The sequence below is a fragment of the Sciurus vulgaris genome, assembly GCF_902686455.1.
Source record: "Sciurus vulgaris genome assembly, chromosome: 8".
Lineage (NCBI taxonomy): Eukaryota > Metazoa > Chordata > Mammalia > Rodentia > Sciuridae > Sciurus > Sciurus vulgaris.
This window is the reverse complement of record NC_136468.1, coordinates 7,655,674-7,726,831: the sequence shown is the minus strand read 5'-3', so window position 1 is coordinate 7,726,831 and position 71,158 is coordinate 7,655,674. Positions and strand designations below refer to the sequence as shown.

Below are 71,158 nucleotides of genomic sequence, written 5' to 3'. Positions count from 1 at the left end.
CTCTTATGCCATTACAATTTTTATTGTTTAAATTGTAAGAGAATTAACTTTTCTCTTTCAGTGTAAAGTTCTATGAATCTTAACATGCGTATGGATAGATGTAATAACCACTATGATCAGAAAACAGAGGAGTTCTGTCACTCCCCAAATCCCTCCCCAACTACCCAACTACCCCTGTGTAGTTGTCCCCCGCCAAGACATCCCCCCTCTGCCAAGAACCAATTCCTTCTGTGTCCTATTTTCTTCTTTTGAAAATGGCATACAATTGAAATGTGTAACCTTTGGCAACGGGATTCTTAAAAGTATATGCTTTCTAATTTTCCACACTGTTGTTATACTAGTTTATTTTAATTTCTGCATATTATTCCACAGTATGGTTGTACCAAAGTGTATTTACTCATTAAAGGATACTTCGTTTTCCCAATTCTGTCAACGTTCATGTAAGGATTGTTTGTAGGAATATATACCTTTTATTTAGGAAAAATACCCATACCCAGGAGTGGGACTGCTGAATCGTGTAGTAAATATATGTTTGATTTTACGAGTCAGTGGCAAGCTTTTTTTTTTCTTTTTTTCAGTGATGGGGATTGAATGCAGGGTCTGACACAAGTGCTCTACCACTGAGCTAAACCCCCAACCAAGTGGTAAACCATTTTTAAGAGCAGCTGTGCCCTTCCTTATCTGTTCTCATGAACATATGAGCATTCCAATTGCTTCACATCCTTGTCAAGCACTTGGTATTGTCAGTATTTTAAAAATGTTTGGACATCCTGATCATTGTGTAGTGATGTCTCTGTAGTTCTCACTGGCATTTTCCTACAGGCTATGGTGTTGAATTATCATCATCATCATCATCATCATCATCATAATTGGTGCTAGAACCCAGGAGTACTTTATCATTGAGCTACACCCCCCCCCCCTCTTTTAGCCTTTTCTGTTTTTTGTTTTTCTTTTGAGACAGGATCTTGCTAAATTGTCTCGGGCCCACTACATTGTTGAGGCTGGTTTGGAACTTGTGATACTCCTGCCTCAGCCTCCCAATCACTGGAATTAAAGCATATACACCCGCATCCAGTGACACTTTCTAATGTGATAAATTACCGTCCTTTGGTGAAGCATTTTTCTTTTGCCTCCTTTTCAGACTGAGATCTTTTCTTATTGTTGAGTGTTGAGAGTTCTTAATATATTCTAGATACAAGTGTTGTGAGATATTTGCAGATATCTTCTCCAGGTCTGTACCTTGTGTTTTCATTCTCCTAATAGTTTGAAGCTAATTAATTTTGGCGAAGTGCAATTTATAATTGATTTTTTATTGTGCTTTTGATGTCATAACTAAAAACATAGCCTAACTCCAGGTGATATTAAGATTTTTTTGTATGTCTCATAGTTTTTTGTTATTGTTGTTTTTAGTTTATATTTATGGTCTATTTTATTTACTTTTGTCTAAACTGTGATATTTAGGTCATAGTTCTTTTTTTGCATATGGAAGTTCAATAGTTGAAATAAAATTTGTGGAAAATATTATCCTTTCTTCCTTGGATTGCCTTTACACCTTTGTAAAAAAAACCAATTTTCCAACTTTGTGTGGGTATATTTTTGGATTCTTATTTTGTTTCATTGATTGTTGATCTTTACCAATATAATACCATCTTGGTTACTGTAGCTATACAGGAGTGAGAGTGGATATCCTTTCTTTCCCTTAATCTCTGGGGAAAGCATTTAATTTTTAACTATCAAGGGGTAATGTTAACAATAGATTTTTGAAGATACTTTTTAACAGGTTGAGATAATTTCTTTCTAGTCTTAGTTTTTTCTGAGAGTTTTTATTGTGAGTGAATGTTTGTTTTGTGAAATAGTTTTTCTAAGTATGGACAAACACAATCAACTTAGATTTATTTTGTGGTGAAAAATCAGAATCTAAATGTATAAATGATGACACACCTTATGAAATAATATGTGGACATTAAATTCATGTTTTAGAAGAGTAACGCTGTGGAAGATATTCAAGTACATTAAGTAATAAAGGCATGCTGCAAAACAGTATTTATGATTCCAACTCTATTTTCAAAAATACTATACATAGAAAAAAGAAGCCTAAGAGGATAGGACCAAAATACTGACGGTAGTATCTCCGGATAGTATAACTAGATGTGGGATTTGTGTTCTTTATATGTCCTGTTTATTTAAATATTTTATAAAGAACTGAAAAACAATAATAAATGTAATGAAGAAAGACAAAAAGACAAAAAAAGTCACTCAGAATTTTGATGAACATTGGTAATAAAAATACAAAGTAATTTCAAAGTATTCACATAATACAAATTTAAAAATGTAAATCATTTTAAAATAACATCCATAGTTTCAGTCTAGATGGAAAATAATCACTTAGAAATGTTCATCCACAATCCCAGTTGTCTGATCACTGTCACAGTTATTAGGTCTTTCATGTACTCGTCGATGGGAGCTACCCACACCTGTACTAGAGATGCACTGACACTGGATTTGGGATCAGTGTTTGACCACATCCTGATCTTCAGCTTTTGCTTCAGCCTTGGCCATTGAAAGGTGGAATAGCTAAATGCCATTTATGGCATTCTTCATCCTGTGAGTGGGTAATGACATGTGAATGCGTAGATCACCATCACATCTCCTTAGTGCAACGATCTCCAGTGACGTGAACATGCACGCTATTTATATGCTCATTCATACAGAGAGAGTATGAAGATTTGTTGTTAATAGCTGAGTGTATTTATTTATTTATTTGTGGTGTCAGGGATTGAACTCAGGGGCACTTAACCACTGAGCTACAACCCAACCCTTTATTAAATTTCTCGCTGAGTTGCTTAAGGCCTCACTAAATTGCCGAGGTTGGCTTCAAACTTGTGATTCTCCTGCCTTAGTCTCCTGAGTTGCTGGGATTACAGGTCTGTACCACTGAATATCTACAATTAAATTTAGGTATTCTAAATTCCGTATGTAACTGTAGTGCAAAATCTGATAATTTGCTTTATATATTGAAATTCTAATAGTTGAAATATGCATGAATGTTGTGTAGGTATACATATGTAATACACATATATATTACAAGTATTGCTATAATAATTATTGAGGATTATGAAAGGTACAGAATGTTGTGTAATAAGCCAAGAACCTTCAACTAAAATACATTGATCAATATGAATTAACAATTTGTGATATCTGAATAACTTTAGGAAGAACATTACCTCCTTTCTGAGCCTACAATATTTATAAAAATGTAAATGACACCGCAGGCTAGGTGTGGTGGTACACTCCTATAGTACCAGTGACTTGAGAGACTGAGGCAGGAGGATTGCAAGGTTGAGACCAATGTGGGCAACTTAATGAGATCCTGTCTGAAAATGAAAAATAAAAAGGGCTGGGAATGTAGCTCAGTGGTAAAGTACCACTGGGATTCAATTACCAGTACCACCACCACCCCCCAAAAAAGAAAAAGGCTACCACAGGTTATATAATAAAGATTAGACATCCTAACTGTAATTACTATAAAATTATTTGGTACAATTTCTTCATAAGAGGAAACAAATAATCTTTTTTTTTTTTTTTTTTTTTTTTGCAGTGCTGGGGATTGAACCCAGGGCCTTGTGCTTGCAAGGCAAGCACTCTACCAACTGAGCTATATCCCCAGCCCAACAAATAATCTTTATAAAAATAATTTTTAGTTGTAAATGGACACAACCTTTATTTATTTTATCTATTTATTTTTATGTGATGCTGAGGATTAAACCCAGTGCCTCACACTGAGCCACAACCCCAGCCCCAGGAAACAATCTTTAGAAACTAATGTTTAACTATTCAATTTCATTTAGTCTGTGAATCATTTTAAAAATCACTATTTGGTAATTTTTCACAAATTAGGAAAATAAAAGCAGAATATCAACTTGGCTACCTTCAAATTTCACAAGGAGAAAAAAAAATGCAACATACACACAATAAATCATGTTTGAGATATGAAATGATTAAAAATATGAAGAGTTAAAGAAAAGTAGAAAGTGTAGATAAAAATAAGGCACCCCAAACCTATTTGTTCTCTAAACAGTGGCTTTACAGGAGTGTTTTTTTTTTTTTTAAATATTTTTATTAGTTGTTGATGAACCTTTATTTATTTATTTGTATGGGGTGTGGAGAATCAAACCCAGTGCCTCACACACACTAGGCAAGTGCTCTCACTGAACCACAATCCAAGCCCCTACAGGAGTGTTTTTAATATGAATTATTCAGTGTTTGGAATCTGTAACATTCATGTTTTTTAAAGCTTGTGGAAATAATTACTATATGCTAGTAACCATTTTCAAGTAAAGAGAACAAACTTTTTTATATTGCCCAAGCTATTAATTCTACATATTGATTTCTTTTTGAAAACATTCCTAAAACTTTGTGATTTATATCCATTATGCACAAAATGTTAATTATTAAATTTGCTATCACAGCATCTGGCATATAGCACAGTTGAATATGAAGAATCAAAGATTTGACCATGTGGAATATTAGTGACAAATTCAAATGTGCTTCTGCTTTCCCTAATTAATGAGAGATTCCTGGATATCACACATGTAATAAATCTGACCTCAGAAAAATTATGGAATATTTTCTCTTCAATAAGGAGAAGTGCACACAATTCTCATTGCCTACACAATAAACATGAGAAAGGCCTTGAGCACACATACACTATAGTTTGTTCACATCTTAAGTCTTATATTCAGAGAATCGTTTTAGCTTATGTTGGTTTTAATAGAAAATTACTGGCTGTAAGCAGATACATTTCCATATTTTTTTCTTCAGCTAATAACAAATTATCTGATACACAAATATTTGAAATTGTCACATACATTTGCAAGATATTTAAAAAGATGGAACAGAAGTTATTACAGCTTTCGAAGGTGATAAGTGAAAGTTTTTATTTTGTATTTTCCAGCAAAGATTACCAGTGTATCAAGATTTATTAATAACCAGTGATTGCTTGCAGAGAAAGAAGTTTGTCTGAATTTGCTGAATAAATTGATAAAGAGTGCACATATATTTTCCACAATTCCTGTTGAAAAGATCTTCTGCTGACCCTACTTCAAGGAAGATGCTGAAATCAGTGTGCATGCAAGGAAAGCCGAGCTGCAGGTAAAAACTGATTATTTAGTTAATTTGAAAACCAGTTAAATTGTTCCATTGTCACATTTCTAGATCCCAACTTTAAGGCCAAATTTTTCTCTATTTGCATAGCAGCAAAAATATTGAAAATAAAAATAAAAGTACAGTGCTAGGGCTGCAGCTCAGTGGTAGAGCACTTGCCTAGCATGTGGGAGGCACTGGGTTAGATTCCTCAGTACCACAAAAAATAAATAAATAAATGAATGAATAAATAAATAAAAAAAACAAAGGTATTGTGTCTGTCTAAAACTTAAAAAAACAAGAGTACAACAATCTTAAATCTGCTTCTGAAAGTATATTGTTTCTTCAAATAATATAAAAACTTCAGTCAACAAAATCGCTTAATGAAATGCTGTTACCATCCCAAAATCAAGACCAAGAGTTAAGTAGGAAGAAAGTCTTTGCCATAAATTTGTTAGAGGAAGAAATATTTAATAACTTGTTGGTAATATTACCATATCATATAGGCAGAGCAAGTTTTGCTGCTCTGTGGAGTTCTGCTGAAAAGTGTCTTGATAGGTGTTGCACGTGTCCCTGCTTAATAATCATGGGACCATCTAACAATCGACAGGTTTTTGAAACTACTGCTCTTGCCCTATAAGGTCAAACTTTTAAATTATAACAGCTACATTTTTAATAATAAAACAATTTTATTGGGAAGAATTTCAGATTTTTTTCTCGTATCTTCTAAGTTTCATTCTATGGTGATATTGGATTCTGAGAATGCTGATATTACCTTTCAAATATTCCCCACTTGACCAAGATGTACACTCAGGTAGATCTCAAATTATATACTGCATAAGTAACTACCATCTAGATATAATAGTATGCTCGAGAGTAGGTGTCCCAACAGGAGGTCCCCATCACTTTCGTTAATTATAGCTACGTTTACTGCTACTGACATTGACTTGATTCATTTGTTGCAAAAGGTTTGAGAGGATTTTGAGTCATGCGGATTTGAAAGGAGGAGTGTGCTGGAAACTCGGGTTTATCTAACTATCTTACTATAACGCACCGTTAAGCACACAGCCTCCATGGTTAACTTTCTTTTCACCCGTTCCTTTGCATAGACCCAACAAACCATAACCGCAAGCTTTATTTCTGCAAGCCTCAAGTATGTCACTTCCAGACCAAGCCCCAGAGAGTCAATAATCCACGTAGGGTAAATCTAGTGCCAACTCTGGTCACGTAAGAGGTGAACCGCGCGCTTTAGCAGCCACATCTGTAATTTCTGCAAATGACACGGCTTCGTCGTGGTCTACCCCAGACGCGCTCCGGCCTTGTCTCCTACCTGACTCGCACTCTTCGCGATTCCAAAACTCGCTAAATCGGAAGGTCATCCAGCAGAAGCTCTGCTTCTCGACTGGACCTTCACGAAGAAAAGCGCTCCCCAGAGTGAGCCCTTGTTCGCAACTGGGCGCTCCACTACCGTCCGCTGGACTTCTCCGGGGAACGTGCGGAGGCCGCCCGCACTCTGGCTGGGCACTGCCAAGCTGGCCGCTCAAAAGCGGACCCGCGGGCGGGGCGCGCTGGCCCCGGGGGCCGCCAGGGGGCGCGCTGGCCGCGGCGGGCGGGCGGCTCGAGCCTGCGGCGCGTCTAGGCTGGCGCGGCTCCCCGCGCACTCGCTGCCCACAAAGCGCCGCTGCGGACCGCTGCGGGAAGCTGCCTCGCGACCAGCTCCGCGTCCGCGCGAGCCCCTGCGTGCGGGAAGGCAGGGCGGGGCCGGCGCCGCCTGCCGAGAGGACCGGGCTGCGGGGCCCGCGTGGAGCGGCGGCGGCGGCGACTCCGGGCCGGGCCGGGCAGCGCAGGGCCATGGCCGAGGCGGCCGCGGCTCCGGTAAGGCCGGCGCGCGAGGGCTGCGAGCGTGGAGGGCCCCGGCTGGGGGAGGCGGCGGCGGGCCGGGGCCGCGCAGGCTCCTCTTCGGCCCGCCGCCACGTCGCCCGCGCCCGGCTCCGCGGCCGCAGCCCGCTCGGGGGCCGCCACCCGGACGGCGAGCTCGAGCGCGGGTCCGCGGCTCTCCCTCGGGTCCGCAGGTCCCGCGTCCTCGGGGCGGGGGCCCGGGCACCCCGGGTGGGCGGCCTCGAGCCGAGAGGGGCTGCCCCGTTTGGTGTCAGCCTGCAGAAACGGGGAGCGCGCTTGGGTTGGGCTGTTGCTGTGGTCCGCCGGCCATTCTCACGGCCGCGGGAGCTGTCGTCACCTAGTCCCCCCAGTGCGGCCACCTGCGCGCGAGGAGGTGGAGCCAGGTGTGCGCTCCGCAGATGCGTGAGGACCGCGCCTCACGCGCCGGGCCCTGCGGCGGCTGCGGCCAGCGCGAGCGCTCCTGTACTGCGGGCCTGCAGTGGGCCGGGCACCCTCCCAACTGCCGGGGCCACGGAGGCGGCCGGCACAGCCCCTGCACACGGCCACTGAGAACCAGGAGGGAATGGTCAGTAGCAGAAGGGTTGGAAAGAGTTCCCTGGATTTGCCACGGAAGAAGCCTTTGGCTCCCTGCGGAGAGCAGTTTAGTGGAGAGAGACTGGTCCACTGAGAAGTACCTTGAAAGTGGAAAAAGGAAGAGGAAAAAGAGGGAGCAGCAGCAATGGGGGTGGAGAATAGAGCAGAGGGGAATGCCATCTTTACTCTTGGGGCTCTTTTTCCTTTTATCAAAAACATTTAATCCAATGTATGAAAAATAATATTTTAACAAGAATCAGTATACAAGATCACTAATGAGATTTTACAGCTTTTTCCATATCACGTCTTCAGAATCTCGTGTATTTTATACAGCACAGATCACTGGAACTGAGCACACTGCAAGTGCTCAGTGGCCACGTGTAGCCAGTGACTGGTACTGAACAGGACAGGTCTATCAAATGGAGAAGAATCTGTAGAGATTGGCATGTTCGTGATAAAAGAAACAATGTACCTAAAAAGGTGGAAGGGGTTGGTGGCATTCAGAGTATAAGTGGAGAGACTGGCTTTAAATAGGATGAAACTTTTTCCCTTGGGAGGGAATTACTGATGAGTCTCAAGAGGAAAACAATGTGAAGAAAAAGAGAAAGTTGAGAGAGTTTAGTTCTAACTACTCAAATTGTCTTCTCAAAGTAGGAAGCCCTGTCATCTCCTGAGATTGAGGGGACTGCAATGCCAACTGACTGCAATGCCAAGTCTTTCTACTCACTGCTGTGTGTTCACAGGCAGCATCGCCTGGGAGCTTGTTAAAAATGAAGAATTTCCATTTTCCTCCCAGACCTGCTGAATCAACATGTGTTTTAAGTACAGATGATTCTTAGGCATGTTAACTTGAGAGTTTGTAGTGGCTTTATGGAATGGGAAAAGATGCCTGGAGAGCACCAGGCAGCGTTGTCCCCACTGAGCTAGACTAGCCTGTTGATGGGCAGACAGTAGTGCACAGGAGAGGTGAAGTGAGAATACGGTGGTATGTGAACCCGAAAGAGGGGCGTTTGTGGCAGATCAGGTTTGTGGAGTGAGAAGGCTCTGCAGAGGTCATCCTCGTTGGACCTCCTATTTGTCGTAGGAATGTCTTCCTTCTATGCCACTCTTTTTTTCAAAGTACATTCAGTGATATGGCAGCCAGTTATTTTTGTGGAAAGATCTAGTTCAAAATTGTTTATTATAGGTCAGGTCAGAGTTTGCCTGAAAATTCCCACGTTGGGTCTAATTTGACCTTTGGAGTAACACAATATAAGATTAAACAAGCCCATCTGTCTTGTTTTATAACTTCAAATATTTGAGAACAGCCATCATATTTTCTCTAGACTCAACATCCCCAGCTTGCTCACTTATTCCTGAATGTATGGTTGTGGTGTGTAGACAGGGTGGTGGACAGGGCGAGAGCATGAGTTTAAATGGGATTCGCTTCAGGACACTGAGCTCAGTGAAACCTGAAAGAACCCTTGTGCAGTTTTGCCTGTTCCAGAGATAGCCAAGGCAGCAGCACCCTGGGCCTCGTAGTAGAGGAAGTGTGCCGGACTTGGTCTTAAAAACCAGTTGAGTCACAGTCTTTCTGATTCTATCGCTGAACCACCAAAATGACCTCCAGAACAATGAGACTGATGCCAGCACTCTAAAACTGCACTAAAACTGTATGTAGATTAATCTCAACTGGACAATTAAGCAGTTCTTATCAGATTTTAGTTTGCGGTCCAGGGTTCCTTCTAATACTCTGTCTTGTCCCATCTCTCCACTGCACACAGACTTCTGAATGGGATTCCGAGTGCCTTACATCCTTGCAGCCCCTTCCTCTTCCTACACCCCCAGCAGCAAATGAGGCACACCTACAGACCGCAGCCATCTCCCTGTGGACAGTGGTGGCCGCCGTGCAGGCCATAGAGAGGAAGGTGGAGGTCCACAGCCGGCGACTCCTACACCTAGAAGGCAGGACAGGGACAGCAGAGAAGAAGCTAGCCAGCTGTGAAAAGACAGTGACCGAGCTTGGGAGCCAGCTGGAGGGCAAGTGGGCCGTGCTGGGGACCCTGCTGCAGGAGTACGGGCTGCTGCAGCGGCGGCTGGAGAACCTGGAGAACTTATTGAGAAACAGGAACTTCTGGCTCCTGCGCCTGCCCCCAGGTATTAAAGGCGATGTCCCAAAGGTAATACCTCCTCTTCTAGGGTTGAGATAGTACTCTAGACTTCACACGGCAGTAAGCGATGGCTTGGTCGGTTACTTAGATATTCTTATTTCCTTTCACAATCTAAAAATGTTTTAGGTTGAAGGAACCATGAAGCTGTTTTGTGTTTATTTGGGAAGTATTCTGTATTTAATTTAGTGCCCTTTTACAGTGTCAAGCTTCAGATGGGAAAACTATCCTAGCCAAATTTGGCTATCTGGTAGGTGGATTTTTTCTTTCTTGCTTTCTCCTATCCTTATGTGTCACTTTTATCTGTTAACCTATGTGCCAGAATCTTGATGAGGAAATTAAATCCAATATCAGTCCATTTAAATTTGTTCCCGATTTTGGTGAAAAGCCAGAGGGGACAAGGTAAGGGATATACAGTCCTATGGTTAATGTAAGGACTGGGGATTGTCCACAGATTAGGACTGATATAGCTCCTGTCCTTTAGCATCTTTACAGAAGAAGCATGTAGGGGTGCTAGGGCCCCATGGCCCTTCTGGAGGAAATAGCCCGTAAAACATAAGGAGATAAATATTATTCTAAAGCTGTGGAAGACAACCTTGAGGCAGCTCGTTTTCAAACATGCCTATTTACTCATTCATTTGTTCAGTAAGTATCTCTTGAACACTTGCAGTTTGCTCAGCGTACATTCTATGAAGGACACAGCAGTAAACAGCTCACTTAAGCTCAACTTATAATTTCCTGGGGAAAGGAAGCTACTACAAATACATCTATATTTGTATATACATTTGTATCAAAACAAATATATTTGCTTTGATCAAAAGTAAAGCAAAGTGCTATCTGGTGATCTATTTTCAAGCGGTTATCAGAGAAATTCTCATTAAGGAACAATGTTTAAGCTGAGGCTGAAAGGGCCTAACTATGAGAAATCCAAGAAGAGCTTTCCAGGCAGAAAGAATAGCCGGTGAAACTCCCAGAGGCACACACAGATGTGGGGCACAGGAAAAGGAAAAAGGCTAGTGAGCTGGCATGCATGCTTGAATAGGAGGAGCACGACAGGAGAAGTGGGTAGCGTCAGATCTCTTAGGGCACAGTTGTTCAGTCCTCGCTGTACCTAAGAATTAGCTGGTGGGCTTTTACAATTTGACTGGCATCACACCTAGATGGAGCCCAAGCATGGGTAATTTTGAAAGCCCCTTAGAAATCCTAATACGTGAGTAGGATTGTGAATGACTGATTGAAGGCATTTAAGACAAGGCATGGAATTTGGCTTTTAAACTTCAGTGTAATGAGAAGAAATTGGAGGTGTTAAGCAGAGGAATTGTATTGGTTTAATTTTGAAGTATCACTGGCTGCTTTGTAGAGAATGGATCTGGGGGCCAGAACAGAAGAGGGAGGGGAAAGTGAGGCAGCTGTAGTAGAGCGAGGACTGCTTGAATGCAGCAGGGGTGGAGGTGGAGGAGTAGACAGAAGCTGGGAGTTTTGGTGGTAGAACTGACAGTGGTGCCTACTGATGGAAATTAGAAATGAGAAATTAAGAACAACGATGGTATACTCACGGGGGGGGGGTAATATACTTAGAATTTGGTGTTCTAAGTATTTACTTTAAATTATATAATTCTCACAAGAGCCCTAATTTGCCCAAGGTTATATGGTTACTAACTGTAAATAACAGTTGTATTTTAATGGAGCTGACTCCAGAGAATAGATTCACTGAGTCTTTGACTCTAGTCTTAAAGAACTAGATAGATGGTGTTGGCCTTTCCTTAAGGGGAATACCTTGGGGAGGTGTGGCCTTGGAGTGGGAAGGAATTAGGAGTTCTCCTTGGGCAGTATGAGGTTTGAAAGGCCTGTGATACATTCCAGAGAGATGTTAAGTGAACACTGAAACTCAAGGGAGAGAGAAATATTTGGGTGTCTTTGACAGATGGTATTGTCAGTTATGCAAGTAGAAGGGATTATCCCAGGAGAGGAATTGGATAAACAAAAGAGGGTCCAGGAACCAAGTTCCAGAGGTAGGAGAAGCCAGCAGAGGAGGCTCAGCTGGAGAGGCCAGGAAGGCAGGGAAAACACACACACAGAGGTGGGTGATATCACAGGCCAAAGAGGAAAACATACTTCAGGTCAGAGTTGTCCTTGAGGTTGACTGTGCTCCTGGGAGGTCCGAAGAGATAAGGACAGGAGCCTTGACAAGAGTTGTTTGAGTGGAGAAGTAGGGCTGGGAGGCCGAACGGAGCAGAGCAGAGTGAGTGGGAAGAGGACAGGGAGCTCGCTGGAGAGCATCAGGTTGTCTGTGCAGGGGCAGAGAAAGAGGAGTGGCCAGGAAGGTCAGAGTCCGTTGTGATAGGGAGCTCCTGCCACATCTAATCTGTGTCTTGAGAACCTCTCCAGAGGTTGTTGGGGTCACTTAAATTTAGTATTTTTTAATAGAAAGGTAAAATTAAGTTCAAGTTATTTTCTTACTGGGTAAGTGGCTAACATTAAAACTGCCCATCTTAAACTCCAAACTCATATATAAAGTGGTTTATTTTAAAGATTTCTTCATGAAATTAAATGTATTATAGCTAGTCAAAATGTACTGAAGATTAACTAGATTGAAATATGGGAAATAAACTCTTGTATCCTTGCTTTATTGAAAATGACCTTATTCTGTCCTTATATTTGAGTACTCAGTTCTAGATCCAAAATCAGTTTCCCTCAAAAATTTCTTTAATTCTTATTTTTTATTTATTTATTTTTATTCCTTCCAGCTTTTAAAGGATCTTCCAAGTTGTCCACACATTTAAAGTCAATCGAAGGGTGTATTACTCCTATTTCCCACTCTACTAGGCAAAATGTCTATTTGGACAAAGTTATCAGCTTCATTAGTTTTTAAACATTGTTTTTGAATTTTTATTCATTTCTTGGTGCTGGGGATTAAAACTAGGGCCTTGCTTATGCTAAGCTTGTGCCCTATCACTGAGCTACACTACACTGCCCAGCCCTATTTATTTTGGCACTAGTGATTGAACCCAGGGTTGCTTTACCATTGAATCACATCCCCAGTCCTCTTCATTTTTTATTGAGACAGGGTCTTGCTGAATTGCTTAGGACCTGAATAAGTTGCTGAGGCTGGTCTCAAACTTGTAATCTCCTGCCTCAGCCTCCTGAGTTGCTGGGATTATAGGTGTAAACCACCACGCCTGGCACCCTCACCCCTATTTTATTTTTTTAATGTGGTAAAATATATGTAGAATAAATTTACCATTTTAACCAATTGTCACTTAATGTCACTAAAGTGACATTAAGTATATTCACATGGGAGTAATCATGACCCCCATTTATTCCCAGATCTTTTTCATCTTCCCAAACTGAAACTCGGTGCTCAGTAAACACTAACTCCCCTTTTCCTGTGCCCCATCTTCCGCAGCCACCATTCTGCTGTGCCTGTGACTTGAGGACTCTAGGGATCTGCGCAGCACTTGTCCTCTTGTGCTCGTTTACTTCACTTGGCATGATGACCTCGCGGCTGATGCATGTTGCAGCGCGTGCCGGATGGCCTGCCTTTTGAGACTGAGAAATAGTTCATTTCCCTCAGAGTTTTAAAGTCTTTGGGGCCTTTGTCTCATGACATCAGAGGCCACTGATGAAAAGTTTAATACCAAATCTATTCTCATTTGTTTATATTTTCTCTCTGGAAGTGTTTATAGTTGCTTTTCTAAATGTATTGAGAATATGTGTGGATATAGGTCTTTTAAAATTTACTTTGGACACTTAATGAGATCTTTCAGTCAGATGATTGGTGGCTTGGTGACTTTTAGCTCTGAGAAGTTTTCTTTTGTAGTTTGTTTTTATATTTTATCTTGCTGTTCCTCTTTTCTTCCCTCCTTTCTTTCTGGAACTATCATTGGATAATGGATTTTTTAAAAAAACATTTAGTTGTAGGTGGACATGATACCTTTATTTTATTTTATGTAGTACTGAGAATTGAACCCAGAGCCTCACACATACTAGGCATGTGCTCTACCACTGAGCCACAAATCTAGCCATGGATAATGGATTATTATCTTTATCTCTTAACTTTATCTTTTTCAGCTTTTTAGCTAGAGTTCTTTGATCTTTCCTTGACCTAATTTTTATTTTATCAATTGATACATTTAATTTTCAAAATGCTTTATTTTCTACTCCTTTTAAAAGCAGTCTGATTTTTTTTTTTTTTTTTTTTTTTAATGAATGCTTGAATTTCTCTGTGGTATTAGAGGTTTGTTTTGGGTTTATTTTCCTCTGGTATCATTGTAGCGTTTGTTCATCTTGGTGCAGTTAGTTCTGAATATTGGGCAATCCTTGGTTCCTTATTCATAGTCACAATAAAAGAATTAGATTGTTTAATAATTCGAAGTAGGAAGTGCTCTGCCACCCTACAGATCTGTTTATCCAAAGGATCTGCCCTTTGCGGGAGAGGGCACTCTCCACAGAGCTTGGTATAAGTGGACTTCACATTAAGGTTCCCTGGCAGGGAGCAGAGAGACAGGACGGTCCAGACAGAAGGAGTCACTGCTTACCCTTAGCTGTTGAGTCCACACTGTCTCCAGGCAGGTGGTTAAATTTCTTTAGAGATGAGGGCTCTGTTTCAGATTTGGGGAAATGCTGTTGTTATCCCTCTCGGACAGGGCCGATGTGGCAAAGGACAGGTCCCTGTGCTAAAGATAGGCCTTTAAACCACGCTTCATAACCAGGTTTACTCCTATTCAGAGTGGTCCTGCCAGTTTTGGATTCAGAGTATCTCTGAATTCCTTGGCCTTCTCCTGTGCATAGTTAGAGGAACAGCTGCCTCACTTAGACCTAACAACTGTCTCAGCCTCTGTCTCAGTGAGAATCTAATCAAAAACAGATCTGCTGATGGGCCTGTCCAACTCATTCTTTGTGTGATTGTGGGATCTAATCCACTTCCAACCTTATTTATTGCCATTTCAGTGGAATTCTGGGAAAAGAGGGGAAAATGTATTTAGTTAAAAATTTGAACAATAATCTTGTCTTGATCCTTAATTTTTGTCATTATTTATGTATTTTATGCTTGTACGATAAAGCAGGTCTTTTTTGTAGATAGGTTAAATAAAAACAACTATCAAATTTACAAGTCTACACTGTCAACCCCATTTGTCACTGAGCAGGATTGTGAAGATAAGTGGTTTGTTGTTCTAGCCCCAAGGAAACAAAATTTCTAGTAGGAGAAATGTTGACACAAGTGAAGCAACCTAGGAAAAAAAAATATTATTTTATAGCTAAATAATAGCTATAATAGCTTAATAACATTCATATAGACCTTGGGACCTTAAAGGCTGGGTTAATTTATGAAAGGAGTGTAAGACCTATAAAATACCAGTGAGTTGTGATCTTATAAGTTACTATCCAGTGTAAAGTATACAGAGTCTGGACAGTGGCTTAGAGTAGTTAGTATGTGTTCAGCTGAATTGAAGTGTCTTGTTGACTTGTTAGCGTGGTTCTCTAGAGTAAATGGCAGCGGATCTGTCATCTGCAGCAAGGCATGACTGTTGCCTAGGAACAGCCAGCTCACCTGCTCTGTGTATAAACATTAAATGACACTTTACTCTGAACAAGCCAGCCTGAGTGTCAAGTCAGATGTAGTTCTATATAAATTAAAATTACATTTATCCTTAATCAATCTGCCCTGTGGAGTTGAGAGTTGAGTGGTTTTTTTAGTTTGTTTGTTTGGTTTTAAATCATATCCCAAAGGCCTGAGTATCTCTGGGTGACCTGGTACCATTGGAGGTGTTTGCTTGTTTGTTCTTTCTTTCTTTCTGAGATGGTGTCTTGCTGTATTGCCCCCAAGCTGGTCTTGAACTCCTAGGCTCAAGCAATCCTTCTCCTTTAGCTTCCTGAGTAGCTGGGACTGTAGGCACGTTGCCACCATGCCTGGCTAGCACTTGGATTTCTAAAGTGGGGAGACCCTGATCTCTAACAGGGGTGACTACCCAGCAATGTGTAGGTCCTCTGAAACAGCTAGCCCATCAGCCTCTGCTGGAGAAGGTGCGGTCATCAGGGCTGAGGGCCATCAGAGTCACACTTAAGATCAACGTGGGGTCAGGATGCACAACACTATTATCCCACAAAGAGGTAGGGGGAGCTCACAGAGAATTCCCAAGGCATATTACTGAGGTCAGAAAGCGGTCGAAGAATGACAAAGATGTTAGGAGGGCAGGCAATAAGAGAGACTGGAAGCATAAGCAAGTCCTCTTCCTCCAAGAAGGCTTCCCTGAGGCAGGCAACACAGGTGCCCACTAGGCTGTTTCATTCAACAAAACATTTGATTGGGCTGGGATGGCTCGGTGATAGAGCACTTGCCTAGCATATGTGAGGCCTGAGATCAATTCTCAGCACCGCATATAAGGAAATGAATGAAATAAATGTCCATCAACAATTTGAAAAATTTTGGTGAAGATCTCATGTGGGATTTGATAAGTCATGGTCCCTCTCTTCCAAAGAGTCACATCTGGCTGGATCTGGCACACACTATAATAGGTGGCAGCTAGGGCAGGAGGACTGCAAGTTCAAAGTCAGCCTCAGCAATTTAGCAAGGCCCTCAAGCAATTTAGTGAGACCCTGTCCCTCAAAGATTAAGAAAAGTGGGGAGAGGGAAGGAGGGACTGGGGATGGTTGGCTAAGTGGTTAAGTGACTTGGGTTCAATCCCTGCTACCAAAAAACAATCCAAGTGTCACATCGTTGATTCTGGCTTGGTGACTTTGATTTCCTCTCTCCCACAGCAGTTGTACCCAGCCAGGGTCCTCACTGGCTCCTCAGCTGAACCCCCCCCCCCCCACTTCCCACTACTCCACATCTCACACCTGCCCTCCAGCCAATAGGATGGAGTGCTGTTTGACAAGCCCCATGACACCTCCTACTTTGGTGATGTCCCCTCCATTTAGAATGTCCTTGTTATCCTTAAGGACCAGTGCAAAAGTCACCTCTCTTAAAGCCTTCCCTAGTGTCCCATATCTAAAATAATTATTCTTTGAATTTATATGGCCCTTTGACTCCACTTAAGACACATAATTTTCTACCTTGTGTTAGGTCCCCTTAATAGCCTATAAGCTCAAGACTTTCTGATTTAGACTTGCTCCTGCCTCTTTTGGACTATGCATATGGTAGCTACTCCAATTTTTTTTTCTATCAAAGCAGTTCTTTTTTTAAAGAGATATTTTTAGGTATAGATGGACACGATACCTTGATTTTATTTATTTATTTTTATGTGGTGCTGAGGATGGAACCCAGAGCCTCACACGTGCTAGGCAAGTGCTCCACCTCTGAGCCACACCCCCAGCTCCTATCAAAGCAGTTCTTAAAGTGTGATCCACAGATCCCAGGAGGTCAGAGAGGGCAAAATTGTTTTCATAATAATATCGGGACATCATTTATCTCTTTTACCATCAGCATTTGCACCGACAGTCCAAAAACAGTGGTGGGTAAAACTGCTGACAGCACAAATCAAGGCAGATGCAACACATTTACTGGAAGTCCTTCACCACTGTGCACTTAAAGCAAATGAAAAAAAACATTCACTTAAGAATGGCTTGATGAGTAGTAAATATGTTAGTTTTATTACATGTTGACCCTTGAATATCTGTCTTTTTAATTTTCTGTGTGACAAGATGGAAATACACATAACACATTTCTGCTTCATACCCAGAACAACTTATAATTAATTGTCTTTAAGAAAAGCACTTGGGCAGTTGTTTCAGTTGTGAACTGAACTAACTGATGTTTTTTCCCATGTAACATTTCTGCTTGAAAGAGTAACTGACACACAAGCAGACAGTTTCTTGAAAATGATTAAGTTCTTCCAAGGAAAATAATTATTACCAGTGATAATGTAAAATTAGAATTCTTTCAAATGAAAATTAGAATTCACTGCTAGGAACTTAACAGTTTTATAAAACTTAAGTAGTCATATTAATTAATGTCATTTAAAGTTTTTTTTTTTTTTTTTTAAATATGTCGCCATTGGGAAGATCTGCCTAACTCAGAGAATCAGTATTTTCCAAATGACCAGCATAGATTGTTATAAAATAACAAAGGGATATTAGGTCATTTAAAGTGCAAAATAGGCAAAAGTTCATTTGATATTGCTTCAGATTCTGCATTGCAGCTAATAATTAGACACTAGCACTTGTAGAGTTTTGGTGTAGAATGTCAGGGGAAAAAATATACATAATCAACTACAAGATTTTTAATATTCCCACTCTATTCTAGTTTCACATTGTTAGTCCAGCTTTTCTTCATATACTTCAACCCAAACAATGTATTGTACTAGATAAAATACAGAAATCCAATGATTTCCTTTAATTCAAACATTAAAGACATTTGCAAAAACTCATAAAATGATGCCACTAATTTGTTTGCTAGCACAATGTCTTATGAAAATTAACTTGTAATGAATTTGTTATTTTATTTTAAATTTTTATTTTTTGGTACCAGGGATTGAACCTAGGGCTGCTTAACCACTTGAGCCACATCCACAGCCCTTTTTTATTTTTTGTTTAGAGACAGGGTCTTGCAGAGTTGCTTAGGGCCTTGCTAAATTGCTGAGGCTGGCTTTGAACCCCCAATCCTCCTGCCTCAGCCTCCTGAGCCACTGGGATTACAGACGTGTGCCACTGCACATGGTGAATTTGTTATTTTGAATTAATGCGTTTTTAAAAAATTCTCTTTTTCTAATATAGTAAATACTAATAGACATTTAAATGCTAGCTTAATAATTTTTAAGAGGTTACTGAGGTCTGAGACCAGAAGGTCTGAGAGCGCTGTGCTGGGATCACAGTTCTGTCTCAGGGTTGGGGGTCATGGCTCCTGTCCTCCAGTGGGCACGTCCCTCTTCTGCCTGCTGCCTGCGCTGCGTTCTCGAGCCTCCCTCCGCTGAGTTGCACCTCTCCTCTTCTCCCTGCGACGTCCTGAAGTCCAACCTGGCCATGGCCTTCCTAGCCTGTGGCGCAGCTCCCGCCCTGGGACGACTCCGCCTACTTCTGCCTCGTGTTCCCGGCTCAGGTCTAACCTGACCCTGACCCTGACCCTGACCCTAACCCTAACCCTAACCCTAACCCTTTCTACGTCCTCAAGAAACTTACCACGAAAAGATGAGTAGGGACTTTTTTCAACCTTGCATGTTTGAAATGTCTTTAATTCTATATGGGATTGGTATTTTAGCTCATTTTAAGGTTTTATGAAAAAAAATTTAATTTTGGGAAAAAAAGTACACATACATACATATACATATAAATATATATACCCACTTTAGCAACAATAGTCTCTTGTTTTCTCACTGTCCTTTTCCCGCAGCATCCTGTTGTTACTTTATGGGTAAAAAAGTTTTCTCAAATATTTATGGTAATACTAATTAGAGAAGTATTTTTTATTTATATGCTTAATAATTCTGTTCATTATTACTACCCCTCCACCCCACTCATTCTTTTTTCCTTTTTTCCTATTTCCTGTTTTCTTGTTCATATCACAGGCTTTCTGTAAGGTCACTGATTCTTAGTAGTTAATTCGTATTTAAGAATAAACTAAGGCTGGGGATGGTGGCTCAGTTGGCAGAGCATTTACTCAGCAAGCACAAGGCCCTGGGTTCACTCCCCAGCACCACAAAAATAAAATAAAATAAAACTAGGGCTGGGGTTATGGCTCAGTGGTAGAGCTCTTGCCTAGCACATGTGAGGCACTGGGTTTAATCATCAGCACCTCATAAAAATAAACAACGGTATAGTATCCATCTACAACTAAAAAAATACTGAAAAAAAAAAAAAAAAAAAAAGAATAAAACTACAAAGCTGCTGCATGGTAGAAGAGCCAGCCACTGTGGTGCATGTTTCACCAGGTACTAGTGTCCAGGCTGGGTGGCTCAGTCTCCCAGAGCCCTCCTGTTTTTGCTGCAGGAGAATTGCCTAACTTTAGCCCAGTCCGCCTGGGAGGTGAGGGATTCCATTTGCTTATGACTATTCTCTCAACAAAACTCTCACCCCCAGGTAGGTGGAATTCATTATTGTCTTCCGAATGCACTCCTCATTTTTCTTGTTTACATGTTTATCCCATTCTTATTAGGACTAGCCAAAATCCCATCTCACAAGGGTCATCCCAGCCCCATTATAACTGTGTGTCTAAAATTTCTTATCCATGTCACTAATTTACATGCCCATTTTGGGAAGAAACCATATTTTAATAATCTTGGAGCTTAGAGAGAACCTTATACATAAAGGATACTCAGTTTTTCTTGTGGGAGTTAAACACTGCTTTGCAGTTGTTCCTAACTCTGAATGACTGTTTACAAGTAATTGACGCACCCTCCCAAACACAGCCCTAGAGTTTATCACCTCCCTCCTTGGGAGCATCTGAACTGGAGGCTAGGCTCTGCCTTAAGTTTCTCCTGTATCTTTTCACTGTTTCATATAGTATTTTGCAACTAAGAAGACACTTAAAAAGATTTATTGGGGCTGGGGAGATAGCTCAGTTGGTAGAGTGCTTGTCTTGTAAGCACAGGGCCCTGGGTTCGATCCCCAGCACCCCCTTCCAAAAAAAAAAAAAAAAAAGATTTATTGATTGAGGGGAGTGGGCAGCAATCTAAGGTGACGTCTTGGCCTCACATCCCTGATAAGGCAGTCCACTGAACAAGAGAGAGGCTTTTCTCAGTGCCTGCTACCCTTTGCCTTCAGGGCTCTCATGGATATCTCGGATTTCCCCAAGGTTCGAAGTCTGACTGTCCTCCACACCTCGTTGCCGTCTCTTCCTTCTGGCTCCACCTGCTCTTTGCTGAGGATCCTGCCAGGTGTTGTGGGCTCTGCCAACACCTTGAGTGTAGGACCATATCTCTTAATCCCAGTGCCTCTATGAGATGAGTGGATGTCAATGGTCAGAGCTATGGAAGTGTCCCCTATAGCAAGTCCAGCCAGAACACAGCTCATCATTGTGTGTGTAGTACTGGCAATTGAACTAAGGGCCTTGTGTAAGGTAGGCAAGCACTCTCCCACTGAGCTCCCCAGCCTTGCTCTTAAGTGTTATGTGTACTCATTGCAAGGAGTGTGTATGAGTCTGGTATTTTTAGAAATATATTTTTCTTTAGTTATAGATGAACACAATACCTTTATTTTATTAATTTGCTTTTTTATGTGGTGCTGAGAATCAAACCCAGTGCCTCACACATGCCAGGCGAATACTCTACCACTAAGCCACAACCCCAGCCTGAGTCTGGTATTATGACCTGCAGAGGAAAAGGAAATATTCCTGGAAAGAAAACTGGGACGTTAAGAAAGCTAGAACTTAGTTTTATGTGGTTGTTAGCTCACTTTCCAAAGTGGACACTTTCCTCAATATTTCCCCCTTCTGGTCCAGTGCGCTGACAAATTCTCAACCTGCACTCAAGCTGTTAACCAATGAAAGGTAAGGATGTGTGCATCATAAAACTAGTCATTTGTCTCTGAAAGCAAGACATACAAGGTTGCAGAATGAATACCTAAAGTTACAATGAATTCACGTGCCTGTTAAGTAAAAAGCAAACACACCAAGAAAAATTTCAACTGTGCTTCAAGAGCTCGGAGAAGAATTAGTAGAGAAAACTAAAGACTTAGGAGAAATCAAGCTGCACATATCAACACCACAGAAAATGGAATTGTTAAGAGCCAAATATAACAAGAATTAGAAACTGCAGTGAGAGTATATTTTTGGAATCTGGGTGAAGGGGAAAAGTATTGAGTTGATTATTATCAGCTTCTCCATGACATGTTTCTCAAATCAGAATCTGAACACCAAAAACAGAATTTAAAGGTGTTTTAGAAAAAAAGAAATATAAGTCAGAGATTGCAAGCCCGGAGAAAGATGAACTGATGTTGGTCCTCCAAGAGGCAGCAGTGGAATGGAGTGGCTTGTCCAAAAAAAGTCTCCTTGTTTCAGAAATTAAAATATTGAGGTAGACAGCAGAATTAAAGGCTGAAAAAGAGAATGCTGGTGCTCAGGTAGAAAACGGCTAAAGCATACAGGTGTGGTGGTTGGCTGATATTCAGGCTACATTCAGATCCCTGGAGATGGAAAAAGTCAGCCAAATTATTGGGCTGAATTCTTGGAAAGAAAGCTATAATTGGGTTGGGGGTGGCGCTCAGTGGTTGAACACCTGGCCACTGGACTTAAAGTTCCTGGGTTTGCCCCAACTGTTGGGGCAAAAGTGTTGGGATTCTCTCATCAGCCACTGAGTGCCATGTGCTCTCAGTAGGAAAGGAGCACAGCAGCACCGTGGCACATGTCTGTAGTTTAGCTCTTTGGGAGCAGGTGGCAGCAGGATTGCTTGAGCCCCAGACATCAAGGCCAGCCCGGGGAAAATAGCAAGACCACATCTCTGAAGGAAAAAAAAATGATCCTAAATTAATATATAAAGTACAAGCTGCCAAAGAATTAGGTTATGAAAAATTTAAGGCACAACAAAATGGAGTTCAAGAACAAATTAGCATAATAGAGAAAATTAAAAGTGGAACTTGGTGTCTGGAAGCTCTCTGAAAAGGATGTGTGTGAAGAGAAATCCGCTCCATACATGACAAAAGAGTCGGCCAGAAGGGATCTTCATGGTATCAGGCTGAACCATCAACAAATTGTGAACCCTGAAAATGCAGAGAAAGGGAAAAATGAAAATTCTGACCTGAAACAGCAGAGGAGTTTGCTGTTTGCAGATGCAAGATCTCCCTCGCACAGAGAGTGGATTCAGTGCATTCAAATCAAATGCCGAAGGGAACGGTGAAGAGGCTGAACTAAGAATGCCAAATTTTAAGAAGCCAAGTTGGAAAAGTGCAACTATGAGTTGAAAAGACAGTGGAAGAGGAAAAGAAAGATGGTGTTTGAAGAAAGACACAGGCATCCGTCCAGCCGGAGGGGAACTGCAGGGCCTGCAGTTGCCTAGGGAAACCCCTTCATGAACAAGCTGAAGAGATGGAAGGAGAAGGCGGAAGTGTTAGAGACCTGTAGAGAGGATTCAAAACAAAGCTGGCATCAAACAGACCAGGTTTTCCATTCAGAGGATGTGGAAGGCGAGGCCCCAGGCAGTCTGGACCTTGTGGAGGTCCCAAAAGGAGAGACCTCTTGAAGTAAGGAGTCAGCTGCAATTAGAGGACATCAGCAGATTCTGTCCAAAGGGAGAAAGAGTATGAGAACAACATCTTCCAGTCATTAGAACCCCAGGCAAGATGTGACAGGGGCCTTTTGTGCCACTTCTGCAAGCACTTTAAAAAGGAACACAGCTGGTGAGGATTTTTGTGGTCTTTGGGGCAGGTGGTAACATCAAAGCTTTCCCGTTTCCCGGTCCAGTGGATCAGAATTCAGACAAAAAACTAAGGAGACTCCTTCCATGGATCCTTCACCCACCAAACAGATTTCTTCAGAAACCATTCTTGGTTTCTGAAGAAACCATTCCAGAAGTCATTCTTGGAAATGACTTGACCAAGAAATAGCTGTGTAAAACATAAAATTGTACTGTCACGTGATAAGATGAGAATAAAAAGCTCACATATATCTGTAGTATGTACATTATATACTAAATATGCACATATTTATATAAACTGAGTGAACATAAGACATCAAAGAGCTGTAGATTAGGACCAAGAATTTTGAATACCTCAATGCAAGGGAAAAGGAATACTTTTTACATCATTACAGAAAAGCACAATAAATTTGAAGGAAAATAAACTTAAGAACAATAAAAACAAAAAGAATATGTAAGACCAAAAAGCCTAAAGGATATACAGAGAAGGCGTAATGAATTTTGAAGTTGTATTTTGTTTCCTTCCATACTCTTGGTGTCAGTCCTGTTAGCTTTCAGTCATGAGGCTTGGAACTTTCCTCATAGATGTGAGGAACAGCATCAAGGGGATGGGCTTCTGCTTGGCAGGAGATTAGAACTAGAAACAACAGGAAACCCTAGAGGAATCGACTCTCCTGAGGAAAACTGTTCCTGGAGAAAGCAGATTAAATGGGTGAAATGAGAGTCACAGGAAAACGTGAACTTTACCGCGTGGCATTGGGATGCTTTCTTACTGTTTGAAAATCACCCAAATATGCCTCCAGAAAGATGCCAGCTATGTGTTGAGCTGCAGGAGTGTTGGGATTTGAGGATTATTACTAATGACAAGTGGAGCATTAAAAGAACAAGCTTCAGAGCTATTTAGAATATTCATTGCCAACCCTTTCAGAATGTAAAATAATAATAATAAAAGGAATTAAGGGGGGGTATTGAATGACTGAACTGCAATGGGTGGGACTAACCCATGTGATTGTAATTTTAGGTGCCTGTGGCATTTGATGATATCTCCATCTACTTTTCCACTCCAGAGTGGGAAAAATTGGAAGAATGGCAAAAAGAGCTTTACAAGAATATCATGAAGGGAAACTACGAGTCTCTCGTCTCCATGGGTGAGGCACCTTTTGAATGAGGTGGCAGCAGCTCCAAGGAGGGCTGAGACAGTCCCTTTTCCTCTAGTGTCCTCACTTCTGAGTCTGTTTCCAAGCTAAAAAGGTTAATTCACTCTTGCTAAGTAGGAAATCATATCCCTCCGTTTGCCAAATCCTAGGAGAGAATGACACTCCGGGCTGTGAGTCTGCAAGCTGGTGGTGACCCTGGGTGTCCTTCACATTGAAAGGATTTAACCGTTCTCCTTTTGAGGCCCATGAAAGGAGAGTGGGCAGAGCTCACCTAGCACGCCTGCTTTCCCACACAGTACATCTGCTCGTACCTGCCTTCTTGAGTAGACATCATCTGTTGTAGGAGGTGAATTGACGTAGAGAAGCCATATCTAATCTAAAGGAAGTTCCTGGAGAACTTCTGATTGTACTCAGCCTTAATGGCTATTGGTCATCATGCTCATTTAGCTCTATCATACCCACTCTCCCTTTTTCCTCTCCTAGATTATGCCATGAACCAACCTGATGTCTTATCTCAGATTCAACCAGATGGAGAACATAATGCAGAGGACCAGGCAGCACCAGAGGAAAGTGAGATTCCTGCAGACCCCAGTGAAGGTAAGTGGGAGGAGGGATTATCCACTCTTCCTCTCCCTTTCCTGGTCAGAACTAAGTAAGCAGGACTTCAGGGCTTCCAGAGCCATTCAGTGCTAAATCAACTAGTCTTTGAATGGGCATTTATATCTTAGCAAATATAGAAGAGGGAGTGTGTAGATCACCTTGTACAGTGCCATCACCTGTCAGTACCACATGTCTAAGGGTCATTGATTGCACTCCCTGATTAAAGTACTAAACCCTAGTAATTTACCAAAATCACAAACATACTTACATGACAAGGAAGCACTTGTGCTGGTATGGAATACAGAGATCCTGGGAAGGTGTACCTGAGAGGGGCAGAGGGAGGCCTAGGAGTCCACAGAGTCCCTCCAGAGTGCCTTTAACCGTGGACCCTGATGTCACTCACCTGGTCAGTGTGGATGTTCCCAGATCTGGAGAGCAAAGCAGGGGTGGGCCTCCCTCGCTCCTCTCCCAGCGGACTTTGACAGAACACATAACCCCCGCAGTGAATTATGACAACACACAGAACGTTATCAACCAGAGCATCTCATCAGAGACTCAGTGCCCAAGGTCTTCAGTGGAGCAGTCACACAGACACCTTCTGCCGCACCCGAATTCCAGGCTCCCAGAAGAAAAGTAGGCAGCCAGTATAATCCATGCTGTTTGACAAACAGTTTAGGCACGGTGAGCCACTGTTAGCATTTAGGGAAAGTTTTTCATCAGTTAGAGAATGGTTTATTAGTCTCTAGTAAAGGGATGGACCCTGAGGTCTGTTTTGAATCTCCTTTCTCCTTTCACTGGAGAACAGTATTTAACCACTATTTGGTCATTAAAAGATTGCTCCACACAAATATTAGGTGGATACTAACATTAGTTCACTTTAGTGACAGGATTTATCTTTTTGGAGGCAGGAGGATGTCAAGTTCAAAGCCAGCATTAGCAACTTAGTGAGGCTCTAAGCAACCTTAGTGAGACCCTACTCAAAATAAAAATAAAAAGGACTGGGGATGTGGCACAGTGGTAAAGTACCCTGGGTTCAATCCCCAGTTCCAAAAAAGGGAAAAATAGAAGCCATGGACTCAAGCCAAGATTCTAGAATAATCCAAAATTAATTTAGTTCTAAAACTGATTTTGAGCCTGGGGCAAGAAATGTGCTTACTACAGGGATGCAAGGTTGGTTTAATGTATAGAAATCAGTAAACATAATTCATCACATCAGTTTACGTAAAGACAAGAATCACATGATTATCTCAATAGTTGCAGAAAAAGCATTGACAAAATACAGCATCCATTCATGTTCATAACACTAGAAAAACTAGGGATAGTAGGAACATAACATTGGAAAAGCTGTATATGCTAAATTCAAGGCCAACATCATTCTAATTGGAGAAAAATTAAAAGCATTCCCTCTAAAAACTGGAACAAGACAGGGATGTCCTCTTTCACCACTTCTATTCAACCTAGTTCTGGAAACGCTAGACAGAGCAATTAAAAGAAAGAAATTAAAGGGATACAAATAGGAAAAGAAGAACTCAAACTATCCCTGTTTACTGATGACATGATTCTATATTTAGAAGACCCAAAAAAACTCCACTTGAAAACTTTCTAGAACTCATAATGAATTTAGCAAAGTAGCAGGATATAAAATTAACACCCATAAATCAATTGCAATCCTATACATCAGTGATGAATCAACTGAAAGAGAAATTAGGAAAACTATACTATTCACAATAGCCTAAAAAACATCAATCTAACAAAAGAGGTGAAAGACCTCGACAGTGAAAACTGCAGAACACTCAAGAAAGAAACTGAAGAAGATGGAAAGATCTCCCATGTTCTTTTTATTATTATTAGTTTTATTTATTTATTTATTTTTAGTTGTCAATTGACCTTTTATTTTATTTATTCTTTATATGTGGTGCTGAGAATTGAACACAGTGCCTCATACATGCTAAGCAAGTGTTCTACCACTGAGCCACCAACCCCAGCCCTTCCCATGTTTTTGGATAGGCAGAATTAATATTGTCAAAATGGCCATACTACCAAAAGTGCTATACAGTTTAATGCAGTTCCTATTAAGATTCTGATGACATTCTTCATAGAAATAGAAAAAGCAGTCATGAAATTCATTTGGAAAATTAAGAGACCCAGAATAGCCAAAGCAATCCTCAGCAAGAAGAATGAAGCAGGAGGCATCACAATACCAGACCTTACATCATACTACAGAGCAACACTTAACAAAAATGACATGGCATTGGCACCTCAGCAGACACGAAGACCAATGGTGCAGAATAGAAGACAGAGACAAACCCACATAAATACCGTTATCTCATACCAGACAAAGGTGCCATAAATATACACTCGAGAAAAGACAGCCTCTTCAACAAATGGTGCTGGGAAAACTGGAAATCCATATGTAACAGAATGAAATTAGACCCCTGTCTCTCACCCTGCACAAAAATCAAAGTGGATGGAGGACAAAGGCATTATTAGACTAGAGAACCTGAGCCTATGAGAAGAAAAAATAAGTCCAAATCTCCATTGTGTTGGCTTAGGAACCAAATGCCTTAACAAGACTCCTAAAGCACAGAAGTAAAATTAGGAATCAATAAATGGGATGGATTCAAACTAAAAAGCATCTTCACAGCAAAGGAAACCATTAAGAATGTGAAGAGGGAGCCTACAGAATGGGAGAAAATCTTTGCTACCTTCACCTCAGATACAGCATTAATCTCCAGGATATGTAAAGAACTCAAAAAACTTAACACCAAAAAAAACCAAATAACCCAATCAATAAATGGGCAAAGAAACAGACACTTCACAGAAGAAGAAATATGATCAGTCAACATATATGAAAAAATGTTCAACATCTCTAGCAATTAGAGAAATGCAAATTAAAACTACAATGCAGGCTGGGGCGGTGGCTCAGTGGTGGAGCACTTCCCTAGCATGTGTGAGGCATTGGATTTGATTTTTTTTTTTTTAATTGTAAACAAATGGGATACATGTTGTTTCTCTGTTTGTACATGGAGTAAAGGCATACCATTTGTATAATCATAAATTTACATAGGGTAATGTTGTTTGATTAATTCTGTTATTTTTTCCCTTCCCCCCCACCCCTCCCACCCCTTGGGTTTGATTCTTAACACCACATAAAAATAAATAAAATAAAGGTATTGTGTCCATCTACAACTAAAACATATTTAAACAAAATAATAATAAAAAAATAAGACTACCTTGAGATTTCATCTCCAGTGAGAATGGCAATTATCAAGAATACAAGTAATAATAATGTTGGGAGGATGTGGGGAAAAAGACACACTCATACATTGCTATTGGGACTGCAAATTGGTGTAACCACTCTGGAAAGCAGTATGGACCTTGCTCAGAAAACCTGGAATGGAACCACCATTTGACCCAGTTATCTCATTCTTCAGTTTATACCCAGAGGACTTAAAGTCAGCATAGGACAGTGATGCAGCCACATCAGTTTATACAGCTCAATTCACAATAGCTAAGCTATGGAACCAACCTAGATGTTCTTCAACAGATGACTAGATAAAGAAAATGTGATATATATACACAATGGAATATTACTCAGCTGTAAAGAAGAATGAAATTATGGCATTTGCTGGTAAATAGATGGAACCAGAGACTGTCATGCTAAGTGAAATAAGCCATTGGGCTGGGGAGATAGCTCAGTTGGTAGAGTGCTTGTCTTGCAAGCACAAGGTCCTGGGTTCGATCCCCAGCACCACAAAAAAAAAAAAAAAAAAAAAAGAAAAGAAAAGAAAATGGCTGCTAAGTGAAATAAGCCAATCCCCAAAAAATCAAAGGCTGAATGTTTTCTCTGATATGCAGATGCTGATGTACAATAGGGAGGGGGATAGAGATTCATCAGATTAGACAGTGGGGAGTAGGGGGAAGGAAGGGAGAGAATAGGAAAGACAGAATGAATTGGGCATAACTTTCCTATGTTCATATATGAATACATGACTAGTGTAACTCCACATCATGTACAACCCCAAGAGTGGGAAGTTATACTCCATGTATGTATGATATGTCAAAATACATCATAATGTCAAGTATAACTAAAAAGAACAAATAAAAATTAAAAAGAAAAAAAATGTACTTACTAGCTGAGCCTGCTATAGATTGTCATGCCAGAAATGAGGGAAACAAGGCATCTGGAGTTGTGTGAGAAGCACATCAGGCCTAGTCCATTGGCCAAAGAAGGGACAATTTAAGTCTTAAAAAAAATGACTTATTTTAGTGGATTTAGTGGATTGATGCTAATCAATATATAACATCGTCTAAATTTGTAATGATAAACAACAAAAACAAAAGGGCAAAGCCACTTGAATAGCATTTGGAGGTTTTTGGAGCGAGCACAATTGTGAAAGAGAAGCAGGTAGACCTTTATGAAAGCCATGTTTCTGACAGTCCTCACACCCACTGCCCCTTCTTCTTTACGTCTGGGAGGGGACAATGGTAAGGCTGCACCGTGTGACGTGTGCCGCCATGCCTGCAGCCCACTTCCCAGTAAGTGGGAAGGCAACCGCCCCTGTGCTCAAACCTCACGGCAGGGTCTCCACACGATGCAGTGTTTGACCCGTGTGGTGCCCACTGCTTCTTTGGGCTTTAGCGCACATTAGGTTCTAGCTGTCTCCAGCTGACTTAAAGGCACTGGGCAAAACAGTGAGTTCTATTCATTTGCTAGAAATAAAACCATAACTTGCCTATGAGGCTTTTTTGAGAGAGAACTCTAGAGAGCTTGACTTTACTCTGGGCCTTGCCAGCTTGCCAGCTTGCCAGCTTGTCCTTTAGGTCAAAAAAGGCCACCTAGGTCCAGGCTGGACTAGCAAGCACACAGCGTCTGCACTGACTAAATGAGGCCTTCAGAGGCAGTGCTGTGTTCATTCCAAAAGGGTCCCAGGACACAATGGCCTGTGTCATTAAATAAACAAAGATAATATGATCTCTCAGGAAAAGCCCCGAATTGAAAATCTGGAAGGTATATTTTTGAGGAGTCAGATTCTGTATCTAAACTGATCTGATTTGTAATTCCGGAAGTATATTTCTCTTTTAATTAACATTTAAAAACCCATTTTGGCCAGTCTTTTTTCTTTGCTTTTTTTTCCTTATGTGTGTAGATCTTTGATAATATGGCACTTCACTGTAGATACTTCCTCATTGGCCATTTATTTAACTTGTAGTCCTTTCTACTTAAAAGAAAAAAATATTACCCACTCTGTTATTTCGCAATTGAGAGAAAAGTGAGAGTATGTTGAATAGGAGAGCTACTCAAATTAAAGGTACTGTTTTTCTAGATTATTTCAGAATATTGTCTCCAAAATAAAAATTGTAATTTGTTTTTTAATAACCTCACTGAAAATAGAGAATCAAGGTGAGAATATCATATAAAATAAATCATTTTGGTTTCATTTCAAAATGATTCTCTGGAGTTGTATGCATTTTCTTAGAAGTTGCTTATTTTGTTAGTTAGAAATAAAAATTGGGCAAAATGCAGTGTTCTAAAACCAGTGTGATCAATCTTACCTTCTGATTCAAGTCCCTGAAAGCCTTCTCTTTCCCCTACAAATAGAGCCTGGTCTTTCAACATCAGATATTCTGTCTTGGATTAAACAAGAGGAAGAGCCTCCGGTTGGGGCTCCACAGGAGTCCAAGGAGAGCGACATGTACAAAGGCACCCATGCAGGTGAGTAACTGCCCAGAGCCGCTCCTGCCCAGATCCAGCCCCCACCAGGAGTGAGTGGAGCAGCTGCAGCAGGAATGCGGCTTTAGAGGCAAAGCAGTGGGAGAAGGAAGAGAAGGAAAGGCATGGTCAGTTGAGACCAAAGAGGCGCTGAGATGAATTTTAAGTGGGAAAACACACTCAAGTGCAAAGACAGATTGGAATGGTTAGGACTAGGGGTGGATTCAGGGGTCAACATGTACTTAGCATGCACATGGCCTTGGGCTTAATCCCCAGCACCACAATAAAAAACAAATTAGAATAGTCAAAGGAAGAAAAACAAGTGCAATCAGATGGACCAAAAGTAGGAAGATGGGAAAAGACAGAAGAACATTTGAAGATCATGTAGAAAGTATAGGACAAAAATAGGAAGTGGGGCAGGGAGACAGGAATGTTGTTGGAGAGGAGGGAATGGAATCTTGCTCACTCAGTCATTGAAAGGAACAGCAATGATGGGAGAAGAAATAGAAATGGCTTCCTTCTAAAGAAGGAAGTACCATCTGTGTTTTGCTACTTGAATTATAAAAGAGAATCTCAAGGTCAGAAGTGACCCAACTGTTTATACAACTTAACGCAGTCTTTAAAAAATATCTACCATGCCATGTTGCTTTAGATTCAGGGAAGTACAAATGAAAAATAAGACAGCGTCTGTCCTTCAACAAACTGACCCTGGGTACACACATGTGGTTATGTGACAGGGCTGTATAAACATAACAGAAGTGAGAAATGTGAAGAATACACATCAAGTTAATTTTCAGTATAATAAGGTATAAAGAAGGACATGAAGCCAGAAGTGGGCCTAGCAGGATGATTGGTTTGATATGACTGGATGTAATTTGGGAAGAAGGGAGAAGAAGGAAGCATTCTGCAAAAGGGAGAATAGTAAACATGGAGAAGTAAATTGTGAACTTTGTTTTCAGAGAAAGTAAAGAACTGACTATAGTGAAGGATTTATTTGGTGGAACAGAGAAGAATAAGAATAGATAAATAGAGAAGAATAAGAACAGATGAATAGGTGATTTTAGACTGTCACAACAGGCAATAGAGCAAGTTCTTGAGCAGAAGTGAAACAAAATAACTTGGGGAAGACCGATGCCAAGATCGTTCTTATTTCAACAGGGAGCATCAAAGAGTACAGCCTTAATTCTCTGATTTGCCACAGGGATGCTACGCTTGATTAGTATTACAGCAGCCCTCTGCTGTGTTGTTTATCTGAGCAGCTCAGAGCTGGGTAGGAACTTGTGAGAGTTGCTGGTGAGACAGCTCTTGAGGGGCTTACCTCTCAAGTCCTTTCTTTCAGATGAAGAGCTTGTCATCAAAGCTGAAGGCCTTACTGGAGCCTCCTTGTGCCCTGAAGTTCCTGTTGCCTTCTCTGCTCCACCAGCAGCAGCAAAGGATGCTTTTTCAGATGTGGCTTTCAAACACCAGCAGTCTGCACCCATGACACCTTTTGGACGTGCAGCCACCGACTTGCCTGAAGCCTCAGAGGGACAGGTGACTTTTACTCAATTGGGTAGCTACCCGCTCCCACCTCCAGTTGGAGAGCAGCTGTTCTCATGCCACCACTGTGGTAAGAATCTAAGCCAGGACATGTTGCTGACTCACCAGTGTGGCCACGCTGGCGATCACCCCTTACCCTGTGCCCAGTGCCCCAAGCACTTTGCCCCGCAGACGGACCTTGGCAGCACCTCCCAGGACCATACCAGTGAGCCACCCCCGACCTGCCCACATTGTGCCCGGACTTTCACGCACCCCTCAAGACTCACCTACCACCTTCGGGTCCATAACAGCACTGAGCGCCCCTTCCCCTGTCCGGACTGCCCCAAGCGCTTCGCTGACCAGGCGCGACTCACGAGTCACCGGCGGGCTCACGCCAGTGAGAGGCCTTTCCGCTGTGCGCAGTGCGGCAGGAGCTTCAGCCTGAAAATCAGCCTCCTGCTGCATCAGCGCGGGCACGCACAGGAGCGCCCATTCTCCTGCCCTCAGTGTGGCATCGACTTCAATGGCCACTCGGCCCTGATCCGCCACCAGATGATCCACACGGGCGAGCGGCCATACCCCTGCACTGACTGCAGCAAGAGCTTCATGCGCAAGGAGCACCTGCTCAACCACCGGCGGCTGCACACAGGCGAGCGGCCCTTTCCAGTGTGCGCACTGTGGCAAGAGCTTCATCCGCAAGCACCACCTCATGAAGCACCAGCGCATCCACACCGGCGAGCGGCCCTACCCCTGCGCCCTCTGCGGCAGGAGCTTCCGCTACAAGCAGACGCTCAAGGACCACCTGCGTTCAGGTCACAGTGGAGGCTGTGTGGGTGAAAGCGACCCTGCCACACGCCCCCCCGACCCACCCGGCCCGCTCCTAGCTGGCCTCGAAACCTCTGGCCTGGGTGTTAACACGGAAGGTCTAGAGACCAGTCAGTGGTATGGCGAAGGGAGTGGAGGGGGTGGGTTGTAAATCCGCGGTTTATCTATGCTCACAACAGGGCAGAAAGTTCATATGAAGCCCCTCCACCACTCACAGTAATTATTATCTGACGCACAAGAAATTTGGTGTCCTCTACACTCCACTGGAGACATGCTTATGTTTTGGAACTTAACATAAGTACCAGAATACCACATTTTAAAATACAGAAAGACCTGGAAATGAGCCCAGCAGCCCCATCTTTTCAAAGACACCACAAAAGCCAAAATCATAAAAATATTACAGAATGGTTGGGAAGCAAGAGTCCACCTCAGGTTATCCCGTCCCAGGAGAGCAGAATGAGGATGGACTGCCTCTAGGTAGAGACAAGGAGCATCGGAAGAGCCCCCAAGCATGAAGCAGGTCGTCAGGCATGAGAATGTGCCAAGCCTTTCATTAATTCCTCCACAGGTGAGATGGTGTTGGAATAACGGGCTTTAGCCGCGGTTTGTGTCGCTGCTTCCTGGACACCAACTGAGCTCTGTTCACACAGCTGTGCAGCCACCTGTACTGATGCAGGAGGACTGGAGACTGCCTCCTAGCTTTCCCACACTGTCTTCTAATACATTCTGCTAATACCTGCGAACAAAAAAACTGACTTAAATAGCTTATTTAGGAGAACAGTTCTTAACTTTTACTGACTTGGTTTGAAGCATTCAAGCCTTTGTACTGGTATTTAAACTGCCAGAAATCTTTGCCAAGGTCCTGGTTAAAAGCAGAGTTCTCAACCCAGCTTTAAAAGCTAGAGATCCCAAGAAGTAGCTGGCATAACGATCATAGAACTGCTTGAACTGCTTAAAATCTGTGCCTGAAATGCAGTTTTAGTGTTTTATGTCACATTCTCCCTTATCTTTTCCAAGCCAGTAAGCTGGCTTTTCCATTCCTGTTATCTGCTTGTCTTGATGATCATCAGCAACAAAGATCACAGCACTTTCCAGAAGCATTAGGAGTTTCAGAAAGCGCTCTGAGCTCTGGGCTCTCATTTCCTCACTAGTGCGATAACTGTTGTAGTGCGGCATTCTCAAGCCCGCAGAGAGGCCATCTGGTCCCGCACCTGGCCCCACCCCACTGGCACCTCCTAGGCCACTGAGAGCTGAGCACCACATGCAGACAAGGATGACCTGTCCTGCCCGTTGTGCTTTTAGGTACCTCAGCTACCATGGTTTTTTCCTTGGGGTCACTGTCACCTGGCATGTCTGATCCTGGTTTTGCTCCTTAGTGTCTTTGCAACTAGTTAAAAGCCCTTTTCTCTTTATAGCTCTCAAATTTCCATCTGCAAAGTGAAACTGGTAAAAGGGGGGAAGTTAGCCTTTAGAAATTAAAAAAAAAAAAAAAAAAAAAAAAAAAATCCTGTGATATATTCCATCTCCTGCCAAAATCCTGTTTCTGTCTTTGGCCTCTGTCCAGGTGAAGCTAAATAAGACAGCAAAATCAAAGCAGAGATTCTTGCAGAAACTTGACTGAAATTGATTTGATTTATTATTTTGCTCGTGCTTGGAGCCTGAGATAGAAGAGAGAATGCAGAAGCCCTGAGTCTTGAGCAGGAGACTTGTTTATTCCTGCACCCTCTTGTTTCCCCTGATTCTTCTCTGATGCCTAGAACAAGGTCTGGGAATATTTTGACAGGACACTTTCTAGATAAGTGGTAAGGAAGGGACCTGTTTTTCTCCTTATCACTGGATCCAACCTTTACCCTGCCTAGTTCTGTGTAGCTCCGCTAGGAGAGGACATTAGCCCAGCTGGCTGTGCTCCTGGGAAGTTTGTCTGAAAAGGCTGCTCTTCAGGATAGTCACATTTTTAAAACACTGCTTGGTGACATCCACAATACCAGGGACCATGGGAGACATAAACATGTGTGAAACCTGAGCTGCTGTCTTAACTTTTAGTCTGTAGGCAATGAAAAAGTCCAAGGGGACAGAACAAGATGGATGATGGCAGAACGCTGGCATATTGGGACCAAGAGCTTTCTAACCACAATCTGGGAATCCCAAAATAGGGTTCCGCCTTCATTGATACACTAGGAACTTGAGTTTGAGATTCAGTTTTGATTTGTACTTTGATTCCCCCAGTTAAAAGGGAATAGAGTCAAAGCACCATCTTGGGGCTGGGGAGATAGCTCAGCTGGTAGAGTGCTTGCCTCACAAGCACAAGGCCCTGAGTTCGATCCCCAGTACCACCAAAAAAAAAAACAAAACAAAAAACAAAAAAAAACACCATCTTTAGGAGGTGAGCTGCTTTTGGAGTGGATTCAGGCATCTGCCAGGGTATGCTGGAGAAGGGATTCCTACATTAGGTGTGATGTGGGACCAGATAACATCTAAAATTCATTTGACTCAAAAGATTCACTGGGAACACAGAGCTTAGTAACAAGAGACCTGTGCATTAAAATGCTGCAGATAAATATCATAGCCCTTTCTGCTAAGAATTGTAGCCAACAGGGACCTAACTCTGGCAAGAAGTGAACATAATCTAAATGCCACTGAAACAAGAGTCATAAAGCTTTATGAAGGGGAATGTACAGGCCATCCCAGAAAGACCGAAGCATGTGGAAACCTAGTCCTCAGCCCTGGCACAAAGCAGGGAGTTCAACTATGTGCATACTGTTCTTTCCTTCCATCAGGCCCCCTCTAAAGGTTTGCTAAAGATTCAGAAATGGATCAGTGGGAAAGATGAGATAGAGTCCAACAAAGTTTTCAGCATGTGGAGGAGAAATTCTTGTTCCATCGAGTTCTCTTGAGGGAAGCCATGCTGTAAGAAGCACCTGAGGCCCAGTCCTCACGACCAGACACAACAGGGAAGAGGAAACCCCAGAGCTGTGCTCTTCACCTGTCCCTCTGACTGGCACGCAAGTACCCTCTCCTCTGGAGTGGATCCAGGTGTTGACTAACCAGTCACTCTGCTTACAACATTTCCGTGGTTACCATTGGATGTGCCTCTGGTGCAGACTCAGATATAAGAATAAATGGAAGTTGGTTGATTGTCTAGAAAATGAAAGGTGACTCAGCCTTTTCTGCTGGACACTTGGTACTGGGGACACCTTAGCTGGACTCCAGCTAGAGCCACCCTCTACACAACTTCCCCCATCATTGATAATAAAACTTGCAGAGGTCCTGGTGGGGTGCCCTGCTGGGTTTCTCTCAAGAGACGGGAATCTCAGCCAAACCCTGTGGCTTGCTAGACAATAACATGCTTACTGTCTCAGTCCCCAAAAACCTTGTTGATAAAGGGTCTGAGTCCCTTTATTCTTTCCAGATAGGATGGAAATTCTAAATTTCTGCTCATATTTCCTCTGGGGGGAGAGGAGTCTTGGTTCTTTGACAACAAAGTCACTTCAGCTGTCTGAGGGCTGTAAGCAGCAAGTGTCCCCTAAAGGTGGTTATAGACAAGATCTCTGATGTCATCAGGTATCTTTTTTCCAGTGGTTTTGAGGGACACTTCTGGCCTGTTGTGTTCATTCTAGTTCTCTATCTGTAGCAAAGGAGAAGTTATTTCTCAAGGTTTTTGAGAGGCCATTCCGTGTTTTGGTAAGTTTCAGGGTCCTAAAAGCAAAAGACACTCAAGTTAGGACAAATTGGTGTGCGGACAGGATGGGCCCGGGAGTGCGCAGGGCCTTGACATAAGAATACAGGGTGTGGGTTAGAACATGCTGAGGGCAAGAACTCTGGTCAGACCTAGATGCAGGACCTCCATCATAAGTAATAGCTCTGTTATTTAACCATCTTGAACCCTGCTTTCCTTATCAGTAAAACATGGATCATGAGGCCTATTTCTCAGAGGTATTAGGGCATGCACAGAAACCTACCTGAGGTGTTGAGCACACAGCCAAGACACAAAGGAAAGATTTTACAGGACCTGCCTGAGAGGAGGTCAGAGAGCCAGCTTGAACTGGAGGTGGCAAATGTCAAAAACTGGACAAAGGACACATGGTCACTGGGAGCTCAGCCTTTTGCCTATCATCTTTTACTTCTATTTAGGCTGATCTTTTGCCTATTCTTTTCTGTATCTCCCAGCTCCCATAAATTTCTGTGTGCCATGACCCTGTGGGGCTCTGGTTCTCTTGATATTTCTTTGGTTCTTTAATAGGGAATCTGCCCAGCTCCTCTTCCTATATGAGGACCCAGACGTTTTCAGCCAACCCTGTGGTTACGAGCTGGAGTCAGTAGTGGAAACCCTGTGGCTGCTGCACCAAACTCTGTGGGCTGGTAGCTTCACTTGGGACAGAGCAGTGACTGAATAGCATTTCTAGTACTACCGGGACAGAGAACCGGCTTAATCTCAACAGGGTTCCTTTCCGCAGAGACTTCTTCATAAGCACTGTCACAGGCCAGAGCATGTTGTCTCTTGCATAAAGGACCTGGAAGGTGCTGTTTATCTCGCAACATGAACTGACATTGAGAGTCAAGGGACAGTGTTACTCATCCCTTTCTGGCCCTGCTCCAATTTCTTTTTAAATGAGTAACTGGCCACAAACATACATGTGGACTCACACAATGGCTTTTGTCAGCTTGGTCGATTAAATTGCCTATTCCAAAAACATCACCTGTAAGACTAACCACCCATCAAGGAAGAACAATACAACCCAAACAGAAACCGCAAAAGCATTGTGCAGCAAATCTCTCCAGGATAGCCAGGTTTCATTTCAAATAAAGTGTCTGATAAAAACTTGCTGAGCTATGTGGCTATGTTTTTACTAGTAAAGCCATTATTTGCTTTAAAATCTTGAAACTGGCCTAAAAATTAAGCTACCCAAGGACTGATGTGTAACTCGATAGAACATTTGCTTAGCATGTGAGAGGCCCTGGGTTCCATCTCCCGTACCACAAAAACAACAACAACAACCACAAAACTACCCAAGAACAGAGACCACGTTTCATTTTGTGCGCCTCATGGTGTTAGGCATTGGGATGCTCAGTAATTTTACTGTGGGAAGACCACCAGAGTGGGAGTTAAAAACTGAATTTTGGTCCTAGCATAACATTCTGTACTCGATGTGGGGCAGACTAATCTATGAAGATTTTGTTTTCTCAATTCTAATGTGAAGATTGAAGAAGATGGTAAAATATGGTCCCTTGTAACTCTAAAATTACAGAATTTAAGAGTTAACTTCTGGGTCCTCTTTTCCTTTTCTGTTTTTTCCCCAGATTATGTTCTGTTAGTGATTGCTTTCAACACAGCAGAATAAACACTTGCATTCATTACAGAATAAAGAGTATAATTTTAATTATAGTTACTCCAAAGCCCCATAAACTGATAAAGTCCTAGCAAAACATACACTTTTTAGAAATATTCTTATGAAGCATACATTTAACTGCATTTTTTAAAGCATAGGAAAATCAGAAGAAAACACACCAAAATAATGCTTGTGCTAGGTTGCTTAGTGGCTGTCTTCTCTGTAAGTTTCATGTAACACAATGCGCTGTTGTATAAAGCATTTTTAAACACTTGTAAGAATGAGGATCTTTGTAGTGAAATGGTCCTGGGAAGGAAGTCACAGGCCTGAGCTCCACCCTTGCTCTAGGGTCTTCACTCATAATGTGAGGAAAATACCTACTTCACTGAGGTGTGAAGGTAGAGGAAAGACTAAGTGCCATGAAGCGTCTTGTAGGATTCAGACAGAAGTGTTAATGTAGGTGCTGGAGAGTTAATTGTTGGCTGATCGGTCTCCTGAGTGACATGGATGCGCCTCTTCATTCAGGCTGGGCAGTAGTCCTTTCTTCATTTTCAGTTTTCTTGCCTGTGCTGGGAAGAAGCTGACTGAGATTTCAATTTAGGGAGCAGTGAGACAACTATATGTGGGCAGAAATTAAAAACAAAGTTCAATGTAGAAAATGCCAGATTGACCTACGTAATGTGGTTGACTTCTGCCAGCAACTTTTGTTAAATAACCAGTTTTATGTTGTTGAAGAATTATAACATCAGGAAGATGGCAGACACGTTCCTGGAGAGACTGGGTTAAATAAGCAGAACTGAAAATTAAGGTGCATGTGAAGCTACATACATAAATCAGTTCTTGGCCTTGAGTCTATAATTTTTAAAAATGATGTCATAAAGACAATATCTGCTAGCCAACCTCAGTGAGTAAATAGGAGGATAAAAACTGAATAAGAATAATTAACCAATCATATTTATGTTATTAGATATTAAGTAATTTAGGATTTTAATTTCCCCAGATGATCTGATAGGGCCAAGACAAGGAAATGAGGAGGCTGTTGCACTGGTTAGTTCCTTGCTGCACATGAGAATAACCTGAGGGTTCAGAAGACATTCATTGTCTGTGATGGAGCCCGTGTGTGTCTAGGTTCCCCCAGGTGATTCTAATGTGCCTGTGAGGACTTTAGGAAATAGGCTATGGAAATGCTATTTGAAAAAAGTTCTGACTTCTCTCCACAGTTAGGAGAGCTGGAGGCGTGGGGAAAGCCCCATTCGCTTCTGCTGGGCCTTTTGCAGGCCACGTCCAGAGACCAAGTGCTGGCGGGACTGGGACTGGACGCACACAAGTGGGAGGGGTGCCAGCACCCGTGCTGCAGACTTTCCTACCTCCTGAGGTTGCACCTTCTTGTAAGAGCAGCTTGCAGAAAAGCAAGGGACTTTAGTGACATTATTACCAACTTGGATTAACGATCATACCTTTTGCGTTTGGAAAAACCAGTAAATTTTGTCAGGAACACTAGACTTTATTTTGAGTGAATTTTGACTACTTTAGTAATTAAACCTGCACTTAAAAGTTGGAGGGCAGCCCTTGAAAGCATTTGAAGAACACACTGCAATCACATATAGCATGCCTTCTGCATAAAGGGCTCCTAAGCCTTCCCGCTGAGTTAGACCAGTTCCAGTGGTTGAGGTTTACCTGTTTAGGAAGATGGAGGAAAGGTATCACGGAGTCATTAAGAACTGAGAAGCCGGGTATGGTGGTGCACACCTGTAATCCCAATGACTCTGGAGGCTGAGGCAGGACAATCAAAAGTTTGAAGCCAACCTGCAACTTAGTGAGAACTTGTCTCAAAATTAAAAGGACTGGAGATGTAGCTCAGTGGTGAAGTGCCCCTGGGTTCAATGCCCAGTACCAAACAAAACAAAACAAGAGTGAGCAGCCAATGAAGGTCACTCTTCTATAGTGTCAAAACTTGGAAAGAAGGAGATGAAATGTCTAACTGAAGAAGTTTAAGAGTAAACTCAAGAGGGAAAAAGTATCTTCCCCAAACTTTGCATAGGTTTAAAGCAAAAGTTTTTGGAAGAGAGATGGGTATTTGAGTTAAAATGTCAGCAAAAGGTGAGTCTGTAAAAGGGATGCTGAAAACTCATTGGCAACAGTGAATTGCCCTTAAAACTTTCGTAAAGATACACAAAACATTTGGCTGTGACCCCACATCAACCCTCCTTAGAGCTCTGTCACTTTAGTCTCTGCACCCCTCCAGTCAGAATGCTCTGCTGGACATTGTGCCCAAGACATTGACCTCCCATGGAGGTGGCTCTAGCTAGGCACAGTGTCTTCTATTTTTTTAAACATTTATTTTTCAGTTGCAGATGGACACAATACCTTCATTTTATTTATTTTTATGCAGTACTGAGGATCGAACCGGGTGCCTCACATGTGCTAGGCAAGCTGTCTATCACTGAGCGACAACCCCAGCCCACAGGCACAGTACCTTAAAGTGAAGATGGGAACCTGTGAGCATGGATGTGCCAGTGGGAAGAAAGCCTGAGGTTCTGAGACTGTCCTCATTTCCCTGTCCCATGGGCCACCTTGGTAGTCCTTGACCTGCTTGTTAAATGAGGGGTGAGTGAAACCAAGACAGAAGCACAGATCTGGTTATCCTCTTCCCTTAGCCAAAAATGAGTCCAGAGGTTTCCCTCAAAACTATGAGATTTCTCATAGTTGTTGAAAGGACACAGCACCAGAAATCTTTAGGAAATGGTAGACAAATAAAGGTTTTATGGACCCCCTTTCTTTTGGCTTCTCCTGCATTCTTTAGTTGAACATCTGCCACTTCAAATGCCCTATCCCAAGCAGTAGCTGTAGAATTTCCAAGGAGAAGGAGGGTGTCAAGGTCTACCTGACAGGTCAAGGGGCCAGACCTGAGGCCTTCCCTTTCAAGAAATCTATAGTAACCATGGTATTTTACATTCTCCTCAAGGACAACTGCCTCACAGTTAACCAGTCTGCTCACACCTCCAAGTTCAGGATGGTTTCCACCCTGGGTGTCTGTCTCATTACCCTTTGTCATGGGAGCAACTGCAATAGGGTCCATGACCTGTGTGACTTCAGTAGCTCCCTGCCTTGTGTCCTTTTTTTTTTCTTTGGGGAAGTGCCCCTAAACACCCCAAATGGCTACCCTCTTACTTATATCCATTACAGGTGTTTATGATCTGTTGTCACTAGACTTGGTCGTCATAAAATAATGCCAGCACAGAACGCTGTGCACTTAATTCTGTTGGAGTTGAGTAACTTTGTTCATATATAACAGTGAACTGGACCTCTAGCTCTGAGCAGCCACTCTGGTCACCAGTGGTGAAGGTGTGGATGGTCATGTGAAAATCCAACTTCTGCAACTTCTGCAAAGGAGAAAGTGAAGTCGATGCACCATCTTGCTGTATAAAAAGAGATGTAGCTATAACTTATTGAAAAGGAAGGGAAAAACTCTTAACAATTTTATCCTAAAAAGATACTTGCATGCTTGGCACTAACTAGTCCTTCATTCCTCATCTCTAGGAAAGAGGGAAGATGGCTGTATAGGTCAGTGTGTGTACTCTGAGATGTGACTTGTTGGCAGAAACGAATTTGCCTAGAGCTTTTCAGACTGAATTAGCCTGGTTCCTCTAATATTGACATTATATTTATAACAGAGGGAGGCAGCTTGAGGCCAGAAAAGAAAGGAAATCACTGACTTCTGGGAGCATAACCTTTACCAGTCCCTAATCTCCCTGAGGATAATACTAAGTCCATGAAATACTGGATTCTATATCCTGGAAGTGTGCCTAGCCAGAGAAAGTATGTACTTGATAATGGCCCTTCTGAATATAGAACTGTAAACACATGTCTCCCTTGGGCCCATAATGTTCTTTATTTTACTAAGGGTAGTGGAACTCAGGCACCAGTAGGTCTGTCTTTCAGCAGGGTGATAAGACTTGGAGATCTCTGTTCTTAAGATAAGGACTGGTCCTTTAGGAAGACAAAGTAGACACTATGTCGGGGAGAATTACAGGGGCTTCTCCTTGGGTGAGGGGTAGCTATCTTTGCCGAGTGCCCACTATGTGCCAGGCAGAAGACTCATCTCATCTAATTTCACAGCATTAAAATAGACCGGGGTAGGCATTATTTTTTTCATTTATATGGGAGGAAAACGTGTGAGGCTCAGAGAAGTTAAATTGCTCAAAGTCACAGCTAGCAAAGTGGCAATTTTGGAATTTAAACTCAGGTGTCTACAAGTGTGGAGCTGCACCCTTTGCCTGAACAGTACCTGGTGTTCAGTAAAGGTTTCAGAAGGGTCAGGCACCATTTTCTCCTGGGATGCCCAATATATTTGCAGAATTAGCAGAAAACAGGCCCACGGTCCAGGGCCCTGCCTCGCTTGGGTCTTGAAGGCAGGCCGTCGCGCGGACCACTGACCTCGGGCGGAGCCGCCACATCGCTCTGAGGGCGGCGGTGGCTCCAGCCTGGAGTGGCCGCGGCCGGCCCCCGCGGGCGGGCAGGAGCTCAGAGGCCATTGGCTGGCGCGCCGGCTGCGGAGGGCGGGGAGCGCCGCCGAAGGGGACTGTTTGCTCCTACGGGCTGTAGATGGAGCTGTCCGGCCCCGGCGAGGGGGAAGGCGCCTGGAAAACGTTCTTCTTCTCCCTGGCCGGCCCGAGCGGGGAACAGCACTCCCAGGATGCAGTTTGTGTCAACACGGCCGCAGCCTCAGCAGCTGGGCATCCAGGGCCTGGGGCTGGACAGCGGGAGCTGGAGCTGGGCCCAGGCTCTGCCCCCGGAGGAGGTCTGCCACCAGGAGCCGGCGCTGCGCGGGGAAATGGCCGAGGGAATGCCGCCCATGCAGGTGGGTGAGCCCCGGGCGCCATGGCCGCGCCTGCCGTGGGGGCGGGGCGGCCGGGCCTCCAGCCTCGCGGCGCCCGTCCTGCCCGCCGGACGCGGCCCGGGCGGCGGGAGGCGCAGCGGCCCGCCGCGGCCCCGGCGCAGGCCCCGAGCGGCAGGCCGTGCCGCGCGGCTGCGAGCCGCTGTCCCGCCGGCGCGCGCTCCGGCCCTGCGCCCGCGGCGCTGCGGGGCCCGCCGCCCTGCCCGGGACCTGGCGCCCGCGACCCTGCGCGCGGCGGCCGAGGGCTGGCGGGCAGGCCTGCTGCCCGGCCGCAGGGCGAGCGCCTCCTCGGTGCCCACACCGCAGCCAGTTTGACGACGAGATTGCAAAATGTTTCAACGCCATCTCTTTCCAAGTATAACGAGCCATCCACTTTTCCTCGGCACCGGGTGTGATCCGGGGAAGGGACCGTGGGGAGGTGACTGGGTTGTCTTGGGGCGGCGAACTTGGCTGCACGTTGGAATCGCACGAGCAGCTCTTAGACCACTGACGCCGCCCAAGCTGCGTCCCAGAACGGTTAGCTCCGAGGTCCTGGGGGCGAGAGGGCCGCCGGTCATTCTTTAGGCTCATGCATGATCTCAGGTGCGACGTTTGAGAACCAGCGCCTCAGTTTGGGCATAGAACCCAGGGAAGAGGTTCTGAGGCCTGAGCACCTCCCCAGAGGGGTCTGTGGCCCGCCCTGCGCTGGCGGCTGCAGAGGCTCCTCTGCTCCCACCTGGGCCTCAGCAGGTCAGAAGGAGCCAGCCAGGAGCTGCTGTGTACTCTGATCAGTTTTCAGCTTCGGGTCTTCAGACCTGCCAAACTTCCACTGTCAGCCCAGACCCTCTTCTTTGGCTAGGCCGAGTGCAGCCTCCCCCAGCCCTGTGGATGGCTTTAATGGAAAGGTAGTCCCCTTACCCAGCAGGGCCAGGCATCCCCAGGGTCCTGCTCGCCTCTCTCCCATGGGGAGGAATTCTCAGGACACTGTGGGGGACATCCCAAGAGTACCTGGCATGCTTGTCACTGGCCTGTCCAGCCCACCTCAAAGCCAAAGCCCTCCACTTTCCCAGCTGGAGGGCCTCTTCACAGCAACAGGGAGAACAGAAAGCGACACCTCCTTCTGTCCCATGCAGGAGGAATTGGTTTTCAGCCTGTGGAGCCCTGAGTGCTAGCACAGTATGTCACTGGTTCCCAGATCCCCAATGAACAGTGACCACCCTCCACTCTCCTTTCTTGACATAGGGCTTGGCTCCCAACCTGCACCCACTGACCTTACTCTTGGGGTGAGGATTCTGTGCAGAAAGATGATGGGGAAGATCCCAGGCCACGGGGCACCCCGTTTTCAAGAAGCAGGGGGGTGGGGACAGAGCTTTTCCCCTTAGCCCTTGTGGAGGGTGAGGGATGGCCCCTCCTCTTGAATGAGGAATGTGACATTTTTTAGTTAATCTGTTTTCATACAACGTATTTATGGAAAACAGTTGTATATGGAAAAGGAAAAAACAAACAAAAAACCAGTAACCCCTGCTTGTTTGTCCTCTAGCTTGGGTGCTCTGGTGACTCCCTGGGCTGTAACCCTAGTAGAAATGGTGGCAAAAGCAAAAGACCTGAAGTGTTGGCATTACCTGTAGCACCCACACGTGTGCCTGTTGGCAGTGCCAGGCAGTACTGTGGAATGACCAGCTGCTTCTCCGTACCTCAGTTTCATCATCTGTAAAGTAGAGATAATCATTCTTGCCCTAACCTGCTGAGAGATTGCTGGGAAGATTAGCTTCAGACAATTTACATGAAAATCTTACCCTGCAACAAAAAACATGAGGCAAATAGGAAGTTTATCATTAAATCTGACCCATAAAGTAAACAGCTGCTCTATTCAGAGAGAGGGTCTGTGACATTTTAGGCAGGGGTCCACAGCCTTGACTTGCTAAGTGTCAAAGTAGGTGCACTAGGGGCCAGGCTGACTCCCCCAGGCAGGAGACAGGCGAGGGTTTAGGTGGATGTCAGATAACCGCTCTCACTTTTGCTGGGAACATTAATGAGCACACTGGCTGGGAGTAGGGCTTGGCAGAAAAAAGACAATCTGTAGCATTTGATTAGTTGTCCCCTGTTCTCAGGCCACTTTCCCCCCTCACACATATTCTCATCCTGGACTGTCACCTTTTCCCTCTGCACACAGGCTCAAGAATGGGACATGGATGCCCGGCGACCAATGCCTTTTCAGTTCCCACCCTTCCCAGATAGGGCGCCTGTCTTCCCTGACCGCATGATGCGGGAGCCCCAGTTGCCCACAGCAGAGATCTCACTCTGGACCGTGGTGGCTGCCATTCAGGCCGTGGAGAGAAAGGTGGACGCCCAAGCCAGTCAGCTGCTGAACCTGGAGGGGCGCACGGGGACAGCCGAGAAGAAGCTGGCCGACTGTGAGAAGACGGCCGTGGAGTTCGGCAACCATATGGAGAGCAAGTGGGCTGTGCTGGGGACCCTGCTGCAGGAGTATGGGCTGCTGCAGCGGCGGCTGGAAAACCTGGAGAACCTGCTGCGCAACAGGAACTTCTGGGTCCTGCGGCTGCCACCCGGCAGCAAGGGGGAGGCGCCCAAGGTAAGTGGTGGGCCAGGGGCAGGGCTGGAGGTGAGCAACTGTGCCGAGAACAAAACCCCTGGTTGTACTTGTCCGGCCTCGCAGACTGCCCTGGCTGCCTGCTGTCTCATTCTGTCCTCGTAAACTGTCTCCCCTTAGCCTAGCCTTGAATGCCCCTCCTGCAGCCCCGTGCAGCGGTTCCTTCCGTCTGCTTGTCTCGGAGCCTTGTCTCATTACTGCTGCCCTCCCTGAGTTCCTGGCTGTCCGCAGAGACCTGCCGCTCTTCACTACTTGGTTTTTGCACTTGACACTGACAGTGACTATTGGTCATTGACTGTCTTTGTACCTGCTTGTCCGAATCATGGCTGGAGACAGTCCCCAAACCACAGTGAATGGAGTCACTTTCAAGTCTTGATTGCTAACCTCAGGGGGGCCCTTCTTGGGCTCGGAATCACTTCTGTCCTGTCGGCTGTCCTGTTCTCCTGGCTTGTCAGCACTGCACTGTCAAATTGACGCCCTGCTCTCTCTTTCTCCGAGAGTCTGGAGTCACTCAAAAGGGGCTTCCATGGGCAGCCACGCGTCCTTCCACCTGCTGTCTCAGTGCCCGTAGACACTGCCACTGCGGCTTGGTGTCCATCCCCCATCCCCTCATCCAGGAGGCTCCCCAGCATCTGTGCCGTCTCCGTGGGCAGCTCCCGCCTCTCTCCAGGTCTCCACACCAGCACTTGAACGTTCTGTATCCCGCCTGTCTCAAGAACCAAAACCTCCTGGACCCTGAGTCTTCCTCCACTCTGCACCTCATTTTCTGTTCTCCTGGAGAGCGGAACCCTTTAGAAGAGTCGTGTACACTTGTTATCTCCTATTCTCTCACCTCCATTTTCGTCTCCCCACCTTTCTGTTAGAGACTCTTTAAACATATACAAAAGCAGATAGACTAGCATGATGGAAGCCTATGTACCTATCATTGGCTTCCACGGTCATTAGTCCTGACTAATCTCATTTCTTCTGAATGCCTACTCACTTCCTTGCTCCTTTTTAATTTTGAAACAAATGCCAGATGTCAATCACTTTGTTCATAAATATATCAGTATTAATTCTGAAAGATAATGACTCTTTAAAAATAAATATATCTCATATAAATGCATTCTATTGTCATGTACAACTAATTAGAACAAATAAAATAAAAAATTAAAATAAATAAATAAAGTAAATAAGTAAATAAATATGCCAGTCAGGTGCAGTGGCACTTGCTTGTAATCCCAGCAACTCAGGAGACCAAGGCAGGAGGATCAGAAATTTGAGGCCAACCTCAGCAAATAGCAAGGCCCTGGGCAACTTAGAGAGACCCTATCTCAAAATTTTAAAAATAAAGTAAGAAAGAAAAAGAACTGGAGATATGTCTCAGTGGTAAAGTGCACCTGAGTTCAGTCCTTAGTACGAATAAATAAATAAGTAAACAAGTAAGCCACAATGAAGCCCACGCTCTAAAATTAAAATGCACTAATAAAAATAAATAACCTTCATGTTATCACCACTGGCACAGGAGAAACCTCACCCTCCTCCAGTGTCCTGCTGGTGTCCAGATTTTCAATTCATCATTCCTTCCTTCCTTTCTGTTTTCTTTCTTTCTTTCTTTTTTTTAAATAAGAATTTAAATACGGGCTGCACATTGTCTTTTTTAACCTCTAGATTCCTCCTTTGTCTCCTGTTTTTCCCTGCACTGTGTCTGTGGAAGGAGCCGGGCCTCAGTCCCGTCTAGAGTTCCACGTTCTGGGTTCTGCTGACAGCATCCCTCCTGGTCCCACTGAGCATGTTCCTCTATTCTCAGCGTTCCAGTAAATTGGAAATTGGATGATCCTCTCTGGAACCCACTCTGATCAGGCTTTGGTTCCCACCTTCTGTCCCCTTGGTCTTACCCAGGCCCTCACAAGGTCCGTGGCGTTAAAGCCCCTGGTCGAATCATCTTCACCCCGCTGGCTCCATCAGCAGCGTGTGCGGGTGACCGCTCCATCCTTGAAGTGCCTTTCACCCGGCTTCCAGGACGCCTCGCTGCTCCTTCTCTGCCTGCTCTGCTGGGTGTGCTTCCATTTCTTACTGTACGCGGTGGTCTTGGACTCATCACGGCCTTTTGCTCTTATTTACAATCACTTCCTCATGACTTCATCCAGTCCCGTGGTTTTAAATGCAAGATGTGTGTTGTCAACTCCCAAACACATTCTGTCCCCTCTACTCTCTGTCCTGTCCAGACTTCTTGAATGCCAGACTCATGTTCCTGCCTGTAAATTCAGCATCTCCATTTGGAGAGAATTATCTTAGACTTAATATAACCAAGTTGAATTCTGGGTCTCCTGCTTGAAGCCTGTTCTGCTCAAAGTCATCTGTGCTTCCACTGATGACAGTTCCACCTTTCACTCAGACCCGAGCCTTGGAGTGCCACTTGCCTCCTCTCTCTCACTGTCCAGGATACACCAGCGTGCCCGCACCTCACCCCCTCACCTCCTGATTGTCGCTGCAGCCTCCTGACTGATCCCCTGGTCTCCATCCTTGCCCCTCTCCCACACACTCTGTTCTCAACAGAGCAGCCAGAGTGATTCCTTTAAAATGTCAATCAGTCACAAATGCCTCAACTTTCCAGTGGCTTCCCATCTTATTCAGAATCAAGTGTGAGTTCTATTTGTTCCCCACCTACTGACCTCACCCCGCTGCTCTCCCTGTTGCACCCTGGCCCCTGACAGTTCTCCAGCTTCACGCACGTACCCCCATCTCAGAGACATTCCACTGAGAAGCTCCTTCACTGAACACCTCCTGGCCATCGGCGAGGCTTCCCCTCAAACTCCCCGCTTCCTCCGGGGGTCTGCTCAGCCATCACTTTATCATGGACCCTCCCCTGGTTGTAGCCACCCTGTGAGAAGAACCAAATCCCTCCTGCCCCCGTTTGCCTGTCCCTGCCCTCCTCTTCTCCTACGCACTCACACCATCAGCATCTTAAATGTTTACATCTTTTTTGGCTTCCTGGTTGGCTTTCCCCACCCAGAAATAAATTCTCTGATTCTAGCTCTTTGTCCTTATGTTTGTCACAGCACCTGGCTTAGAGTTTGTGTGCCAAAAGTCATAGCCCTCCAGCTGGGGAGCTAACAGCTCCCTGGAAGGGACCTGGTCTTACCTGTCTTTGTATGTGGTGAGGTGACCAACCCATCAACTTGGCTAGAGTTGCCCTTGGACATTTGTTTATCAAGGCTTCACATGCTGGATTGTAACCGGGACTTTGTTTCCTGTACAACATGAGTATGATTTTGCATATGTGGCTTGTCTATCACAGTCAGCATCTTCTCACCTCCTGCCCTCTACTCCTGTCTGTACCACGTGTCTTAACTGAGCGTAGCACTCCATGTGTTCTCTGTGTTGGGCTAAGCCTGGGGGTCTCAACTGCTGTGTGCCCCTGAATGATGTTGGAGTGGTTATGGGGTGTGCAATCAGAGGACTTGGTTTGAGTCTTGACTGTGCCACTTCTGGTTTTCCTACTCTTGGTGAAGTATGTGTTTTCGTGGTCTCTTAGCCTCCTCAATTCCTCTCTAAAGAATGAAGTCTGAACAGTTAAATAAATTCTTAACTAATCGCTGTGAGCCTCACTGTTAACCATCTGTAGCAGGAAGACACTACTGTGCTCGCTTCATGGAGTTGTGAGGATTCATCGATTTCGTTTATGGAAAAACATTTTATAGGCCCTTGTTAGTTACCTATTGTTATGCAATAACTGTAGCAACCTAAAAAACAGTTATCATCTTGGAGTTTCTGTTTGTCAGGAATTCAAAATCAGCTTAGTTGGAACCTTCTGGATCATTCCCTTGGAGTTACAGTCTGGTTACTGACCGGGGATGTGGTCATCTGAAGGCTTGACTGTGGCTGGAGGGTCTACTTCCAAGACTCATCTGGACTCACTCACCTGGCTGTCACAGGTCCCTCACCATGTGGACCTCCACTAGGACTTCTTGAGCATCCTCACAACATGTCCACACCCATGCCCCCTCTCAGGAGAGAGAGCCCAGGATGAAACTGCAGTGTCTTTTCTGACCAGTTGTAGAAGTTGTGTAGCATTCCTTCTGCATATATTTGTTAGAAGTGAGTTACCAAGTCCTGCTCGTACTCAGGAGAAGAATTCAGCTCCACCTTTTGAAGGAACTATCAAAAATTTCCTGACATTCAAAAACCACCACAACTATAGAGCACCATGAAAATGTTAATGCATGTTGCTGGCCACAGTTACAGTTCATTGTGTGCTCTTGGCGTGCAAGATGCATTTTCTTTATCCGCTGGATTTAGGAAGGATGCTCTCTCAGACTCTTTGGGCCTGTCAGGTTCTGTTGTATCTGTTAATTGGTTCCTGGCTCATTCGTGGATAGTCTCTCCTGTCTAGATGGATCATAGGCTTCTGGCAGTCTCAGACCAGGCCTCAGACTTGGGCTATATCCTGTCAAAATAAAGGCATTAAAAAAAGTGATGCCTGTTCCCAGCTGTGAAAATTGGATTCTGAATTTTGATTCTCCAAAGAAATGGTAAAGTGAGTCAGAGGAGCTGGTGTGTTGGAAAAAATAGTGAACTTGGCTTTGGATACATTTAGTTTGAACTACTTAAAGACAATTAAATGGAGCTGCTTAGAAAACCAGTGGAAAAGTGGAGAAGCAGGGTGGGGTAAGGACAGAGCCTTGGTCCTGGGAGAAGGGGGGGAAACAGTAAAGAAGACATGAGCCATTTGGACAGCAGGCAACATTATTATGGGAACCAAGCAGGAAAAAAATTCTAAAAAGATGGTCTAACCTTCAAAGAGGTCTGAAAGAGTGAGGATTGCAGCAGTTGGTGGCTGATGGTCTTCCAGGCTGTGGTTTTAAAGAGTGGAGGACACAAGCAGAGTATGTCCCTTGGAACATCTCCAGTGAAAACTGAGAGTAGATTGACTAGGGGGAGCAGCGTTGAGTGAAGGTTCTCCTCAGGCTGGGCTGACCCTGAAGAGAAAGGCAGTGGGAGGGAGGAGCCAAACATGCAAAAGAGCTAAGGTGGTTTGTGCTAAGCCTCACAGGGGAAGGTGGAGGAGAAGTGAAGGGCACCTGTCAGCAGGTTGGTTTGGCAAGAAGGAGGGCAAGGAAGGAGCCTGCGGTCAAAGACAGGGGCAGATGCAGGAAGGCCAGAGAAGAAACTGAGGAGGAGTGGAAAGTTTGAAAAGAGCCTCCCACAGGGACATAGCAAGGTGTTAACAAGAGGCCACCAAAGACTTTTGGCAGCCGAAGACGTGTGGTGTGAATTCATGGTAGATGTTCTCTTCAGAATTTCATGAGTTTTATCTAGGGATGGGGACTTAAAATGAAGGAAGGGGGCTGTGTCAGTGCTAGTCTGGTTAAAAGTTCTAACCTGATTTTAAAGATGGATGCTGAGCCGTTGGTAGGGACAGGGCCACTGTGCATAGCTGTGCATATCACCTTTGCAGGAATTATGAGCGCTGGCTCAAGGGCTAACGTTTCTCAGTGGCATGTAGGTGCTGCCCCGTCACCAGTCTGTACCCAGTAGCTGTGCACCTGACTCTGCTGTCTTCTTCTAATTTGCACCAATGTGGCATACAGGCCAGCTTTGGCCCTGTCATCACAAGTATAAAGACTGATGGATGGGGACTAAGAATGGAGGAGAGCTGAGGGGCTGGATTTCAGAGTCAGCGTGAGAGGCTGGTGCAGCAGAGATGTGAAAGTGGCAGGCGGAAGCCTGTGTGGTCAGAGAGGGAAGTCCAGAGATTCAGATCACAGAGGTGAAACCAGTTCGAACAGCTTGGTCCAAGGTGAGGTCGAGCTGGTGAAGGCTGAGATGAGTACGGATGTGGCTCGTGGCCAAACTGCAGCCACGGCTCTATGTCGCAGAACAGAATACCTCGACTGGTAAGCGACTGCTGTGAGCCATGACAGGCCCCAGCGGAACTTCTTCATGCAAGACACGCCGAGACTCACAGCTTTCACACGTACGTGGCTTTGGATTCCACATGCTTTTTTGTGACACAAATGTAACTGTGTCCTCAGAGGTGACCTGACCTGAAATACAGGTTTCATTACAGGGTTTTACTGTCCTTGGGTCACCGATAGCCATTCTGAGACCCTCCCACACCTCTGTCATCCCGTATGCTGAGAGAGGCATGTTGATTTCAGCTTTGCCTTTAGGAATCCAGTTGATGTAGAAGTGAAATAACAAAGGACATGGCTAAATATTTGGAAAACCAGTGGGTGGGCAGAGTTGACCATCAAGGCTACTGGAAGCTCAAGAGGGTCCAGAGGAGAGAATTCCAACTCTGGAAGTGGGCTGTGTGGTCTGGATCCACAGACTGGGGTGCAGAGAGCACAGGCCAGCTCAGGGACTGGGCGGCTCCATACTGCACAGGAGAAGGGGAGCAGTGAGGAGTGCACAGGGCACAGGCTGACACCCTTATTGTCCCAGGTCCCCGTGACTTTCGTCGACATTGCTGTCTACTTCTCTGAGGACGAGTGGAAGAACCTGGACGAGTGGCAGAAGGAGCTCTACAACAACCTGGTTAAGGAGAACTACAAAACGCTGATGTCCCTGGGTAAGGAGGCCTCCTCTCTGCGTGGGTGAGCCTTCTGGAGGGGGCGTGTCAGCCTAACAGAAAGGAACGATTTGCTTCTAGTGCTAGGAACGTAGGACAGTTTATAACAGGACCAAAATAAAAAGCCTGGCCCTAGGGCCTCTCGCCGGAAATTCCCCCTGCACTAGTACTGTCGCAGAACAAAGGAAAACCTCCCATCTGCACCTCGCTGCACCCAATAGCCTGGGATGAGGCCTAGTTCCCGTGACGTCAGCTTTCAGAGGCCAGCTCTTTCTACACTAGCAGTCTGGGAATCTGTCGACTGGTCTTGCAGGTGCCTCCTAAGAGGGTACTTACCTTGCTACATGCCTGCACCCTGCAGAGGGGTGCTCAGGGGGAGGGGTGGCTAGCGGACAGCTCCCCCATTACCCTGAATTTGGGGTCACTGGCCAACTTCACACAGCCCTCCCTTCCCTTCCCTCTCACTTCCAGACTCGGAGGGCCCAGTGCCCAAGCCAGACGCTCCAGCCCCGGCAGAGCCCAGGGAGGAGCCTTGCGTGTGGGAGCAACGTCACCCCGAAGAGAGGGAGATCCCCGTGGATGCAGACACAGGTGAGGGCTGCTGAAGAGCGCACCAGGTCCAGGGGAGGGCAGGACAGGAGGCCGGGCCGCCTGCACACCAGACTGGGGCACTACCTTGTGGGCAAGAGGGAGTGTCTCTTGAATCCTCCAGGGGGCCAGTTCTGCTGTGGTTGAAATGTGGTGGTCACTTACAGGAGGAGGTCTCAGGGCCTGAAACCTCGCCGTGGACACTTGTCTTTTGGTTTGTCAAAGCTGTGTAGCTTTGGTCTCACAGGTAAGCTGCAGGGAGAGTCAAGGAAGGGTGTGGGCTTGTGACACCTCCAGGCCTGTGGGGAGCAGAGAGCCTAAGCCTGGGGCCCACCAGAGTTGCCCTGCCCTGGCTCCAGGCTAACCGGTGAAAGGGGAGTCTGCTCAGGAGGCCCAATTCTGCTCCTTGCCATTGTGGTCTGTGTTCTCACACCTCATTCTTGCCCAGACCTGCACCTCCTGTGCACACTTACCTTGTGATGCTCTTTCCTCACGCATCCAAGATCCTCAGGTCCTGGAGAAATCAGTGCCCTGAGAACCTTACCTGGCTGTGTTCACTGGGGCGGAAGGCACCAGGGTTCTAGTCTCAGCTGTGCCCCAGAGTCTGTCTCCAGGGCGTCAGCTCTCCAAGCAGCAGCGTTGACAGGGTAAAGTCTGGCCCTCAAGCCAGTCCTCTGCCTGACAGTATGAACACTCACCTCAGCCCTCTGTCCTCACTTTCTCAATGTTTTCTCACTCTCTCTTTTTTGAGATGATATCTCACTATGTTATACAGGTTGGACTTGAACTCATAATCCTCCTGCCTCAGCCTCCCTACTAGCCTGGATAACAGGTGTACACTACTATTCCCAGCTCTTTTGTCAAGATGTAATTTATGAGCAATAAAAATCATCCTTGTAAGGTATACAATTCAGTGGTTCATAGAGTGGTGCAGCCGTCACTACAGTCTAATTCCAGAATGTTTTCATCATGAGAATCCCCATACCCATTAGCAGCCACCCCCATTCCCCTTTGCCCCAGTGCTGGCAGCTGTGAATCTGCTCTGTCTCTGTGGATTTGCCTCTTGTGGCCGTTCCAGCTCAATGGCTCCTGCCCCCTCTTCATCAGCACTACAGATGTCTAAGATCCGCAGCTGGACTTACAGTCTCTAGTATTATGTGGTAGCTTTTTACATTTCAGGCACTATAATCTCCACATTTTCACTGAGTTATCAAACCGTCATGGTACTGAGAACAGGGACCACTTGCCTGTTTTGTAGAAGAAGCGGCAGACTGAAACCAAGAGAGGTGAAATGACTCATGCGCTGAGTTGGTGGCAGAGTTGAAACCAGGATCCCCATCTTCAGATTCCTCACCCAGTCTTTCTGTTGCTGGAGTGTCTCGTGCCAGAAGCTATTACATTGCACAGTAGAATACCAGAAGAGGAAACTGCCCTTTTGCCTTATCTTGGGTTCTACATAAAGGATGTATTGTCTTTTATGCTTGAAGATGCTGTGTCTGACCCACCCAGGATCCAGGCTTGGTTGTGCCTCTGCCCAGCCTGCCTGCTACTAACTAAACCATGTGTATGTATGATTTGCATGTGTGTATATATTTACATACATGCACACACACACAAACACACATGTGGATATCTGTTTCTGGCCACTTTAGTGAAAAGCAAGGACAAATGACTGCTATCCAGAGATCAAACATGTGGCCAAGTCTTGATCGATTACCCCACTTGCACAGTGGGGGGTTGTTTCCAGTCTCTCTAGCCTTCTTGCACCCCATTTTGCCGCTTGCCTGCCCCTTTTCTTGAATGTTGGTCACTTCTCTGCTGTGGGGACCTTGTGTTCCTCAGGATCCCTATGACTCCATCCAGAACCCAAGACCCCTTCTGTCACCTGCAAGTGCTCCTGACCCCAGACTGTACTGGTGACTGGTATACAGATAAACCGTGTGATTCTCCATCTACAGGAGCAGAACCCCTGGTGCCTGCACAGGATGCATCTTCCCAGGTGAAGCGAGAGGGAGCCCTGTGTGTCCGGGGCCAGCGGGGCCTGGAGGAAAGAGCCATCCCCACAGAATCCATCACTGGTGAGTGAGCCAGTAGCCGCCCAGCCCAAGATGAGAGTGGAGAGGGTGAGCGCACTTCAGGGCTCTGGGGTGTCTGCTGGGTGCCAGACTAGAGGCCGCACCAGCAATGAAGTCACTGCAGGCGCAGGACTGGGCCCTAGCAGGGTCTCTCTGGGACACTGACATGCACTGACCGTTCATGACTACGTCCAGGCTTTGCTTTTCTCTTTCCTCTCTTCTTAGTATTATTAGGTTTAAACTATCCCTTCCCCTTCCTTAAGAATAGTATCACCACTGGGCAAGGTGGCGCACACCCAAGATCCTGGTGATTCAGGAGGCTGAGGTAGGAGGATCATGAGTTCAAAGCCAGCCTCAGCAACTTAGTAAGGCCCTAAGCAACTTAGCCAGACCCTATCTCAAAATAAAAAATAAAAAGAACTGGGGATGTGGCTCAATGGCTGAGCACCCCTGGGTTCAATCCCCAGTACCAAAAAGCAAAAAACAAAAACAAAACAAAACAAAAAAGAACAAAGAATAGTATCACCACTGATGTACTAAGTGCAAAGCACTTTACTAGACTTGGTGGGGGCAGCATATAGAGGCCAGTAGGTCTACTCCTGACTCAGAAGAGCTTTCATTGTTTCCCGAGTAGCATGCGGGTGTTGGGGGAGTTGCTCATGTGTGGCGTTCCAGCCGGGCCCTGTAGCAGGTGTGTGTGTGAGTCGGAGTTTGGCAGGGCAGCAGAACCAACAGTGTATGTGTCTGTGTGTGTGTAAAGAGAGAGAGGTTGTTTTAAGGGATCGGCTCATGTGGTTGTGGAGGCCAGCAAGTCCACAGTTTCCTGGAGGCCTGGGAAGAGCAGATGCTGCAGCTTAAGTCTCAAGCCATCTGCTGAAGGTGTTCCTTTTCCTGGGCAAACTCCATCTGTTCTATCAGGGTCTTCAGGGTTGAATGAAGCCCACCCACATTATGGAGGATCATTTTCTTTATTGAGAGTGTCCTGACTTCAATGTTAATCTCATTCAAAGAGCATAGATGCATAAAAACATCTAGAATAATGTTTGGCCAAATATCTGGCCAACCCAGGTTGATACATTGAAGCAACCATCACAAGACAGGATCATATGCTGTGGTCCTTACTTGTCCATTTCTTAGAGCTCCACACCATGACCCCCTTAGGCAAAGCTGCAAACCCATAAGCAAGTGATAACAGCATCTAGGCATCAGGCAGTTCTGGAAAGCACCAGGTATTGCTCTCTTTAGAAAGACCTGTAAGAGCTAAGAAGGCAGTAAAGGGTAAATTGGATTTAATAGTGGAAGAAAGAGAATGTAGGATATTTTCTCTCATCTTAGAAAAGTCCTGTTCAAATGACTAAGATAAAAGACTTCCTGAAAAAGGTGGTTTTTCTGGGACGTACCCTCATGAAGATCCCTCCTCCCATGGTGGTCACAGCACTAGAGCGGGGACCTCGTTCTTGGATCACCTTAAAGTCACTGTTATGTCATTCCCCTATGGAATCTACTAGTTTGCAACTGCAGATACATTTACTGTGGCCAGAGTGACTTGACCCTTTTTAATTAGAATAATTTAGTTATATCCATGCCTGATTTTTATGGGATATGGATAATTGCATGAAATCAGAGATTTACTCAAAATACAAACTGGTGGTGATTTCATTTTGCTAACGCCTTTGCTACTCTTGTTCCCATGAGTAGACTCCCCCATCTCTGCCCAGGATCTCTTGTCCCGGATTAAGCAGGAAGAACCACAGTGTGTATGGGACCAGCAGGATTTGGCAGAGAGAGATATTCCCACGGACCCCAATTCAGGTGAGGAAAATGCCAGAATGAATATTGAGGTCAAAGAAATAATTTATTGTGTCAATGTAGTACCAATTTTTTTTTTTTTTTTTTTTTTTTTTTTTCTTTGTGGTGCTGAGAATTGAGCTCGGGGCCTCATGCACGCTAGGCAAGTACTTTACCACTGGGCTGCATCTTTAGCCTACCACCAAGTTTTGAAAAAGCTTCAAAAAACTGGGTATATTTCTGTGTCCAAGAGAAAATAGCATATTTTCTGGAATTTCTTTTGAGTGAATATTAAATTAGATGTCTCCCAGGACACTTCTGGGAAGGGTCCAGCATTCAGGAGGCCTAACAGAACCAGACGCAGGCTCACCAGCGGGGATCTGTATGCACTTGTGTATGTTGGCAGAGCTGGGGAGTTCCACTGTTTTCCCTTCTGGAAGCTCTGACACCAAAGTCTCGCCCCAGCCCCCAGAAGAGAGGATGAGAAGCAAAGTGTAAGGGTCCTTATAATTTTTCAACTTGTCAAGGGAGAAATTAAAGGGACTCAGTGTAGATGGTGAAACAGAAGCTCCCAGGTAAAGAGTCCTCTGGCTTCATGTGTCTTGTCAGTAGCTCTGACTGCTGGTTCTGCATCATTAATTTCTTTTTTTGGGGGTGCTGGGGATCGAACCCAGGGCCCTGTGCTTACAAAGCAAGCACTCTACCAACTGAGCTACCTCCCCAGCCCCTGCATCATTAATTTCTGAATCAGACCAATCAGAGCCCAGCTGTCCTCTGGCCTGACCTGGCCCCATAATCACTCAGTGGACAGTTGGAAATCCTGGGTTCCAGTCTGACTCTGCTGCTGCCCAGGCTTTGGGATGAACATCCTCCTCTCTGGCAGCTTTGAAATGTATAGCAGTAAGTGAGACCTATGTAGGAAGTCTTGAGAGGGCAAGAAGAACCCCATAAATACAACACAGATGCCCAAGCCGCCACCTTCCACACGGCCAAAGCCTCTGTATGCAGTGGTCTTCCTTCCTTCGGTGGGATACCCGCTGGAAGTGAACGAAGTCTAATGAACCTTCTTTCCTGACAATAGAGTCTCTCATCTCGGCACATGACATTTTGTCCTGGATCAAGCAGGAGGAGCAGCCATACCCTTGGGGTCCACGAGACACAATGGAAGGAGAGCTTGGACTGGACTCTGGCCCCAGTGAGTGATGCGCCCCCACCAGGACCCCTGGGTGTTTTGACTAGGGTGGCTTGCCTCAGCCTACCCCTTCTGGGGTGATATGTTGGTGGCAGCCTTTCAGAGACAGGAGGAACTCTCAGGATGGGAGAGAACAGTGCCTGCCCTTGGTTGAAATGGGATTTAGAGCAGAACTCTTCGTACCTGATGTCATGGTGGGATGACACGGAATGCCAGGAGACTGACCATGAGCACAAGAGGGAGCAACAGCAGCCCCCTCCCCAACCCAACCCCCCTCCTAGCTCTGGCCTTGAAGGCACAAGACCAGCTACTCATCAGGCCCTGCCAGGAGCTTCTGCCCCAGCCCTTGTCCTGGCCGCTACCTTCTGATTCTTCAAGGTTGGCTATGAGCTCATGGGCATGGAGAAGCCTTTCCTTGGAAGCATATGGGGTGGGGATAGATCTAGGAAGGCCCTGGAGAGCTTGCCAGGCTTTGCAAATGACCAGTCCATTTTCCTACTTTGGTTTGGATATGACAGCCCACAGCATGGTTTGCCTTGTGCTATTTATCTTCGGGAGGCCTTTGAGTCCGGCATCAGAGAGACAGGAGTATCTGGAAATGTCTTCTCTATGCTAGTCACTAGAGTCCCTATCAGGTCCTTTCCCCTTTCTTCCAAAGGGAGCCTGCCTCCTGCTTATTAACATTGAAATTAGAAACTAGTATCTATCTGTCTTCTTCTTTTTTTTTTTTTTGAGGTTTAAAGCCAACCTAGTGAGGTGGTTTCCAGGGACAGTTGGAAGGACTCTTAGAATTATGTGGAAGAGTCTTCTGGATGGGGGTTAGAGGGGGAGAGAGTGGTGGGTGAGACCTGTCTCTGCCAGCCTTCTTCCCCAGCCCTGCCCAGGCAAGAGGAGGGACCATGTCCTGCTTGACTATACAGTCAGACCACCACCTAAGTGGACATTGGAATTTAGTAAAAGAGATTTCCGATTTTATCTATTAGCAAGTTTGTAGTGAGTCTCTACTCTCAGCCAGTTAGTGTAAGACAGGATAAAACTCTAACTCACCCAAAGTTAATGTGCAAAGCAGGTGTTCTAGATGGGACTTTGGAGCCCAGTGACTACTGTGTACTTCCAGAAGGAGTGATTGCCAGCCTGGAGCTGGGCCGCCTTGTCCAGGTGTCTACACCCACAGAAGGTGCTTTGGAAGCAGCCCCTTGAGCTCAGCCCACAGTGAGCTCAGTGTCTGGGGCTACAATCGTCTCTAGTTTCTGCTTATTTAAGAGTGTTTCCTTAGTGCCTACTCTGGGCTGTGCCCGGTCTCAGCATGAGAGCAAGCAGGTCAGAAGGCTTTTCCTTTTGTGGAAAGGGGATGGACAATAAGCAAGCTAGTGAGCAGCCAGGACAAAGCCAGGGTGTGACGATGCCATGAGGGCGACAGGCCAGGAAAACAGGAGGAAGGGACACAGCGGGGCTGGGACAGAGTCCTCAGGAAAGGCCTCCCATGGGAGTGAGAGCTGAGTGTGCTCAGGATCCTGAGAAGGGGCTGACCATGGACAGTCAGCAAGAGTAGACCCTGTGAGGGAGCAGGGCAGAGGCCACAGAGGCTTTAGGACTGAGGGTGGGAAGGCAGGCAGAACCTATGGCCCACTTATGAGTTTGGATTGTATTCTAGTAAGAAAGGAGACTAGCAGAGGGTTTTCAGCAAGATCGTGACAGGATTTGGTTTTCAGCTTCACAAGATCAATTTGGGCATGGTCTGGGGGTGGGCGAGGATTGTACGGAAGCTGAGGAAACGAGGAGGCGTTTTTGGGGGCCGGTAACTCTGCTATAGCTCTGGTGAAGAGATGGTGGTTGGCCAGAGTTGGCCCAGTAGCAGTGCACATGGGGGAGAAGCCTTTGGAGCCATGAATGACGGCTGCATGTGGGGTAAGGACCCCAGAATGACTTTGAGCCTGGCCTGAGGAGGTAGGTGAATGCAGTGCCGCCTGCTGAAGCGTGGAGCCCTGGTGAACAGCCACGTAGCGGTCAACTGACTGTCCCAGTTGGGATCTATTGGGTTTTGAGGTGACATCCAGTGGCAGTGTCCAGAAGAAGAGCATGGGAGTCTGGAGGTCAAGAGAAAGCTTGGGGCTGGATCAATTTGGGAGCTGTAGCTGCAGTGACTTCACACTAGCCTGATGGAGTTGGGCCATGCTTCACGGGTTGAGGCCACCATCCTGCACAACACTGCCCTCCCTTCAGGTACCAGCCACCAGCATGGGGATCCCAGGCCACCCTCACTTCTGACCAGTTAGCTACAAATTCTGGGTTCCTGGGCTGGGGAGATAGCTCAGTTGGTAGAGTGCTTGCCTTGCAAGCACAAGGCCCTGGGTTCAATCACCAGCACCGCAAAAAAAAAAAAAAAAAAAAAAATTCTGGGTTCCCACTCGCCCCCTGGTTCAGACATGTGCTATAAAGCCTCAAAATTCTGAAGCTCGCCACATTTATAATTGTGATGTTATTACAGCCAAAAGGTTCAAATCAGACCCAGCCCAAAGGAAGACTCCTAAGTCTAGGTCTGGGAGGGTCCTAACCATGAAGTTCCCCTTGTCTGCTTCCTGTGGAGTCAGGATATGTCACCTTTCCAGGACACTGATGTGTAACAGCATGCAGAGTGTCACCCACCAGGGAAGTGCCCCTGAGCTTCAGTGCCCACAGTGCTTTGGGGATTTTGTGTAACCATGATAGACTGGGTCACTGACCAAGAGGTTCAACTCAATCTCCAGCCCTCCTCCTCTCCCTGGAGAGTGTGCTGGAAGCCCCAACCCTCTTATCACGTGGTAGATCTTTCTGGCATGGCCAACCCCATCCTGAGTCATCTTATTAACGTCAACTCTTTGGAGGCCCATGAGTCACCTCATCATCAACACTCCATCAGAGTCCACCATGAGCAACAAAAACACAGGAAATTCCAAGGATTTAGAGACTGGTCTAGGAACTATGGACAAAGGCAGTCAAATTATTACACATGGGCTGTTTTAAGCCCGAGGACTGTGTGAGTTCCGGGAATACTGTTGACAAAGAATGAAAGAAATCCCAGTCGGAGCCTGGTAAAGACCCGAAGAGCATGCCCCTGCCAAGGCTGGGGAGGAGCAGGGAGGAAGGGGCTGACTGTGTCACACGGCAGGACAGGTTGGATGTGCACCACAGGGGGGCAAGTTGGAGATGTTGTTGACCTTGACAGTATTGTTTCATTGGAGTGATGGGGACACATGCCCGACTCTAATTGTCAGAAAGGAGGACAGGAAGTGAAGAAGTGATAAAATCAAGTTTAGGTAACTCGGGATGAATGTGGCTATGAAATGACAGGTATCTGGCCCAGGGCACAGGGGGTCCCAGCAGGGGGTCTAAGTTGGGGGATAATTAGACCATTGTTCTAATGTGAACTGCCTTCAAGAGTAAAGAAGCAAACTTTTCAAACCTCTTTGGCCAGAACTCGATCACATGCTTATATCTGAATTAATGACTAGCAGGAAATCAAGGAGAAGCCCTCTTGGCCTTGCCTGAGGGGCCACTGTTGGAGAAGGAGGTGTTGTGACATAATTGTGGCAGGAAGGAAAAGCAGACCCCACTAGAAAGAAAAGCCAGGATGGTGCTGCGTGAGGTCCTCTTGTGAGAGTTCTGCAGTCCCAGAAATGGGGTTCCCCAGGGAAGCACCCTGGGAGAAGAGCAAACGTACCAAGTGTTTGCCATGGAGGGATTGAGCGGGACAGCCGAGTGAGGTGAGGTACAGAGAACCAAGTCTGGGAGTGTGGAACGTGGCAAGACCGTGAGAACTGGACTCCTGCTCATGCTGAGTGTGAAGGATTAGTCAGAGTAGGAATGCCCTAGGTTGGCTTCCATGGGCAGCATCCCCAGAGGTCAATGCACACATAGTTTCCTTGCCACATCTTGGGAAAGGCACCTGTGGAGGAATAAAGAGTAGCCAAGCAGCATAGAGGGAGCAGCAAAGATCATGCAGTTGCACGGGGCCACAGCCATTCCCACAGAATGCCCAGGAGCTGGCGTGAACTTTCCTGAGACATCCTGAATTGAGACGAGCAAAATTTATTTTGGCTTCTGGCCCTGGCCAGTGTCCCATGGAGATTGTCTACATGGCTGGGATGGGGGGGTGGTGGTGAACTGGGCCTGACCTGTCACGGGCATTAAGAGCCTACCTTGGGCATACACCAGTGAGTGTGGAGAGTGGGGTGGAAACATTGCAGATGCAGTCTGGGAGGCAGGCTTCAGCTGGGGCCTGGGCAGAAATGGGAGCTCAGAAAGGGACACCAGGAAGAGGCGGGAGTGGATCCAACTTCTTCACATTCTTCCACAAGCTGCCCCTAGGTGGTGGATGGGGCTCCTGCAAGCAGGAGCCAGAGATTGGGGAGGAGACAGAAGTGGAGGCACAAGAAGACACCTAAATAGAAGGAACATTTGGGTACCTTCTGGGTTGGGCGCTAAGATCACAGTCCTCAGGGTTTTGACTTTGTCTCCCACTGATCCCCAAGGCAGTGGAAAGCGGGGGCCTAGTGGCCTGGAGACTCTAGCATGTAAGGAAAAGCAGCAGGCTGTGTAGGTGACCTCCAAGTGTTGTCATTAGGCCAAGATGGGACTCACCCCCACCCAGCTGCCAGGCCATGTGCACCACTATAAATCCATCTGGGCTATAATCCTAATTCCTGGATTCTATTCCTTTAGACCTCTAGACTGATTTTTACTTTGGAAAGTTCTGGCAAGCTCTTTTCCTACCATTGAGAGAATCTCCAGAGATAAATTTTAACATTGTCAATCAGATTGCAATTAAGTCTAATTATTTCAAGGCAGTGTACCTTCCAAGGTGGCTTTTGAATTGCAGGCCCCTACCCCTTAGCCTCAGCATCCTGGAGGGCTTTCCTGCCCCTGCTCTGCCACCTGCCTGGCTGCTTCTAGTGCATCCCAGCACAGTGACTTCAGCAGGTGGAGGGCCATATAGTCAGTCTATCATCTGCCCAATCCCTTCATTTTTTTAGAGAAAGTGAGGCCCAGAGAGCCAGTGACCTGGTCCCTTTCCCAGGAGCAATGTGTGTGGTCCCAAGTGAGAGCACTGTTAGTAAGTCACTTCTTCCTGTCTCCCCCCAGGTGACAGCCTGTTGCTGGTGAAGAACCCACCCCAGGCCCCTGCTCAGCCCCAGCCCCAGCCCCAGTCTCAGCCTCACCAGCAGAGCCTGCCTCCATTGGCAGTGCCTGAGAACCCTGGTGGCCCCGGGAACCGAGGGCTGCTGGATGAGGGTTTTCCAGCACTCCCCGGGGATCGCACCGTGGGCGAGGCGCAGCCAGGTGGGGAAGGCAGTGCAGGCAGCGGTGGCGGAGGTGGTGGTGGTGGTGGTGGTGGCGGCGGCGGTGGTGGCGGTGGCGGCGGTGGTGGTGGCGGAGGCGGCGGCGGCGGCGGCGGCACTGGTGGTGGCACTGGAGCAGGCGGTGGCTGCGGCAGCTGCTGCCCCGGCGGTCTGCGGCGGAGCCTCCTGGCACACGGTGCGCGCAGCAAACCCTACTCGTGCCCCGAGTGCGGCAAGAGTTTCGGCGTGCGCAAGAGCCTCATCATCCACCACCGCAGCCACACCAAGGAGCGGCCCTACGAATGCGCCGAGTGTGAGAAGAGCTTCAACTGCCACTCGGGCCTCATCCGCCACCAGATGACGCACCGAGGTGAGCGGCCCTACAAATGCTCCGAGTGCGAGAAGACCTACAGCCGCAAGGAGCACCTGCAGAACCACCAGCGGCTGCACACGGGCGAGCGGCCGTTCCAGTGCGCGCTCTGCGGGAAGAGCTTCATCCGCAAGCAGAACCTGCTCAAGCACCAGCGCATCCACACGGGCGAGCGGCCCTACACATGCGGCGAGTGCGGGAAGAGCTTCCGCTACAAGGAGTCACTCAAGGACCACCTGCGTGTGCACAGTGGCGGCCCGAGCCTTAATGCCCCTCGGCCGCTCCAGGCACCACCGGAGCGAGACTAGGGCTGGGCTGCGGGGCAGGGGAGGGCCAGAAAGGAGCCGAGGGCGGCGGGGCTCCTGTGGACCTACCATCCTGCCCCATCCTTCTGGTGCACCTTCCCGCCCTCTTCTCACCACCTGCTGGAAATCGGGCACAGAAATTGCACTCCAGACAGGGTTCCCCTGAGGGTTGGACAGGGGTACCCTAGGCCTGTCCAGCCAGAATGGACAGCCCACCTCATCTCACAGGGTGGACCCAGCCGCCCGGGAAGATGCCAGAGGGACAGCAAGGAGGCTGGAGTTGTTGGACACACTTGGACCACCTAGTGTGCCCATTGGCCACTGAGGCCGCAGATTGTGATCAGGGGAAGTGACCAGGGAGTCTCAAATAAGGAAATGTGGTCCTAAGGTTAGGAGATGCCCAGAAAAGGCAGCGAAGGTGCACTGGTGAGCTGAGGGATGTGCTAAGGGTAACCTCCTCACGATGACAACACTGCCTCGCGTTTGAATAGCGCTTTATACTTTTTTAAAAGTGTTTTCTATCCGTTATCTATTTTCACCCTTAGCCTATCCCTCTGATAGGTGGGGTAGGATTTTCCTGACGTGGTAACTGAGGAAAGTGAAACACAGGTGAGATGGTTTACCCAAGATCACATGAGAAGAGCGTGGTGGAGCCGCACAAGGGCTCCGGCCCAGCGCAGTGTCCCCACCACACACACACTGCCTACCTCCGTCCTCTGAGACCACTCTGGCTGGCCTTCCTAGTCTCTTTCCTCCCCTTGACACCCCCTTCCCTCAAATTAAAAACATCAGGGGCCAACTCTTGGGTTACTGGGGATGGGGGACAGACTGGCTACAAAATTGCCCAGATTTGTGCTCTGGAAGGACGCCTGGGCAGTAGCGCATTCACCCCCAGCCTGTCCTTCCCACCTCCAGTCCCTCAATTGGGTGCAGCAGCAGCAGCTTTTCACTACGCAGCGAGGCCTGGCCCTCCAGAGACAGCGGTGCTCTGGGTCAGACCTCCCCTGATGATTTTTTACTCCAGTTCAACAGGGGAGAGGGAGAGGCCTTTGCTGCCACAACCACCAAGGAATGAGTCTCTGCCCAGGAGGGCTGCACAAGTGGGTGCTAAGTCCGAGCCTCAGTCTCTTTCCTGCCCTGGGCCTCCCAATTGGTGCTATCTGTTACCTGACCATGCTCATGGACATGGACACAGACTACTATGCTCCGCCCTGCAGGCGCCTTGGGAAGCGCGCAAAGGACTCCCTTACGTGTTGGTGCATCACTCCGTGGCTCTGGGCACCATGGCCCCAGGGGTCACAGTCTCCATTTCAGCGTCTTGCATGGCCAGGCACTGGGGTGGGGTGGCATGCCCCAGGACCCTTGTTTGTGTCAAAAAAATGGCTTTTCCTGCTCCTCCCATGGATCCCGCTTCTCTCCCAGCCACGGGAGCGCGCTGTGGGCGGCCAGCACTGTGGGTGTGTGCCGCACCACCTTTGTGAGCGCTCTGCTTCCGCCCTTCCGCTCATCTGCGCTCCTCTGCTTTCCTCAGATCCCTTTTTGCCGTGCAAAGGGAATTGTCGAAATTAAATAAAAGGTATCCAGATTGCAGACTGCATGTTACAAAGCTGAAGGGTTCTGCGTGGCGTCCTGTAGTAAAGCCTCTGTGCCCTGGAATCCAATTAATTGGGATTTTTTTTTTTTTTTTTTCATTCTGCTTTTTTAAGGAGGTGAATCTTAGGGAAAAAAAGTTGGGATGAGAAGTTAAACATATAGATGAGTTTCAGAGGAGAGCTGGTAGAGCAGAAGGGGACCCTCTGATCTGAGCATCCGCTGAGAGGGGATGATACACTACTTTTCAAAAGCATATGCAGAAAATTAATATTTTCAGAATCATGGAAAATAAGATCCGATTTTTTGGACCATTTGAAGCACGAGAAAGGGGGAGAAATCACTACTGAGATACAGGTTTAAAGTATCTGAGCACATAGCTTGAGTCTAGTCCCTTTATTTTACACACCAGGCGCTGATTCCCAAAGAGGTTTAGTGACTGAGCTAGTCAAGTCAAGACCCAGTTTCCTGAAGCTTACTTTGGTGGGTCCTCCTGCACCGAGTGCCATGGATGGCAGCACAGGCACAGAAAGCCTAATAGTAAGTTTTATCCCCAGGACCAACTGAAGAAGATAGTGCTTAGGAAGCTGGACTCTCTTGGCACCTGCTACTCAAGGTTCTTCTGTGTCCTTCCAGGCCTGTGTATTTTCCCAGACACTTGATTACTTCCTCATCTCTGGATATGTTTTCTGAACTTTCTGTCCCTGGCAGCCTGGAGAGTTCCAAACAGGGGCATCTGGATTGCAACATTCCTTTGTATTGCCATCAGACTACTGGGTACAGGCAGGTCCTGCAAAGGCCAGTGTTAGAAGGAGTGCACAGAGGTGCAAGGCAGGCCGAAGTGGATGGCCAGCTCAGCAGAGTTGGTGCTTTTGGCCTCATCCCCTAATTCTTTTGCACTGGGAGTTGAACCCGGGGCGTTTTACCACTGAAACACATCTCCAGCTCTTTCTGTTTTTTATTTTCAGACAGGATCTCACTAAGTTGCTTGGGGGTCTTGCTAAGTTGCTAAGGCTGGCCTCAAACTTGAGATCCTTTGGCTTCAGCCTTCAGAATTGCTGGGATTACATGTGTGCGCCACCTGCCCTGCTCATTCCTTTACTTTTTGCCAATTCGTGTCACAGTGTAGAAAGAGGAAAGCAGGTGCTTGGAGAATGAGAGGATGCGTGGGGCTTGGCACGTTCAACGATTAGTGAACCATTCTTGCTCTCCAGGAGTCTGATACCAAATGGGAGAAAGAAGATATGTGTGAGAATAAAACCACTAGAAAGCATATGACTGCCTGAGAGGAGAGCTGAAAACACTCGCTGATCTCCCAGGACATCAGACTAAGAGAGCTGGGATCTCTGTGGAGAAGTCTTACAGAGCTAGGGAGAGCCAAGATGAAGTCTGGGTTCCCGGATCCTATTTTGGTGGGCCCCACTAAGTGCCCTCAGCTGTACCATGCATCACCCAACCCCGAGGATGGGGCCCCAGGAGTGTCTCATAGTAAGCTCTAACCCCAGAACCCATCAGGACACTGGCGTTTGCATTTTGTTCAAGTATCTTTTGAGTGTTTGCACACTAGTCAGGATGGGCACTATTGGGGTACACTTTACTGGAGTTGGGAAACTGACCCATGTGAAAAGGAAGCTGGCGACCCCAGGCAGTAGCGTTTGCTTGACAATAGATCATAAGAAAGGGTCAACACGAGGAACAGGGGCTCACAATGCTCTAGGAGTCAGGCAACTCTTCACTAAGAAGTCTGGGCTTAGAGCGTGAGCTGGATGGGGCAGAGGGAAAGGAGGGAGGAGGCACAGGGCTGAGGACAAAGCAAGGGGCGGCAGCACTGGGGAGCACGATGCAGGGGCTGGTGTGGTCAGAGCCAGGGGGTGAAGCCGTAGGGGTGGAATTGGTCGGTGAGGCACAGCCAGGCACGGAGGTCCTTGAGCACGCAGATTGTCCTATAGGCACCAGTGAGCCCAGGGGCCACTGTGCTGCTGTCCCATGGAACTCCTTAGAAGCAGCGTGTGCACAGCTGTCCACAGAGAATGCAAAGGAAGTCCTGAGAAGGCAGGTGTAAGCTAGATGCCAGCAGAAATGAAAAAACCACAAGTGAACAAAGTTCTCTCTTTTTTTTTTTTAAGATTGATAAATTTATTGATGAACCAGAAATAATAAATAAGTTTAAAAAAAAGTTATCATAACAAAAGTTATGAAAATATGCTTGCTCCCCTTTCTGCCCTCAACTTCATTAAAGGACACAAAATTATATTCAAATTTATATTTAAATCACATATTTAAATTTATATTATAAAATGCAATGCATTATTAAATTTTTAACAATTTATAGATGTGAAATTGTGATATATATATATATATGTGTATAACAGTAATACTCCCCCCAAAAAAAGAGTGAAAAGGAAAATAGAACTGTGTAGGACTAATATTTCCTTCTTTTTTTTTTTTTTTTTTTTTTTTTTTAAATACTGGAATTGAACCCTGTGGGGCTTAATCACTGAGCCACATCCACATCCCCAGCCCTTTTTATTTTTTATTTTGAGACAGGGTCTCTCTAAGTTGCTCAGGGCCTCACTAAGTTACTGAGGCTGGCTTTGAAATTGTGATCCTCCTGCCTCAGCCTTCCAAGCCACAGGAATTACAGGTGTACGCCACTGCACCTGGCTAGAACTAACATTTCCACCATTGGAGTTGTTAGTACAAATTTGAAGCTGTTTTTCATAAGAGGTATATAGGAAACTCTTAGGAAACCATTAAAGAAATTAATAAAAATGTAGTAAAAATTATTGAAGACATTAAAATTGTATGAAAGAAACAAAGTTATCTTATAATCAAGGATTCAGGCCCTGTAACTGGTTCTCTGAGATCTGTTCTCTGGGCATTGGATATTGTCAACAAGAAAGGGGGGAAAGTAGGAAACTTCCCCAGCCCAGGACTAACAAGCCCATGCCTGAAAATGTACCATATTGGTTCATCCGATTGTTACTGCTATAAAAACAGGGAGCTGAGCAAACTACCAGCTGAGGGCAGAGCTCTTCTACACATTTATGTGTAGTAGACTTTACAATGTGGAAGTCAGAGAAGAAGTCTCATCTCTGCCTAGCACAGCAAATAAACCAAATTAGACTTAAAACATTAGCTATCTCTGCTCTTAAAACACCTGGACCTGTTCTCACCCACAGGACTTGCTCAGAGTTTGCCACCTGCTTCCACATCTCATGTCTCTGCTGGATTTCTAAGGAGCAGCTCTCCTCCCTGTTCTGAGGCCCCCTGACCCTTTCTCCCAGGATATGCAGGGAAACCCCCAAATCCTAATTCTTTATGGAGAGCAATTTGGTTTTATCCTTTTTCACCTCTGCCTTCTAAGTCATGCCTTTATGCCTGCCTCTTCTTCCACAAATAAAATGACCTATAAAACTCTGGCCAAATGAAATACTATTCTTTCCCTAAGAGGAATTCTGTACCAGTTTTTAACCAAATAATTAATGAAATTTGGAAGAGATTTTACATTAATACATTCAAAATGTGGGAAAAGAAAAAAAGGATGCAATAAGAAATCTGGCCAGGAGTAGTGGCTGTATCTGTGGTCCCACCTATTCGAGAGGCTGAGGCAGGAGGATCACTTGAGTCCAGGAGTTCCAGACCAGCCTGGGTAACATAGTAAGACAGTCCTGTAAGAAAAAAAAAAAAAAAAAAGAAAAGAAAAAGAAAAAAGTTCATAACTCAATTACCTGGTTGCCTGATTCTCTTGTGTGGAAACCTACAATTTATCAGTTGTCACAAACAAATACATGTATATATTCTTCAACTCCCTCTTTTTGTGGAAATGGTACTGCATTACACACACACACACACACACACACACACACACGCATGCCACGCGCACATATACAATACTTTGTTTTTCACTTTGCTTCTTCCTTTTTAAAGAATCTGGGTATGCCAGGCACAGTGGTACACCTGTAATCCTAGCCACTTGGGAGCCTGAGGCAGGAGGATTGCAAGATCTAGGCCAGTCTGGGCAACTTAGTAAGGCCCTGTCTCAAAATAAAACAAAAAGGACCAAGGGTGTGAGGCCCTGGGTTCATTCCCAGTGCCACCAGAAACAAAACAAACAAAAAATCCAAAACAAAACAAATAAACCCAAGCAAACATACAAACAGATGTCTGACTGGGTGCTCATTTTGATCAGTACCCAGAAAAAAAAATAACAAAACACTTCCTCTTTGTCCTTACAGATGCATACTATTCATTGCTTAGATGAACCTGATTTATTTCACCAGGTTCCTATTGATTGCCCGCAGTCTTTAAGGTCGCATTTCTTTCTCCACAGTACTGTACCTATAATGACATTTAGTTCAGATGTTTAGCCTTTCAGTGGAAGTTCTCTTGGGCCTACGGCTTACTGCCCACCCTTGCCCGCTGTGCTCAGCCAGCCTGCCTCTTGACCATGCCCAGGCCACACCCTGGTAATTCCCACCTCTGCTCTCCTGGGGACCCGGGCCAGGGAAGCTTCGTTCAAGTCCTGGTCTCTCAAACCCCAGCTCTGTCTCCACCTCATTCCTGAAGACTGCTTTGCCACTCTAAGTTATGTCTCCTAGTTTCCTACAGAACTTTTAGAAATAGCTCCAAATCCAAGGAATTGTGTGGTTGAGGAAGACAAAAAGACAGGATAGGAGGCACTCCTTACTTTCTAGGCCACTTCCATTTGGTTTGGTAAACAGAGAACTGCAATACTTGTATTAGTCAAAGTGCTTCTGGTTGCAAGCAACAAAAGATGACTGACCAAGGAGAATGAGGAACTTTCTGGAAGAAATCTGGAATTATTCACAGATTCAAAGGAACACTTAAAACAACAATCTCTCGTTTCTGCTCCTCACTCTGTGTTGGGACCATTCTTCCAAACCAGCTTACTCCAAAACATGGGGGACAAGATTGCTCCTGATCAATATGTCGTTAGCTTCCCCAGAGAGGAAATAAGTCTTGTCCCTCAGTTCAGTTATAAGAATCCCAAGGAAGAGCTTGGACTGGTCCACTTCAGGTCACATGCCCATCTGGCTCAATTAGTGTGGCCAGGAGGCTAAAGTACTCTGATTAGGCTGACTTGAGTTAGGTGCCTACCCTTCAAACAGTCCCTTTGACCAGACTGGAATTCCACTTGAGAAGATGGCATCCTGCATTTTAATTACATGACTGGAGCCTAGGGAGGAGCATTTCCCAAGGAGAGAGGGGTGCCATGCCCAGAGGAAGAGTCGTGCCAGGCTGATGTTCATGGGGGTCCGCTACAGACGCACAGGCAGCACAGGAGGCACCCTGAGTCGAGGGGTGTTTGTTTTAGGATTCTCACTGACTTGGATGCTGGTGGGAGTGGGGTATTAATGCATGAGAAGGAACACAGAAGACCTGGTCCCTTCCATCTAAAGGTTTGCAGGTTAGTAAGGGTAATAGAACATAAAGGGTCCCAATGGAGTAGAATTAAAGTTATGGTCTATAAACTTTCTTGAATAAAAATAGGGTATGCATAAATGCACATAAATAGGCTAACACGTATCCTATAAACCATACACACAATGACAAGTTAAAGGGAAAAGATAAATTTTTTGCAAGCATTATTTTAAACTCAATGTATAATATCTGTTGGTGATGCAAAGACTTTTTTTCCTGTCACTAAAAATGACTGAAATGATATCTTAGGTCTTTGTGCG

At 45.6% G+C, this 71,158-nt stretch overlaps 2 protein-coding genes across 2 annotated transcripts; both read left to right on the top strand.

Annotated features, from left to right (window-relative positions):
* Nucleotides 1–6,482: 6,482 nt before the first annotated feature.
* ZNF398 (zinc finger protein 398) lies at nt 6,483–34,485 on the top strand. Its single transcript, XM_079149320.1, is given in 7 exon segments — nt 6,483–7,017; nt 9,378–9,773; nt 24,066–24,192; nt 24,685–24,798; nt 30,404–30,517; nt 31,854–32,689; nt 32,691–34,485. Coding segments are annotated over 7 exon segments (1,929 nt in total). The 5' UTR covers nt 6,483–6,993; the 3' UTR covers nt 33,009–34,485.
* Nucleotides 34,486–42,735: 8,250 nt separating this feature from the next.
* Nucleotides 42,736–65,464, top strand: ZNF282 (zinc finger protein 282). The gene is made up of 8 exons (XM_079149318.1): nt 42,736–43,045; nt 45,234–45,653; nt 52,101–52,227; nt 52,699–52,818; nt 54,774–54,893; nt 56,589–56,702; nt 57,760–57,873; nt 62,992–65,464. The coding sequence occupies exons 1-8, from the start codon at nt 42,881–42,883 to the stop codon at nt 63,864–63,866; spliced, it is 2,055 nt and encodes a 684-aa protein (XP_079005444.1). The 5' UTR covers nt 42,736–42,880; the 3' UTR covers nt 63,867–65,464.
* The last annotated feature ends 5,694 nt before the right edge of the window (nt 65,465–71,158 follow it).

Bases quoted from the DNA above. Each gene is read 5' to 3' on its own strand.
- ZNF282 (XM_079149318.1), top strand. From the start codon at position 42,881: ATGCAGTTTGTGTCAACACGGCCGCAGCCTCAGCAGCTGGGCATCCAG. The intron at 43,046-45,233 runs GTGGGTGAGCCC...CTCTGCACACAG, and splicing joins AGGGAATGCCGCCCATGCAG to GCTCAAGAATGGGACATGGA. The intron at 56,703-57,759 runs GTGAGGAAAATG...TCCTGACAATAG, and splicing joins TCCCACGGACCCCAATTCAG to AGTCTCTCATCTCGGCACAT.